Raw genomic sequence first — 71423 nt, forward strand, 5'->3', positions numbered from 1 at the left:
TACTTTGTACTTGACATGCACAGTACACTGCACTTGCTACTCCTACTCTCCCAAGAGGGTAAGCAAAAACAATGGCAGAGGCACACTTTATTTCCTAACTTATTTGGATCCCCATTAGCTTCCGCAATCTTAGAAAACAACTAAAATTGTTCTACCTATTAAACACAAAACGATAGTAACCTAGAATGAAAACAAACAAACAAAATTGTCACAAATACACAACAACAAGAATTAAATAAAAACAAAGATTCAGAAACAACAAAAACCACCATAGCATCTATATGAGATTCATTCAATTTTGTTTTAGTGTCATTTTCACTGATTTTTTTTCTCTATTTATTGTAGGAAGCACAAAACAAATGACCATTATAAAATCTTTTTAATGGCTATGCTGAGAGTTCTGTGAGTTACCAGATATAAACCTTAGATTCCAAAGGCCCCTTTATCTCTTACTCTCTGTGTATCACTATAGCTAACTATCTTGTCTTTGAAGAATCCATAGACTTTTCATGAATAAATCTTGCCACCAGGCTCTCCCCAGTTGCTATCCTGGGTGGCTCTCATGCCTCCTGCTCTTGCACCCACTCTCCCCCTTTCAACTTTATCTTTCATGCTTCACCTTTCTCACTGTTACCCCTCTGGTGATTGCGCACCTTCTCTGCACCTCCCACTAGCCACTCTATCTCCATTCCTTATCATCTGTCCTCCCTAGATATCCTCCTCTGTAATGGGGCAATGCTCCTTGGTTCTGGATAGCCAGATAAGCCTGCAGTCACCAAGCATGGCTGTGAACCAGTGCTCATTAGAGGATGGAAAAAAAGAGGGGAAAAGAGAGAGGAGGAGGGAAAGACATAAGGTGAAAAGGGATCTAAGGTTAGGGATTTTATTTGTCAAGAATTGTTTGGTTAAAAAATTGTGTTTGCAGGTGTGTGTGTGTGTGTGTGTGTGTGTGTGTGTGTGTGTGTGTGTGTGTGTGTGTGTACGTACGTATGTGCTAGTGCTCGTGTGTGAGTGAGGGTGGCATTAAGCATGTGTGCAAAGGCTGTTTGAGCTTCCAGCTGTTGCAACCATCGCACAAAGTCACAAATTTTTTAACCACACGTTTATTGTTACAATATACAATATTAACATGACAATAACAGTCTCTTTTGGCTCATAATCAGCTCTCACTCTTTCACTAGCACTAAAATGGAAAGCCCGAGGGATGATGTGAATTAGAGGCCATGTTTGATATCTGCAGGATGCCCGAGGGTCTGCTTTTATCTATGCTCATTTTTCTATTGGGCTTGGTCTGAACCAGGAATTGTCACTTTACAATATATAATGCAAATTCCCTTTATAAGGCTAATTATAAGAGATGTTAAAATTAGCTCTACTATAAACAAGCCCCAGCAATTTTCAACACACAATTTGTCTTTTTTTTTTTTTTTTTTTTTTTTTTTTAATATATATTTAACTTTCTCCTACATGTCCAAATTATTTTGTTTTTTAAATGTGGGGAGGGAAACCATACATTCATCTATCTGGGATAATTATATATGAGACTTTCTCTTCAATGTCAGATCATCTGTTCTCTTCCAGGGAAGGTGCAGCAGTGACTCTCGCAGCTCTGAGGAGGCTGGAGTTAGAGGAAGCCACGCAGGAGGCCACCAGACTCAGACCGTGGTGCAGAGCCAGGTGCAGGGGCTGGGCCAGCCCTGCAGGGCCCTCTGCACTGGTTTTGAGATGGAAACCACACTACAGGAGATGGAGATACAAACACACCAACCACATATGTGCTCACCTCTCTGCAGCCCTGGTGAGTAAATCCAGAAATGCTATATTCACTGTATTACCAGGCTCATTTTCAAAGAAACATACAGATAATGTATAGATTAAAATTTGTATTTGTACCAGCAGGCAAATTAAATTGTAATTTGAATTCTTGCTGTGGTTTGCTTGTCATACTATATGTCAAATACAGTGGTGGGTCAAATTAAGAGTGGGAACATATGTAATCATAAATGAGTCTCTTTGGACAGAATACAGTATGTATTTTTAAAAGAGAACAACTTTCAAATGAGTTGTTAAAACAAGATATTGTAGAAAAAATATTGTAAATTGTACAGGACAGGCGCCAATTCATCTGCGTGTGTAGGTCTAAAGAAGTGTACCTGTAAACAATAAGGTGGAAAGACTACAAAAAGCACTTGAAATTATGGAATAGATTGTTGAAACTGTGATTTGTTTCACATCTGTGTTGTTGTGCAGCTGGAACCAGGTATTACCATTTTTTTTTTTCCACTTCAGTTGATTAAACTCGATAAAACTCGATTCTGACATCAAGCGGCAAACATGGCATCAACATATATCTAAAATCTGTCGGCTTCACTAAAACAGTTGGCACCTCTGCCCCCCACTACCCTGCATGGCAACAACAGGCCACACCAGAAGGAGGCATTTCAAAGCATCTGTGTAGAATAGGATAAGGATTCACTCACGACATCCAACTGCAGGTCTTGTGCTTGGATTGTTGTCTTAGTGGCTACTAAAATGCTATTGCTTCAGATAAATATAGGAAATATAGATGGGTCTATCTACGTTGTCAGATGAAAAAACAGCTTTTCCTCAAGCAAGGAATATTCACTAGAAAAGTGGAAACAAATCATGAATTGACATCAGGATAGAATTGGAAAGCATGTATTCCCTCCTCAAGGTGATGTGTCCAGTAGCAGCCACAAGGAAAGAAGGAAAGAAGGAGAAGGAGGAGCCAGTGGCATTTCTCCTCTGTTCCATCTGCCTGCAGAGTTCTTCCACCCGGCAGGAGCAGTCATCCCAGCACCTCCCCGTAGTAGGAGCCTAAGGTTGACAAGGGGCCTTAGGCTGACCTCCCCAGCCTCCTGGGCTTCGCTCCGCTCCCCGGGAGCCCATAGCAAGATGCTCTGTACACAGGTAGGGGGAGGGGAGGAGAAGGGTAAAACACATTCAAATAGGTTAGATGAGAAAAGTGGTCACAGCAAAACGGTGTTTATGAGGTTTCATTGAGGTGTAGGCTTGAATAGGTAATTAGATTGATGTTAAAGCTTAAGCAAAAGAGAATATTTATTTTTGTGCTCATTTGGATGAGAAATGGCCTCAATTTTGGTCTCTGACAACAGATGATAATATATGAAATTATTATGAAAACTGTTTTGTAACCAGCATTGAAGATGTAATATAAATGTTATATGTTCTTTCCTAATGAAAAAAAGAGTTTGATTCATGTGCCTCTCTGTCTTTCTCCTCTCCCCTTTCTTCCTTCTCCCTTCAGTATCCCTCCCACAGTGACTCATCCCTTGCTACAGGCAGCTCTGAAGGCAGCCTCCAGACCACCCTGGAAGAAGGACTGAGCTTCAGCATCTCTCCGCCACAGAACTTGGAGCTGCCATTGCCGACAGATCCCTTACCACTTGTGTGCCCACTGCCATTGCCTGAACACAGGACTATCCTTTCCTCCCCAGTCCAGACCCTGAGACCAAGGCCAAGCCCTTCATCAGCTCTAACCCTCCAGGCCACCAGGGGCCACCAGCGGAGCCAGAGCAGCGGGCGAGGTAGCACCAGCCCGGGTTACAACCGTGACGACTCAATTGACCCTTCAGATGAGGACCTGGGTATAGGCATTGGATCGTCTATTGGTGGTTGTGGCTCCAGCCAAGCGGGCAACAGTGAACATTTGTCAGAGACACTGAGCAGCTTGTCGCTGACATCACTGCTGTCACCCAGCTCCCTAGTGTACCCGGGAGGAGCAGTGAAGAAGTGCAACAGCACAGGCAGCCTGGACCAAGGGGGGATGTTGTTGTCGTCCCGGGGTAAGGAGGGCCGCAGGGAGATTCTGGGCCTGGAGCTTATGGACCCCCAGGGCTTCTTGGCCAACCCCTGGACAGGGGTATTAGTTGGTACAAAAAGAGGAGACGGAAGAGGGAAAATAGGAGACGGAGAGGAAGAATTCAAAGGGAAGAGCTCAAGCCAAACAACAGTAGGGCCTTGTCGGAAAAACAGATGAAACCTATTGTTTTTTTCTTCCTTTGTCTCTCCATTCCTTGGATCTAAACCCTTTGCTGTCCCTCTCACTCTCTCTGCTGCCATCAGTGAGAGAGAGGCTCGATGACACACAATGTCCTGTATTCCAAAACCAAACCCTCATCTTGCCCCTTCAACCCCTTTCAATACATTTGTGATAAGCCCACGTCCTATTTTGTGCTACCAAGAGAGTGGTCTTGGTTATGGTTTGCTAGTGAGAAAGTGGCCTGCAGAGTTGAGGCCCAAGAGGATAAAGAAGATAGGTCCTTATACCCTCTTAGAGGCTGTACCTGTAAAGGAGGCCGTGGAAGGTTCTGCTCACATTGGAAGACCAGGAGACCCGTTCATATCAGGGAGTCAATAGGAGCAGAGACAAAACAGCTTAAACTCAAAGACACAAAAAAGATTCTCGTTGTTGCTCAACCGTAGTTTCCTTTTCTCCGTGTCAGCTCGGCTTCACTGAGGTCGAAAATGCAAAAATAGAAGTACCCAAACTGAAATAGCTATCCACGCCGACAGAGACTGTTTTGATTCATTTATGTCTCGGAGGCAGTGCAGCAAGTAAGTGGGCGGAGGCTCAGAGATGGCGGAATATATCAAGGTGGAAGTACGGCTGGGAAAGGAGAAGGCAGGTCATTTGTAAGGCTGGGAAAGCAGAAAGCGGATCTAATGTCCATCTGTTCTGGCAGACGGAAACAACAGGTCTTACTCACTCTGGCACGGGATCTTTTGCTGAGATCAGAGTAAAATGTGAGTTGGAGGAGAGTTCAAGAGTGTGCACTGATAGTGTGTGTTTGTGTGTGAGAGCACTGCCTCAGGTATCCACGGCATGAATTAAATCCTTCTCGTCACTTCACCATACCCCTGTATTTTTGAAACAGGAGATAGGTATTGACTGATCAAAGCTTTGTGCCTCTGTCAACTTGGTCTTGAATGGTAGCGGAAAATGAAAAGAAATTACGGAGGAATGGCTGTGCATGGAGTGATTTGTGAAATTGGTTATTTTACTTTCTATCTACAGCGTCTCTCTCTCACTCAGACATGAAGAAATTAGTTTAAAAAAGAGCGAGGTTGGATGGAGCTTTACAAACCTCTTCAGAAGAAACAATAAAGCGGGCTTGGGGCAGCCTTGTGTGCACCAGAACATGGTTCAAAGCCGCTTAATAAAGTGAGACTTCAAGCACACACCTTTTGACACCACTTCCTTTCACCAAGCTTAAGGATTTAAGAAGAATGGACAAAACCACAAGAGTTGCAAGTGACTTTGACTGCATGATGGAATTGCATTTAACCAAGATTTTTATCTATATACAGAAGTGTATCAAGATGTCAATGTTGGGTGATAACCATGTGATTTCTATTTCACTATTTTTGTAGAAAAGAGAATAGGCACGTGCAAGTGTTGCCGTTACTTTGTCCCTATTTGATTTCACCCATCCGGTCTCTTTGACTTGTTGTCTAGGACTTTTTGTCTGCCAGTGGCTTCCAGTTTTATAACATTTTTTAAGGTGTGGACAGTGTATAAAACAATGAAGCAAAAAATTTCAAACAAACTTTGTGCGCTGAAGTGATTGTTCCCTCCAGCACATTTTCTCTTTGGGAACACTGGTTCCACGTGAATTTTTTTTTCTTTTTTCCCCCCAGATCTTGGAGTCCCAGACAACCAGAGATGGGAACAGCCATATTCACTTAGCACATGAGGATCGCTCTAGCTCACAGACATTCCTGGCTGCAGACAGGGAAGCTTTGTTTGCTTTTCAGCCTCTTATGCTAAAAACCATGAATAGCATAAACCATCTCTATGAAAGCTTTAATTTAAGAGTCACACCACAACATATCGATTATGAACACATTAGTGTTCCTTGAGCATGGTACTGGGACTGCAATACATTATGTTTTTTCTTGAAATGACGCCCTGATGCACTCATCTTCTCTTCCCCATCTCTCCACACATACAGTATGTTGTAGCAACCCTCTCACACCCCATAGTTTGGTATCAAAAGCTGACACTGTAACAATGAACAAAACTTTGCATCTTTAAATGCAAACTTATTTTGGCATCTGCCACTTGATTAATTGCTCCATCCAAAAAGGAGATGCTCATCTTTAAGCCTGATTTCTAGAGGTAGACTGTTGTACCCCCAGTGTTTTGATCATTACCTTATTTTCTTTTTTCTAATTTCTCAAAAAGAATGAGGTGATGTGAGAATATCAGAGGGTTTGACCTTTTTTATCATGCAAAATCACTTTGATGACTATGTTTTATCACATGGTGTTGGGTATTAATGAGTGAGTAAAGACAGTTATGTGTGTGTGTGTGTGTGTGTGCGTGAGTGTGTACGTGTGTGTGTTTGTTAATGACTTCAGGTGAAGTGATTGCCTTTCCCTGAAGTGTCCTGTTTGTCAGTGAGGATACCTGAGATTAAAGGTTTAAGAGGGAAAACACGAAGCAACCAAGGGCTGTTTTAGCTTCAAAGATATATCCTCCTATCTTTCTGAGACAAATCCTTGTGTCAATGAATATGGCATCAAAGGTTAAAGCCTGACTACACAGCAATAAATGTTCTATGTGTATGCCCTGAGTAAATGATGTCAATGTGATTTTTATCTCCTCAGAACAGTATTCATTACTGTCTGTTTTTGCTTCTATTTGTCTGAACATACAACCAATCAGATAGCACCTCGGCCCTCTCAGAGACCAATCAGTAGAGAGATGGGCTGAAATTGGACATGAACAAATTACGTTATTGAACTCAGGTCGGGGGGTAAAAACCACTAGTAAAATTTTAAAGATAGTTGTAAAGGTGTGCTCAGACTGAATGCAAAGCGAATTTTCGCCTTGCTTTATTCGCACAAATTTGACTCCATGTTTATACGCTACAAACAGGCAATGCACCAGACGTTAGCTGAGACTAGCTAACAATGAACCAACTGTGTGTGTGAGCAGAGCGTGCCTTTGTACAGTATGTGTGTGCTACAGCTCTGACTCAGACTGACAAAACCTACCAGGAGCTTACGTTGTTTCGATCATTTGTCTTTCAGACATTTTTTTTTTTCCTCCCTGTCTCTGTATGTTTGTGGAATGGAGTTAAACAGCTCGGGATAAGCACACATTCTTTGTTCAAATCTGAGCATTTTCAACGTATGCGGACGCGTTTTTGCTTCAATTCACGCTGCCTTGAGCAAACCTGTGTCCACCCCCACACTGAATTTGTATGCAATCATGCCGCCTCAGAAATTTCCTTTTGCGTTCAGTCTGAACACACCTTGAGAGTGTACAATTCACATGTGTACATATGTTTGTATTTTGATCTGCATGTGTGCATTGCTACCAGTGACCATGATTATATCATTAGTATGCATTTCATAAAATTGTACAAAGTTAAAGGTGTTTTTTGACTACTGCTATGAAACCACTAAAATAATCAGTGCATCCACTATACATGAGTAAAATGATCAAATATAACATTTTTTGGTAAGTAAAAAACTTGCAGTTCAGTCTACATCTTTATACCAGTTATGTACCTTTAGATTAATAAGTTTCTGATATGAAAGCAGGGGGGAAATGGTTGAGTCAGGAGAGTTTAAAGCAGGGAAGAAATAGCCAGAGACAGGACAGGGACACAAAAGAAAGTGTACAGAGCTGACGTGGACAGTTGGACAGAGTAAGGCCAACAGTGTGAGAGACGGTAGTGAGATGCTGCAGGAGACTTCTCCAGACAGCTTGTCATCGGGCAGCCTTACCCAGCAGAGCCGCCAGTGCGAGAGAGCACATTAGGCATGCACGCTGAACTCGGAAGTGTTGTTTACCTCACACCCGCAACCAGCCGGCCCTCGACCTCATCTAACCTCTCAAAACCAGCTCTCCCTGCAGGCCCCTGTCCTTCCAATGTCACCGCGGGAGGGTGGAGGTGGCGTATGTGGTGAGTGGTAAGTTGTACGCGTGTCTCCGAGAATGTGAGTGCGCTTGTGTGAGTGTTGATCCGAGCACAAACAAGTACCGGTGAGGGGATATGTCATTGCTTTAGTTATCCGCGAGGTCTTAAAAAGAAATGTCACGTCATCTGAAATTTTTGGACGTTAACTCCATTTTGCCTTCCATCACATGAAATATAAGGGCCCTCTTGCTTGTCTAATGATTTAATGGATAACTTCCCATGGCAACACAAAAAGTGCCCTGAGACTTCAAGGCCCCGTTGGTACAAGACCTTTTTTTCACCTCACCTGGAAACCCACTGGTTGTGTAACAGCTGTAACCTTGATAATGTTTCTATGCAGTAAAGCATAACCAAGGTTTTTTGGAGACAGGGTGAATTGAATTTATGTGGGTTAAGGCAGGCTGCTTTACAAAGAAGGAATATTTCCTCATCGTGTCCGTTTTGTCTGCCAAAGATGCCAGATCATAAGGTAGTTAGAAAATCAAAAGAAATACCAAACTGTCAAAGTTTTGTCAAACATTAATCTGATAAACAAGGTCCAAATAGACGTCTCTCATTACTGTGTTTGTTTCTGGGCCCAAAAGGGAGGAACTGAAAACTTCTGACAGCATCCAACTTGTTTTCTTACTGTAGATGTGTTGATGTTTTTTTTTTCCTTATCCTGGGGGAAACTGAAGCTTTTTAGTCAGTGTTAGTAAATTAGGAGCTGCTTTTAGGGCTCGGTCACCTAATGAGTCACTTAATCCAGCAGAGAGTCTTTGATGTGTAGAGAGGTGGCCTGAGTGCCGCTTGAAGCAGGGAACATAGGCCGTGAAATAGGGATATCAAGCTGCTGCGGTTTGGATATAGCACACTCCGTGAAGACAAACTGAACGGTCAGAGAGCATTATAGGAAATTCTCCCGAAGATACGTTACTGAGAGATTTTTTGCTTCGCTTTAAAGGGCTGGAAAATGAAAGATACATGAGTTGTATTCTATCTTCCAATGCAGTTTTATGGGTTTTATATGGTACGAATGAGGGTGTTAACTCCTCCCTTACGCTACATCTTTCTCGTTTATTTAATCACATCAGTCTGCGAACGTTTACCGCACACCTGAGTCTCTCCTGACCCATACACATACAGTAGGGCCTGCTATGGAAACCAGCTCCTGTCAGCCGTCAAGGCTAACTGCCCACGGAGTTGTCCAGGCCCGTCGATTGTATCGCGGGCTCCAGAGAGAGAGCCAGATAAAGGCAGACTGTGAAGGTGGTACAACAAAAGGATGAATGAGGGGCCGCTGAAATGAGCCAACTATTTAAGATCAGAAAATGGCTGTCAATCTCCAGGTGATATTTAGACTGAAATCTAAACTAAGGATTTTTTTTTTCTCATTTCAGTTTCTCTCTGTTGTTTGCCCCCCCCCCTCAGTCTCTCCTCTCTTTCCCATTATCATCTATTTTTACCTTTACCCACTCACTCTCAGATACAGAAGCCTGATTTTTTTCCCTTTCAACTTTCTTTGACTCAAGGGGATGAATTAAGCAGGTACAGTAAATGCATTTCTCCCTATCTGCACTAATTGAAATGGACAGCTTATGAACTTTTAACATCATTTGCATATCACTTGTGTGCCCCACCCCCCTCCCTCTTCTTCTCCCTATTTCTTCTGCTTTACCTCTGCAACATAAAGCCATTAGCGGAGAAAGAGAAGCCGTGACAGCTGAAACCATGAGATTGGGAGCAGTGCTGACACTGCTAGTTTCAGCCTCGCTATGCTTTCATCACGATGGATGATTGACTGGTTTTCTCAACACCTGGCACGCTGTTTTGTAAGATTATGGTGAAAAATAATACAGTAACAATGTTGAGCGGCTGCTTTATGCTTTGAGATTTGTCATGTGCTGGGCTGTGTTTTTTCAACAGACAGATTCCCAGTTCAAGCTGTCACGTATCTGCCTTGCTTGAGTTGAGAACTCTGCAATTTTCCTTAACGTGAAAACAATTTTGAAGGCTGGCGAAATTCCCTTGGTGTTTCAAAGAAATCCTCTCATTACATTTACTGCTGAATGGTGAGAATGAATGAAAGCATCACGAAGGTGAATAAATGCTGCTGACCTCTATTTCAACTACCAAACAAGAAAAAAGGGAAAAAACAAAAAGCTTAAAGCATTTTTTAGTATAACAGTGCATCAAATGGCAATGTGTCAGTCTGAAAGGGGTCACTCGTAGTGATCAACCTAAAGAGAATTTTCATCTGTGCTTTATGACAAGTCTCAGTTTATTGTTTTAGTTGTTCAGGCTGCAACTTAACTCTTGTTTCACTCTCACTGCTCTTATAATTTCGTTTTCAGCCGCAGAAGGCAGCTTTTTTTTTTTTTTCAGCAGAAAAGATCCAAAAACCCATCGTACACCACAAGCACAGCACCAAACAGCAGACAGACACAGTTAGCAATTAGCTGGTGAAAACAGTGGAGAATTTAGCAGCTAAAGAGTCAGATATTTCCGGCAGGAGTCGGTGGAGACCAAAAACAGAGCTAAAATATCAGACTTCACAACTTCAAATTAATGATAATGTTTCTCTGTAACTGCCGGATGTGTGAATGAGCAACTGTTTGCCATATTAACATAAAAGGTGATAATAGATCCATGTTGTGTTCACAGTCTACGCTGCCCCCAAGTGGCCAAAAATATTTGTTAAAATGCTGGACGAAAGCTGCCTCTGGAATTATTAATTCCTTTCTCAAGTATGTTAACCGAAGGTTGTGTTTGATAATGTGCAGTGTTTTGCTGTGGTTGATTCAGTCTTTCCAACTGACTGACATCCTCTCCGTTAGAGTGTGCGTTTGAGTGAGAGAAAGTTAGAAAGTAGCCTACCAGCACATTCTTAATGAATGTACTTGAGAACTTAGGTCAGATTGAATTTCCCAGCCACTGCAAACAAACAGGAACAAAAAACCTCCCAAAAAAATCACAACTGCTCACAAAGCAAAAATGTAAGCATTTGGAGTAAAAAATAAATCATGCCCTCCAAAGGAAAGTTACATAAGGTTACCCGATGCCGCCTTATGCAACTTTGCCGAATTTGTAATACAGTTTCCTGATGTAGAAAACAAAGTTTAGCTTTTGTTTTTCAAATCAGGGGGCATCCAGAGCAAGAAAGGCAGCAGTGTTTTTGTCAAATTTATTTGATATTTAGTTGGGTCTTCAATTATGGCAACCTTTTAAAATCGCTATGCATTTCAAAGAAATGGTACATGAAATTTATTTCAAAGTAAGGCAGTGCACAAAAAGGGGGGCTCTAGGTTTTAGATTTGCTGACTTTGTACTTATTTGTTATGGTGCTGTTAATCTGTAAAACTGAAGAGTGTTTTATTCAAGATGCTTTAGTCAATATGCATTTACCCACTCTCTTTCACTGGTTGAAGAGAAGCAACTGAGTCAATATATTTGAAAGATGTCAGAGATGCTGAGAGGATTTATTGGTAAAGTGCGTGAGTTTGATGCCTGTTGCACTTAAAAATCTCTCATTTCTTTAGAGCTTGGTCTTAGTGTTAAGAGCTTTTGGCTGTAGCCTCTCATGCATGAGCCCAGTGAGAGTGAGAATAAGAGGCAGAGCATGAGCTTGAGCTCAGACACACGGTGAAATTCACATGGTGCAAAGACACAAGGTTGCAGTGAAAGGCAAACACTCATGAATTTCAAAGACCTTAAATTTGCCTGAATATATCGTAAAGAAGAAACAGGTAAAAAATAGTGTTCTTCATGTGTCTCAGGTTTAATCAGAATTCAGAAACATACCAATAGTCTTGCCCTCAGATCCTTGTAAGACTGCACTGCAGTGTCAATGAAAATATTTATGAAACAAAATATTGGCCTTCTGTAAAACTATCCCCATTATAAACCTCAACCTCCTGCATTCAGCTTGCCACTTTGGGAATTATGAATTAATATAACAATCTGAATTTTCTGCAATGCGTTTTATCTGCCTTGTTCTCAAAGTTTATCTGCAATATTATACACAGTTATTCTGCTTTTCCCTTCCATCTGTCTCTCAACTGGTTGGACATGGCAGCTTCTTTGCAGATTTGCCCTGTAAAATCCTTAGTGTCTGGATTTCAATTAGAATATGGTGATATCGACAGAGAAGAGGTCAGAGAGACAGACCGACAGAGAGAGAGAGAGAGAAATACAGAAAAACAAGAACAACTTCATCCTGCACGCCACGTTGACTAGCATAAATATTAGGCTATTCAAGTCTTTTACTGCCATGGCGAAACTCAAGATTAAGTCTCAGTTTTGAGACAGGGTCATGCGAGGTTTCTTGCTGCATTTATTGTCTTTGGATATTCAGAGATGCATACTGTTGATGTAAGAAATGAAGACTGCATACATACATACATATATACATACTGCAGTATTGTATTTTAGAGATGGTTTTCAGCCTGTTTTTCTTTTATGTGTCTTATAGCCTGTGTGCATTAGTGCCTCTGTGGATAACCAGTCATTTCTTTAGTGTGTGTGTGTGTGTGTGTGTGTGTGTGTGTGTGTGTGTGTGTGTGTGTGTGTGTGTGTGTGTGTGTGTGTGTGTGTGTGTGTGTGTGTTTGTACAGTGCATTTACTGTTTCTTTGTTAAGCCCATTAAACAGCGACCTCCCTCCTCAGGTTCACGTGAGGAGAGTTCCTACGAGCCTTTGTCTCCCATCGCCACCATCTCATATTTATCACTGCAGGCCCACACTGGGCGAGCATTTCCCCTCCATTGGAGAGCCTGTCCGCCCTGTTTACCTAGGAGCCTGCTGTGTGTGTGTGTGTGTGTGTGTGTGTGTGTGTGTGTGTGTGTGTGTGTGTGTGTGTGTGTGTGTGTGTGTGTGTGTGTGTGTGTGTGTGTGTGTGTGTGTGTAAGAGAAAGAGAGAGAACTCTGCCATCTCTGCTGTAAATGTAGTTCTGAGAGTGTGTTGATTGTCAAGTGCTCCTGCCGTTTGTTGCAGCCTGGATCAAGAAGCCACCAGGGCTTCCTCTGTACCAAATGTTATCTTTTGTCCTTGCTGTGTCTGTGACTGTGTACTCATATAGAGTGACGGTATCACTGACAGGCAGAGCTAGCTGAGAGAGCAAGAGATCGACAGGGAAAGGGAGAGAGGGAGACAGAAGCAGAGAGGCAATGCTATGGACAAAAGAATGCAAAGAACGGGTGGAAAGATGAATGAGGTTGAAACAAAATGGAGAGAGCATGGGAGAAAGTTGCCAAAAACATTTAAGAAAGCATCAGCGAGACAAAGTAAAGTAGAGCATGTCGCATTGCTTTACTACAAACTCCACTGGCAGAAGAAAAAAGGTCCACATTTAGCTTTCGAACATATGTTGTATATCCACAGGAGCCAAGGAAGTGAAACTGAAGCCAACTCTTCCCGCACAGGATGTGCCGATGCTGAAATTACACTTCCCTGACAGCAATAGGGTGAGAGTTAAGGGTGAAGAGGGTAAAGAAGGGGGAGCGGAGCAAAGAGGAGAGAGGTTAAGAGAGAAAAGGGTTCAGAAATGGGAAAAAGGCTGAGAAAGGAAGGAACAGAGAGGATGCAAGAGATGAGCCAAGAAATACAGAGAGACACAGAGGACTTTTTATGAAAACAGGAAAGGAGAAATGAAAGATAAGTAGAAGATGTGCAGGTGCAGGTTCACAGGTCATAAAATCATGGATCCCAAATCACATATGGATACAAAAAACACGGATGGCTGCGCACAGTAACTCCCACAATACATGTATCATCATTGTGTGCCATAAGAATAATCATTATTGTAAAACAGCCGACCAACAACGATCCAGTAACCAGGTCACTTTTCCAAACTGATAACTTTTTCTGCAATTAACAAAAAATTGTTATTGTCCTTTAATAATTAAGTGGTTGCTTGCAGACTTTTTTCCCCCAATGCAGGAGGATGTAATTATTCAGCTAAAGATACACGGCTCGAGGACTCCTCTAAATGCACTGATAACGCATTACATTCTTTAAACCACCTATCTTCTCTGATACTGTTTATTTTTACCGGTGTGGAAAGGTCGGCTGATAACATGGTAATGAAGTGTCTTTGACTCGGCCCCCCTTTTTGTCGAGGTCTCCACCACTTTCAGGAGTCCACTCTAGTCCAAAGGCCGATGACATACTCGGATCTAATGTTGTAATGCGCGCCTGTGTGTTATTTAACTTAGTCTTACTAGCGCGAAGGAAGCGGTGAGCGCATTCAAATGAGTGGCTGTGTAGCTCTTTTGATGTCTGTGGCTTTGATGCTCATGTGGAGGGAGGGGACACGAGGTGAGGGCAGAGACTAATAGGCAGAGAGGGGGGGAAAGGAGGAAAGAGCTGATGCAGTGATACTGCACACAGATTGACAGAGGTGGAGAAATTAAGAAAAAAAAAAAGAAAAAAAGGTCTTACCTCTGTCACACGTTTGCGTTCTCAGCTCTATACGGATCACCAAACAGACCCCAGTGCGACCACGGGGACGTCAAAGGGCAGGAGGCTGTACTTGGTATATTTGGCAAAGATTAGAATAGGTCAGTAAGGAGCTGGCATACAACCACCAGGACCAGGGATCACTGAGTATCGGATTTCTTCTGTTCATCTAAACTCAAATGACTTCGCTTTTTACTGCTCTTCGCAGATTCCCCTTATTTGTCCCTGCAGTGCCTTCCTTTTCAGTTCCACGTATGGATGCAAAGGGGGGATGCATGAAAGTTTCATTGCAGACCTCTGAAAGAGCAGTTTGACAGTAAAATGAGCCAAATCAGCAAACTGGACCTTGAGTGAAGATTTTCTGGTTAAATTTGCAACAGTAGTTTTCAGTTATGTTCGGGTGGTAATAATTGAAGATCTATAGTGGATTCTGTAAAACCCTTTTCCCAACAGATTTTTTTTTGTCTCTTTAAGGCAATTACTGCAGACTCTGAAGTCGGCCACAACCACACTATTTATCCCTGTATCACTAAAAACCACTGTCTGGCCACCAGAGCATTATGGTCAATGCTGAATGTAATTTTTCAGTCAGTCACAAAGTGTCAGGAAATTAAGTCTAGCCTGTCTACATAAGAAAAATGGTTGCTGGGTCTAAAAACACCAGCAACTGTGAGTTTCAGTTATGATCTCTCATTGTTAGGCATAATGACCTGAGGCAATCCAAAGAAAACTTTGATAGAGGAAATGAAGGGATGCAGAGCTCCGGTAAGCCAAAATGATCTGAAAAATATTGTGACCGCAAGTAATTGCTTCTTTCAAACTGTTTATTTATTGCCACAATTTGATGTTGGTGGATTTAAATATACTACTGCCATAAAAAGACATTTTATTTCAATTTAAATTCATTATTCTCTACATAAAATCCAATTTGGCCTTCTAAATGGGCCTATCCTTATTTAGGCATAGCATACTGGGGGAAAGATCATTTTTGGACAGACATTTTTTTCAGGGGACACCGTAGGCTAATTTCCTTGGTTTATTGGTTTTACCAGAGCTGGAAATGTCTAGTGTGGCCGCGTTCTGCTCTCAGTTGGATGTATTGTGTCGCAGATCTGTTGTTTCTGTGCGTGTGTATCCTCCCTGTTTTGTGGCAGATGTTCTCTCTACTGCACGTGTGGCACGCAGTCACCCTAAAAAAACAAAAAAAAAAAAACGAGTAAAGCCGATGCCCATTCGCTGTTTTCCGCTCTGTATGCTCAGGTGACAGTGCTGGAAATGACACGAGGTTTTTTGGCGTGCGTGCGTTTGTGTATCGAGCTTAAGGCTTAAGTACCGTTGCTCGGCAACACTTTGCATCCGTATGTTATTTTAAGTTTTAAATGTCAAGTAAAAACAAAGGTTTTACTAGCATATGGTAGCAGTATCAAGTGATAAATAGGGAGTGTGTGTTTGCACATGCACAGCTTTATTTATGCTTCTCTGGGTGTCATCAAATGCCTCTCCTGACAGTCATGCAGGGAAACATGTAACACTACACTGGAGACTTAAAAGATGCTTTACCAGTTTACTAGAACAACTTGCAAACCTGCAGATGTGTCTGCCTTTATAGTGGTTGTCTGACCCTGAATTGTGTGAGTGTGACCCTTTGATGTTCGACAGGAACCAACAGCCTAATAAGCGTCTCTCACTTCCCAGGCCCAGACTGGCCGTCCAGCAGTGGTCCGCTCACCTGGGGCGTGTGATCTCATTATCTCCACAAGGCGCTGTGTTGTAATAATAGGGGGGGTATACTGTCCTGCAGGTGCAGCATAAAACCTCATCTGTCCAGCCGCATTTACAGGCTGCACTCTGGCCCTCTCAGTCAGTTGAGATTTCTCCGGTGCGGCCAGATTGGGCGCGCGTCGACACCACCTTCAGTCCAGCTGTTTTGTTTTAACAGGAAAAAAGGGACCCTGACTGTGTACAGTCGGCATAGAAACGAATCTGTCATGCCACCGGACTTGAGCCTTGGAAAGTCGGACTGCATTTTGTGTGCTCAGTTTTTCCTGCTAGCTTCAGTTCTGAGATGTGTCCGTTGAGAATCCACTGAACCTGAAAGAAATGTTTCAGACCGATCGGCGGGGCGCTTTTAGATCATAACATGACTCATCGCCTCTCAAAACCCCCTGAAAGCCCTGTGATTAGTGCATTTGTCCCATCAGGTGTGGAACGGGTTTACGCTGATGGCTGAGTGATAGTAAAGATATTGACAGTGAAAAGATTTTGTTCCAGTGCCCAAAGTGCCGCCAAATGCCAAAATTTCCCCCCAGCTCAACTCTGAATCGGTACCAAACATCCAATGAGCAGGGGGGGAGCTATCGGGCTTTTAACTTCAGCCCAGTGCAAGCAAAATGCCATGCGGGTGTGCCAACACGTGCACGATATGTCTGTGTATGCCTATGCCCGTGTGTGGGGCTATAGAGTTGACCTGCTCCTCATTTTGAGGTGAGAGTCAGGTGTTTGTCAGTCCACACTGTATTTTCCATTTCAGTGCACATCAGTGCAAACGTCAGTACTCATTGACTTCATCCCCAAAAACCCACACAACCACACACTTGGACCCAACAAACTCGCATCGCGCACATACCCACACCCGTGGACACAAACACTCCAGCGCACACAGGGTGGACCTTGATAGCATCTCAATTTATAATTTTTGCTGTTCACATGTGTGAAACCGCTGTCTTGATTTTGCCTTGCTACTTACATCGTGATTTCCCTCTTGTCTGCCAAGTGTGTTCGTGGCACATGCCAATGCAGATGAGGGTATGCTACTGACGAGTAATTTACAAATTAATCTGAAAACACAGAGCATACTGCGCACTCAGTGAACACACAAATTGCAAAGCATTCTACGCATTTAATGCTATTTGTCTCCCCCTCCCTGATGCTAATTTTACCCTCTGCTTCTTTCAGAGATTTCCTTTTTTTTGTGTGTCTAATTTCTTCAGCCTCTCCTCCACGCTTCCCTGCCCGTTTCTTGTGTCTCTCTCCTTCCCTGTCACCCTTCACATTAGCGCTGCGGTGTCATTCACGGGGACGGTGGGAGAAGGGCAGAGTAAATCAGTCAGGAGGAGGTCACTCGGTGTCCGGCATCGCCTGTAATATCCTTGCTGGAAATGAGCGTGGTGCTGATTTGCATGATCACACAGCGTCCACCAGACAGCCAGCGCTTCATTACCCACTGCAAACGCACACAGGAGGATTAGGGGAAGATGAGTAAAGCCACAAACACTTAAACACAGGCGGAAACAGCTACACTAAGACACACACGTGCACACATATACTGTCCATCAGATTAATGCAACCCGACACCGTTTGCAGCTGAGCGGTGGCAAGGATGACGACACACCCCACACATACATTGTCTCACTGGCTTGAAAAGTTGAGATTAAGGAACGCGTCAATCTTCAGGCATTTCGAAAGCTATCACTCTGAGCCACATTGCATAGGAGCCTAGCTTGTTAAACCTTGCCTATCACTGGCTCGTCTGTATAATCTCACCGCCGGGCAAACATAAAAGAGAGCCGTGCTGGCCGCAGAGCGTCAGTGGACAGGTACATGACTGATCTCTGTACAAGGAAAGGGACAATCGATACAGAGCTATTGAAGCCCTGGATCAATGAAAGGCCAAAGGATTCACAATGCAGAGGCCACCTCCAAACACCCTCCCATTGCTTCATGGTGTGAGAGCAGCGCATTAAAGCTTGTAAAATGTGCGAGTGTGTGTGTGTGTGTGTGTGTGTGGGTATTTGACAGAGAGTGAAAAAGTGAGCTTTGCTTGTGGCATGTGCACAGATATATGCCCGGACATCCCCTCCCCGCTGTCATTGGAGGGAATCGGCGTCCGTGTGTGTGCGTCAGGTGCCAGGACAGCCAGCCTTTTGTGAGCACAGCTTCGATCAATAACTGCTCGGAAAAATTTACTGCACAGATGGCACCTTGAGCTGGGGCCCTTCCAGGAATTACAGGCTTGTGGGAGATTTACACCTTTAGGTTACTTAGAGCTAAAGATGCCTGCGACATTGTGTAATGTAAAGGAGGAGGATAATATAAGCAACACTGTGCAGCTACGCTAGGCTTGGATTAATGTGGCTTAACTTGATCGTTGCAGAGAGGGCAAGCTAAGGTCCCTTTTATAAAAGACGGCGTCACCGAGAGGCTGCGGTTTGATTATTCTGTGTGATTTGAAGGTGATTCAAGGTGAATCCTGAGGTGCGGGGTGGCATTTATACATCCACACCCTCACGTGTACACGTGTGTGATTATATGCAACATCCCATGTTTGCATATCCTGTTCGAGCCCCTGCCTTCCACGAACGCCGACTCGCTCTTTGAAATCACCAAGGCGCAGACTGTGTTTCAGTCTGCTTCTATTCAAGCAGCCGTTGCACTTTGAAGTCCGACACGAGGCTTTTATCTTGTTATCTTGTTATTTCATTGTATTCCCCTGCGCAGCGCCATGCAAAATCCTGAGGGCTACAAAAAATACCCAGGGCCCTCCCTCTCCTCCGTAACACACAGCCGACAATGATTGCAGGAGGGAGGTAATGAAGAAAAACAAAAGCGTCCATTTTATATTTGAACTAGAGCAGAGGGGAATTTCCAGTTGACCATATACTGTAATGACGAGCCTAATTAATCAGATACATAATTCATGGGATGGAAACATGTGCCGTGAAAGGGAAGGGGCGGGTGTGTGAGAAGACTAGACTGCATCATCAGCCGTTTCTTTGAGAGAAGATAGAGAAGAACACCGAAGTGTGTTTCTGTGTGTAGCAGGCATGCGGTGTATGTGCTCAGCCCGCACTCCAATGTCCTTTCCTTAAAAGGTTTTTAATACGGGGCCGCAAATTTTGTATTCTTGTAACCATTTTTTCAAAACACGGTGTACTCGAATCCATTCCATCTCTTACGAATAACCCAAACAAATTTCAAAGTCAATCCGTGCTGACATTGACGCATCCATCCATTAACTAAATATCCAATGGTTCTAAAAACAATCTGTTTGAGAGCAAATATAATCACGTAGACTCCACAAAAAGGGCATCAAGTCCCTATCAAACCCTCTTGAGCTGAGACACCACCCTGATGAAGGTAAGATGACCTAAACATCTGATGAAAAAAAGCCTGTGTATTGGAGGAGAGTTGCGTGACGCACTGCAAAAATCAAATATATAGACATGTCATTAAAATCTCCTATAACTACTACTTGGACAAGTAAGCACTAATAATAATGAAGAAATCCGTAAGCCACCTTTAGGTTCGTAACACGTAAGAATGAGATCGGTAATGCTTCCGTACCGATGGTAAATGAATGAATCAATCTGGTGGCGGTCAACAGAGAACGAGTGGGTCAATACCAAAGAACCCAGAGAGCACTGATCACTCATGACAAAGATTCAAATAAGAGCATCATGGATTCGGCCTGTAATGAGAAGCCTTTTGGTGCCACATTCAGAGATCAATAACTAAATATAGGGGGTGTTAATGGTCTTCTAATGATACCGGAGCTCATCACACGGGGCTAAAAAAGTCACCCATCTGCAGCTCAGATGAAGCACGCATTTGTTTGGTCAACTTTTTTTTTTTTTAATCTTTGGCTTCACATAAAAAGAGGAGAGACGTTCAAATGGTCAATGGAAACGACAGTCTTCTCTGATGATGCCCTTTTTCGTTGCTGACACATTAGTCAGCCAGACCTTGGTGGTAGTTGTTATTTGCTCTGCTCCAGCTCCTCTCCGGGCTCCTCTCCCCTGCTGGCTGGGTCTGGGAGACACGAAGGCGGGTCCGTTAGCTCATTTCCATTTCACCTGCTGCATATTTCCGTGCGCGGCACGACCGCCGGTTGTTGTGGTACAGATTCGGCAAGGTCAGCTTGAGCCGTTGCCGCGGAGACAGGGTTACACTGGGGGGTGATTTGGTATCAGTGAGCATGTTCTTTATGGAGCTGAGTTAAAATAGATTTCATCCACACATCGGATCCAACAAGTTACCCATAAGCAGTCTCTGTCTGCACCCTTGTCAGTCTCTCGATCTGCCTTCTCCTATGTTCGTCAGATTACTGATTATCTAAATATTCGTTAATATTCTCTCTATCAGCGCTTCCTGTAATTGACTTCCTGAAAAATAATGCAAGTCAGTCTGAAGAAACATTTCTGCTTCCTATTTTTTTTTTTTTTTTTTCTTCGCATCATTCTCTCTGTCCAACCGCTCCTCGAGCTTTCAGAGAGGCAGACAGCACAGGGGACAGGCTTGTCCTCACTCCAACGCGCACAAAAGGGCTTTGATGCTCAGGCGGGAGGACCGAAAACTCTCACTGGCGGCCGCCCGGGTTCCTGGCTCCGGGTGGCTCATCTAGGGCCAGAACTGCAAACGCTGCAGGAAATAAAGAGGGAAAAAGAAAAAGTGAACAAGAAGGAAGAGAGGGTCAGAGAGAGAGAGACAGAAAGAAAGCTGCTGGGCTGTTAGTCGTCAGTTCGGGGCCCATTCCTGTGGTGGAGCCATCTGCCGAGGGAAGGAGAGAGACAGAGTGGCATCCATTCTGGTTCCAGTGCTACTACTGAGAATCTTGACTGTACAATCCGCAGATGAAACCGCTGAATGCCTAACTGAACCCAGACAGTCTAAAAATACACAAGATAAGACAATACATCTCTGAAACTGATTCTGTTCAAGTTTAGTGGAGACTGTGTTAGAGGGGAGATGAGGGGGGGGGCATTGATCATTAGCAAACGCTGCAGTTATTCCTCATTGTGCTACTAACCTTCACCGTGCCAAGCAACCTTAAAGACAGACTGTCCAGTTTGTAAATTTGGCCTCTAGGGAACCAAACAGATGGACACAGGCGTATTGTATAGAGATTGCCATATGAACAACTTAATCAAATACTAATTGAAATGAAGCCAGGGGATCACAGTCCAAACTCCATATATGGTAGGCCGCGGAAGAACAGAAATTTCCGGATATGACTGGATTTGACACTTAGCGTGCTATTTTTGTGGCGGCACAAAGACCAGCTCAAGCAGCAACCAGTGAAATTCACTTTATCTGCATTTATCGTGTTTGAGGCAGGAATGTCGCTAACTTATTCTGCATTTATCTATAAATTAGTAGCAGTGATTCTTCCAGCATCTGCTGTCCACAGCTGCTTCGTACTGTCTGAAAAGCTTACCAAATCCCTGCAGCCATCTGAAGGCAGCAGGGTACACGTTAATAAATCTGCAGCCCTGGAATTCAGACGTGCCGGGCAGCGCCATTACGCACCGCTGTCCACCTTGTTTACCTTTATTAGATCCTATGCAACAGGACAACAGGGCTGCTACAACATAATCTCATACAATACTACGCCAGATTGGTCTGTTATGACTCAGTTTTCTGTTTTTTAAGTGGGAGATTACAGCGGCTCATTAAACCTCTGCATCATTGCCTCTTTTCCAAATGTTTTTTGTTAGCAATTGTAGGTGTTCATTTTTTATTCTTGAATTCCGTAACAGTGCAAATGCTGTTGTGTCCCAATTTACGGTGTGATGTGAGATACAGTAGAAATAAAAACCTGCACCATCTGCCTCTGGCTGCGGATTGGAGCTGCTGTGTGTTCAGATCATGCTGCTCTGCACCATCCACGCGACAATGTGATTTTTTTTTTTGGGAGAAGCCTTTCCATTTGTTGAGCTGTTGTCATGCGTCGCTATGACTGGCACAGCTGTCTCAGAGCGACCGGACCAGTGATGTGACTGGCTGAGAGCGAAGTTGTCCGATTCACCACACCCTCCGATTTATTTTCCACCTCAGCCAACCCTTGCGCACTTTGCACTGCTGCAAGGAGGCTACATGAACCAAGGTAGCAGGTGCGCCTGGAGACCTCAACAGTCAGCGCTCCCAAGACCTACGGCTTTGCGCTTGTCGCTGCGCTCGTGCCGTTTGAATTTGGGCCTTGTTGCAAGAAAGTCTGATGACGAGGATGTCCATCCATGTGGGCAAGAGAGTTGTGTGCATGATCATCTTAAAGAGAGAGAGTGCGGTGTGTGTGTTTATGTAGGTACATGGCGTTACTTCCAAGACAATTTGGCTCAATGCAGGAGTCCAGATTTTACCAAGCTCATAGGCTTTTTTTGTTTTAGACAGACACGAGTAAACATGACTGACGTGATTTCTTTCTGTGGAACATTTCTTTCCAGTACACCCACCAGCCTCACACAAACACTGGTGACACTAAAGTGGAATATATTTGCTGCCGTCCACTACCAGAATTAACTGGTGGCAATGAGACGTGTGTGTGTGTGTGTGTGTGTGTGTGTGTGTGTGAAACACTACTGCCACCACTGGATATAATGGGAAAGATGCAGTTTAGCCTACTTCATATGAATGATGGTGGAGGCAGAGCTAGATTTTAAAGTGTACATGGGGTTGTTCGAGCGGTTGGTACTTGCTGCACCTGATGGAATGGATTAAGATCAAAAACTTGTGGCATATAAATCAGCTTGGATTTGCAGCAGTATATATATATAACACAGTGCTGCAGCTCGAGTATTTCTGCAACGCCAACACGAGTCTGCAGCTGGAGTGCCTGGAAAGGATACCTAGTCTCGCCACATCACCTGAAATAACATAGAGAAAAACACTGTAGGTAGCATATCAGAGGTGCAGCTTTTCAAGGAGTGTGCAATAGGCACTAGCTCAGCACAAATGGCAGACGCCTTTAGGGGAAATTATATTCCCCCATCAGAGCATGACTGACAGCTGTTAGAAACTGCGAGTGTGTTTTGGAGTTTTGATCATTAATCAGACAACACGCCGACAGCACTGACGGATTGCCTTCGCCACTGCATAATCTACATGCTGCTTTCCCTCTCGAGCTACACTTGAGGTCGACTGTGTGCCTGCGAAAGAGAGTAAAAGTAGAGAAAGGAGAAGACAATCTATCTCCATTATCCTTTTTCACCCCGGTTATTTAGCTTCACATCAGGCTGACTCCCTCGTTTCCTCTGCTCTATCACATTTTCACCCCCCCCCCCGTCTTTTCAGCTCAATGTCTTCCTGTTGTTTCTTCCTTCTGTTGTTCCACTAGCTGCAACTCTCACCCTGGGGAAATACTGCTTTCCTAATGACATGTACAGACTGTGCGTTGCAGAGAGAAAGGGATGTTTAATGTTGCCTGAGTGTGACACTGTTTAAAGTGAGTTACAGCGAGTTACAATTTCTCGGGGTGCCGTCCATGCTCCCGTGTGTGAGTGAGCATGCAATGACAGGCACAATGTCTCATCAGCACTGTCGTGCACACACTTCGGGGGGGGGTTTGGTGTTTCCGTCACAAAATAGGTACATGCTGCCTCCTGCTGTTCAGTAATGCAAACTAACATTTATGTCTGCCTAAAGCAAGTTTCAATATCATAAAAGTATAATCCTCAAATATGATTATAGAGCAGTAAACCAAATTCAGTTGATCATTCCACCCCGCAACACATATCCAGTTCCTAAGCAAACATATCTGCCGCTGCCCGGTTGCCAGTCTCTCTCCCCAGTCGAGCACTGCGCATGGCTCTCAAAACCGGGGCCTCGCCTCCACGGGCCACTGTTCCATCTTTCAACTTCAGTTCCAGAAGTGAGCGGACCATCTGAAGTCCACCTGCTGCTCTGGCGTTCTGGGACAGGGCGGGAGGGGAGGACACCGTATTTTCTCAGCAGGGGAATCCAGGGCCAAGAGGCTCAGACAGAGACTCGGAGTGAGACTGAGCGGCCGCAAGACAGGAACTGACAGGAACAGAGGTCACAGCTGGGCCAGTCCACCCGCACAATCAAGCATGGTTGTGTGTAATTGATGGATAATTTGCTTGTGGGATACACAAACACACAGAGCTATCTATTTTTCAAACACTAATTGAACTCTATTGAGACTATGTAGAACTGTTATTTCCCCACTGACAATGGGAGTAATGGGGCAAAACAAAACTGTGCCAAAGGACCAGAAGCGGACATTTCAAGTCTTTTCAGCAGAGGAAAATGTGACCAAATCATGCATAGTGGCAATCATAAACACTATCCTTGATTACACTCTTAACCACCGTCAAGTGGGATAATGACGGCGGTTCATCAGGAAAAGTCTTTCTATGTTTTTGGCTTGATTTCAGACTGTCTGTAGTGAACCCTCTACAGGGTGTAGGTTGTAAACCCAGTTTGGCAACTGACCTGGGTGCCCAGGAGCTATTAATTACACTCAAATGACAAACTCTAATAAACTCCTGCAGCTTTGTCCAAAGGAATTTGGTTTGGAAAGGTCAGTACCAAGGGGGAAAAAAAAAAAAAAAATGTCAGGGCCTGGTATGTGGACAGTGTCAGGGGCACGTAGTGTAAGGATGGGGGGGGACAATTTATTTGCATGGGATCAAGAACTAAATAATGTAGGTGTGCCTAAGTGACGGTCTAGAAGTAAAAAGATGTCTGGGAATTAGTGTGGTACAAACACTGACATCATATAGGCCAACTACAACCTAAAGATCCTGAAAAACCAGTAAGGTAGTGTATGCTAGTCACACATTGTTTCTCCTGTGACATACATTGTTGGCATTGCAGATGTGCGAGTAGGTGAAAAAGCCTGAGCACGACAACGTTATTAATTAACGGGAAATAGAAATGTTTTGAAGCTTAAGTGTAATTCGGTGGTGTCCTGGGACTCGGCACACTCGAGTCACATTGTCAAGCATAAATGAGCAAGAAGCTCTTGCTGTTGTCAATTAATGAAACAGTTCAATTGCTGTATGTCTTCCAAGGCGGGTGGCTTTCAGCCAGGACACAGTTCACCATTAGCATCCCTGTCTCAGTGTCTGCTTGCTAGGTTGGCAGCGATAGGATACCGTTCCCTGGGGGGAGGAGGATAAAAGGCAAGCTTTTTGTTATAGTGTAATAACCAGGGACTTATAACCCTAGGCTTTTGTCAAGCTACAACAGAAGCTGTTGATAGTTGAGCAAGATGATAAAGAGATGGGTCTTTGCAGTCTACACAGTTAGAGCTTAGTTTGACCAACAGTCTGTCTGGAAAAGGCGTTAAATGGTTTTCTATTTTCCTTGATACCATAGAAATCTTTTCATGAAATGAACATTTAAAACCTGGGCAGGAGAGGTATCACCAACCAACCAATCAAAAAAAGTCCCGACAAGTTAAGACTGTGGTGGTGTATATAAATACACTATAATCGGATGGCATACTGCATGTTTGATTTATTCCAAAGTGCTGGTACGCCGATTATTATACTCGTGTGCCCAGGAAATGTATAAACATTAAGTAAAATACTTGTTTTTAAATTTAACACTAGTAATTAAAATCAGCTAAACCCACTGTTAATGCTCAAAGAATGGTAACGTCATCAACAGGCACTGACTAAAACACTGAACGGGTGTGGTAATGTTTTTTTGAAGACCTCAAGCTTTAACTCAGCAAAGGTTTCCCGGTAATCCAGCAAACCTGTCTCTATGGAAAGGCCCCAGATGGTTTGTCTTAATCGATCTTGGGAGAAAAACTATTGCTGCATGTTTCTCACGGGGAGCCCAAAATGTGATTGCCAGTCTACCATTCACTGCACTGACCTGATTTTGTTTACAAAGATGTGTTCTTGACAGTTCCACGGACTTGGAGAACAAAACAAAAAAACCAAAAAAAACATTGACAAGTTTTTACTTTTTATTCATCAAGACAACAATCACATTAAAAGCAGAGCAAAATTAAACAAATCTTGTCTTCAAAATCTTTTGATCAAAATTAAATCAGTATATTTTACAAGTAAGGGGACAAGAGCAATCAATGTGAGCTCTAAGTGGAGGAGAAAAGAGACACACCCTATCATGGGGCTAACATTGTACATACGCTTTCAACTGACTTTGTTAGAAAGGAGGTCAGGAAGTGAAGTGGAACCTGACAAACCAAAACAAACCACAAGCACTGTTTTTATTTCATTTTCACTAAATGCCAAGAAACAAGGAGGATGTGTAAAGATTTTCAAAATGAGAAAACAAAAACCCATACTGAACTTCTGCCCTAGGTTTGGTATTTAAAGTGATGTCTGGCTGACATCTAGACCAAGAAATACATCAGATGAACCACAACTACCCTCACGCAGCCAAAAGATAGACAAGTAATGGAACATGAAAATCAATGTATTTTCTTCCCCCCTCTCCTCTTTTACACATGTATGTTCATGTTTCTAAATAACCCACTGCACATTTGTGGTTCACCTTGTTTTTAAGCAGCGAAGTGTCAGGTTCAGGGTAAGGATGGGTGCGCTCTTCCACTTCTTCCTCCACCAGATATCCCAGCTTCCCCTGTTGAGCAAAACATGTTCACAAAATGCAATGTTAGCAAAGGTGTCACAAGATGTTTTTTGTAGCAACAGCTGCTGCTACTGGAGCAATAATGACTACTAGCCAAATACATCCCTCAATTTAGTAACAGAGGAGAGTGTAGAACATACACAAGAGACACTGCTAATGATGCACAAGTACTTTCCATTTACTAGCACAATGGACATTTGAAGTTTTGACTGGATTTAGCCAGAATCCATCCTGGTATTTTCTGAATATTTCTCAGTATATCTTTACTTTGATTAAAAGATTGCAACCTGAACAAAGTCCACGAGGTCTGGTCCCTACCTTACATATAAACCTTTTAAAATCAGTGACAGAACTGTTTAATATTCCCTTTGCCAATGTGAAAGTGAATGTTTCATTTGTGTATTGGATTTCCACTTAAAAAGATACACACATTATCCTAACAACCGAACAAATGTGACATTAAAATATCCTTAAAAGAAATGTAGTCCTGAACAATGGGGAAATATACACATCAGCGACAATTTCAGCTGTTGGCATAGGAATATCAAACAGGCTGCCTGTGCATCTTAGCATTTAAAAAATGTGTCTCTCCGACATTTCTATCAAATGACTTCTTTTTCCCAAAAGCTAAGAAATAAAGACACAAAGAAACCCAATAAAAAATATACACAATAAAGCTGTCAAGTTCATGTTTTGGAGAAGTACAGAATTGTTTTTCTGACAGGCAACAGCATTCAGAAATGGATGTGGGTAGAGAAAGGAGTACCTGGGGTGAGTACCTGCACAGTTTGACAGTCAGAGAGTATCCATGATTTTTAATTTGCCCTTTTCTCATGTGGTCTCGCTCACAACACCAACGCTGTGTGAGGTATGGAAGTCAGCTGCAATTCATTCGATAAACCCTACCTTCCAGTTAGTTAGTTACGTTAGGCCCCCCGGTCCTATAACAACCCCCCAAACACACACTGCATGGCATTATCAGGCACAGTAAGCTGGACAACAAATCCATGGCATTTGAGTTATGATAACGGCAAAAGAAATGGTTTGGTTTTCACATACACCTTTGAAGAAGGCTAAAAGTATGTCTGTGTGTTTACATATGAGAAAGCGAAAATCCCAAAAATATATATATATAGATATATATATATATATATAGATATAAACATGTAGACACACAGTGGCTGAACTTTCTCCCTGTATAGAGTGTAATATCTCAACAAATAAAAATTATTACATTGTCCTACTTCAAAGTAAGAGCAAAACAAAAGAAATCAAAATAAATAAAAACACTTAAATACAGGCAGGAGATTTTGATTGGATTGGTTAATGTTTTTTTCTGCCATTTTGTCCACAAAGACAAATATACATCCTCAAGGATCAAAAACCGATACAAAACGAGGGGTACCTCCGGGCATGTTTGTTCAGGGCTACACTGGCCTTTCCCTCTTGGCTTTGTGTGAATGTTTTCTACCTTCTTCTCATTCATCGGGCCTAGTCCTTCATCTTCAGTGCATACTTATGATGCACTATTTGAAAACAGGATAAAGATATATGCATATAGTACATAAGACAAAATCATAGGCATTGAACTGAACGTAAACAGGGTGGGAAAGGGAGGGTGAGAGGGTGGGTAGGGGAGATGGGAGAGGTGGGGGGGGGAGTGGGAGGGTGGTGGGTTGGGTTGAGAGCCAGAAGGGAGTGAGGAGGAGGACGCACTTACCTGAGCCTGATCTGAGGTCCTATCAGATCAGTTTTAATTGGACTGAGTGTCACCTTCAGAATGGAAGAGCTCTTGCTGGCCATTGAGCAGAGGGGAGGAGGCAGAGGCGGCTGCCTCTGTCTCCATCGGTTCCGCTTCTGATGAAGCCTTGATGGCAGCTGCATCACCGTCAGAGTGCTTGTCTTTCTTAGAGCTGCTCCTCTCCTCTGTCGCCTTACGGTCTGAGAAAACATCCACAGCCATCAAAAAACAAAAAAAAAAGCAAACAAAAAAAAAATTCTCCTTGGTGGACAGCTGTCCTGTTTAAAAGGCAGGGTTTTTGGTATAGTGGCTAGCACCTGCTATTAAAAATTAGCAGTTAGAAATCTGCACCCGTTTTAGGAAGACACAAAAAAAACACGCAAAAAAAGAAATCTTAAGTCCTCACCTTTGTCTTTCGATGACCGTTCTCTGTCCCTGTCTCTCTCCTTCTCTCTGTCCCTGTCCTTGCTGCGGCTGCGGTGGCGGTGAGACTTGCGCTCCGAGCTGCGTGACCTCCTCCTGTCACGACTGCGAGAGCGACGCTTTCTGTCAGAGCGCTCACGGCTGCGCCTCCTCTCCCTGTCTCTGTCCCGGCTCCTACGGAAAGAGGGAGGTAAGATGTTTTATTTAGAAAAATTAAATTAAATTAAATTAATCGTGTCTTTTCATGATGTTGCACACAAAGATGCATGGGCAAGTGATAAACATATGTTCTTCGCACAACTGAGGTCTACTGGTAGCTTTTCAGCACATGACTACATCCCCTGCTGCTGACTACTGGACACCTAGCTGTTAAAATGTCAAATAAAAGAAGAAATGTTTATATTAGGGCAGTGAAGTGAAATTCTGACATCATTTTAATCAATGCTGTCAGCAGCAAGCTACCCTGTTTGCGGTATGAGCAAGCAGGTTCCAAAATTAACAAAGTCTGATCATCAAATGTGGAAACAAATTTGTTTTGGTCAAGAAAATAAACATTAGGGGTCATTAGCCGACCAGCCTTTAATGTAGATTAGCTACAACAGCGTAATGACAAGTCTAATGTGCTTTGTTTTCTTGTTTAGACCAGGTAAGAGTGCAAGTGGTGAACAAAATAAAACATTAACCCTAAGAATTCAAGTGAATGTTTACTCTTATTTGTTGTTGTTTTGGATTAAAATGGTGCTCCTAAATCTGGAGCACCATAACAGAAGCACGCCAACAGCGCTTCGCCCTTTTATGGGGACACATTGTTATTAAACCAAGAATATGGAGATCAATGTGGTTCAAGTTAGCCAGTGATACCTGCTGCGTTTGCGTTCCCTCTCCCTGTCCTTGTCTCTGCTCCTGGACCTCCGGCGATCACGGGATCTGCTCCTTTTCCTGTCTGATGCTCGACTGGAATGGCGGCTGTTGGAGTGGCTTCGGCGTGCCCGCCTATCCCTCTCCCTGTCTCTATCTCTGTCTCGTTCTCTATCTCTCTCCCTCTCACGTTCTCGCTCTCTCTCTCGTTCCCTCTCCTTCTCACGCTCCTTCTCCCGCTCCTTCTCCTTCTCTTCCTCCTCTTTGCGCTTTTTCTCCCTTTCCTCCCTCTCACGCTCGCGGTCTTCTCTGTCCCTCCTTAGCGCCGGATTTTCACCTTGGGGGTCTTCTGAACGGCGACGTAATTTCTCCTAAGATCAAATAAATAAGAGTCCTCTTGTAAATTATTAAGTAATTACATTTTAAACCAAAGCCAAAATCAAACATTGTCCAGGTGGAAAAACCTAATGTAGTAGAAGGTCTACTGTAACAGTAAGGAAGAAAAATGATGTAGCAATATCTTCTCTTGCAACATGGTCAATACTCTGCACAAAGTATGACGGTTTTAGTCAACATGTGGCATGTTATATTTGAATTTTTAAGTCTTTGGTTTTCTGAATACATATTAACTGATAGCTCTTTTTGAGTCTAAGTATGTCTAAATCAGAACAGTGAAAATGTGCCACAATTCTGTCACTATCAATAAGACTTGTTTTTCTATTTCTTGTTCTGGTGTATTAAAGATCCAACAACTTATAATATACAACTCATACATGCTGCATCTCATCATCTATGTAAGTGGGTGATCCCTTTACCTTGAGCTCCTCTACAGTTGATTTGATCTTGGCGTAGCCCATATGCTGCTTGCCCATCAAGTGGTCGTCCACTCGGGACTGTGCGTCACCCACAATGAGGAAGGCCCCACACACCTCGCACACCTCCATCTGTTTCTCCTGGGCTGCAAAGCTCTCAATAGTCTGGATAAAAAGCACAGACATTATATAAGAAAACAAAGAAATCAGCAATGTATTTCTGTCTCAAATCAAATTTGCTTGTACAATTTGCAAAGATTTTTCTTTAAGGACAAGTAATGAAAATCAGAATGCTTATTGCTGGGCAATAACTTTTAGCTGATCACGAAGAATGTCAGTGGGACTGGTGGAACCGTTTTCAGTTCAAGTTTAGCTTGACTTTGATCATTTGTGAAAGAATAAAGTATATGATTGTTGACAGAGAGAAATTCATGACCAGCGCTCACCATCCTGAGCAGTGTCTGTAGGCCAAATTAGGCTGGAGTTAGGTGACTCACCGAGGGGGTGGAGCTGAGCAGCTCCCTCTCCTCCTTCAGCTGCTCCACTAGCTTCATCATTCCCTGGGCTTCCTCCACTCGGCCCTCCGACCCCAGCTCCTCAATCTGGGCGAAAGCAAAACAGAGACAAATCAAATCAGCCCTTTTATCACAATGCAGTATCATAACATTGCAAACTGGGGGCGGCTGTGGCTCAGGAGGTAGGGCAGGTCGTCCACTAATCGAAGTGGTTGATATGACTAGAAAAGCGCTATACAAGTGCAGTCAATTCGACTAGATTTCTTGGGTGTCAGTGAAAACTTAGTTTGACATTTTATAAGATCATTCATACAATGTTACTTAAAGATAAGAACTTATATCTTCCATGTTGGTAATTCCAGCTGTAATAAAGTTAACATATGACAGATGTGCAAATTCCAGTGTGTCGCTGTTCAAGTCACTTCCAAATTACTAAGCTAATATGAACTAATCAGTTATAAAAATATCTATGCAGCTCATTTTACTATGTTTGTTACAAACCTGTACTACTAAGTCTTCAATCTTCTCTGTTAGAACTTGAATCTTCTCTTCATTCTTTCCTGATGGACCGGGACCCTGCAGAATTAAACACACTGCATCTCAGGTACACCTACACAAGCCATGTACTTTTTTTTAGGGGACACTATTTCCATTGCACTCTTGTATTATAGAAAGACGTACTGCGGATAACGTGAATAACACAAAGCCTAATTTCTGACCACATAAGCACTCTTACAAGAAAACGCAGTTATAGGAACAAGTTACCAAAAAAAAAATAAATAAATAAAAATAAAAAGCACAAACCCCTGCATTCTGCTGAGCCTGGGAAAGTGCAAGCCGGGCATGCCCTCTACGAATCCGCCGTTCCACCTCTGCCAGGAGCGACTGCAGATAGCGCAGGAAGTCTCGCTCATAGCCCTCCTTCATGAACCGAGAGCTCTTCTCATACCTGGACAAAATGGGGTAGGAGCAGGTTATTATGTGGAAATATCAAGTCATACAGAAAAGATTTCTTGAACCACAGCCAGAACTTACATTTTTCTGAGATTTTCATCATGGATTTTCTCACAAGGGCCTGGAAAAGAATCGAAAAGTTTTAGTATGTTCAAATATTACAGATGTATCTGTCAGCTACAGCTGTATTAAAGATGTTGATACATCTACAAGTTCTTGACTTACCCAAGTCTGAGCGGGTGTTTGTGAATAGCTCAGCTGGGCAGAAGCCACACAGATAGTATCGACAAACCTAATTTGGAGAGGAGATATTTTTACTATTTCAAAAAAATATATATTATTTACGTATTTCTCATTAGATACATCAGATCAAGCGATAAAATGTAATTTATGCTAATTGGGAACAAATTAGCTTTGCAAATCGCACAAACAAAAGTGAATTTCACACTAATGTTATTTCCTATGTCTGACGTTAGCAGTTAATTACAGCAACAAATCAAAGTGGGACACAGATAAATTTCACAACAGCTCTTACTCAATCCTAACGCTTACAGCAGAGCAAGATCCATAACGTTATAAGCCTCATTGTGAGTCAATGAAATACCGTTAGCATTAGCAAACTCTGGTACCAACACGCGTGTCTAGACAACCCTGCCAGCTTTTGCTCGCAACTGCGTGTTACGGTGAAGATCTTCACTAGTGCAAAATTGACTTAAGTGGGCTATACACCCCATATCCCACATGCTGTAATTCTAGGTATCCTAACTGGCTGACGTTTTGTTATCTTATAAAACTAGCAAGGCTAGCGTTAGCTGGAATGCTAACTTACGCTCTCGTCGTCCCATCGCACGTTTGATCTCTTCTCGTCAGGGGCCAAGTTTCTATCTCGGCCCATTAGCTCATCGAGTAACTGGGCTGCGGAAAGCATTTTGGGCTAAAAGAGTGTAGCCTTGATTTGAAGTACAGCGGTATCTCCCGAAAAGCCAATTCACACCATCTATTGCGCGCAAAGTACTTCTAATCAAAATGGCAGACACTGTAACAACAACGCCCGTTCATGGTTCAACTACAACCAGTCCAGCAGGAGCTCACGCGGACTCTGAACCGGAAGTACAAGTTTGACAGTGCCATTTTGACCCTACGGACTTGGAGCAGTTTCGTTATAGTCAAGACCTAGCTCAGTTCTTTGCTTCCGATAAAATCTGCAATTCTTCACATTTCTTGAGGGGGTTACCCAGAATTCACACTGAAATAATAAAAACACAAACAAAAATATAATTTATTATTAACGGAAACGGCGGAGACTTTGCCAAACTCGCTATTTTTTTTCTTTGTTTTATTGTGAAAGATTTAGTCGGAAGCTACAGAATGGCTTTGACCGGGCTCTCGATTGACCGCTCGTGGCTCGCCCCATCCGGGGCTCTCCCGGTACCCCAGAGAAAAACTGCCGGGGACCGGTGTGGAGCGATCAACCAATTTGTTCCCCATCCCTAATGTCTTTTCTCTTGTAAAAATGTTGTTTCAAAACACTTCCAAATAACCACAATCCTCACTTTAGTGTGACTTGTTCGAGTGCTGATGTCTCTTAGAGTTTTAAACGTATGACACTTCGTTTTGGAAAATACTGTCAATCTTTTCATCAATTGAATGTGCTATTGATAGCGATATGTTTTATCAAGCATTTAACCTTAACGTCCTAAGAGAACGTTTTTGTACTGTTGATCGAATTGTTCGCCACTGTACATACCTATCATGGCTATTAGTCTACATAAAAACTTAAAATTTAAGCTTTATAATGTTAACATTTAAAATTTTAAATTCTAATCAACGAACAACTGATGAAACCCGTGCCCTCACTGAGGGTCACAAAGCCCACGAGAGGCTCTTCAATGGCAGGCACAACCCCCCCAAAAAAAAATGGACAGGAGTGCGTGAATGTCCGGATGTCTGGACCAGTCTGCAAAAAGATGGTCAAGGATGGATCAGGCATGCAAAAAGATTGGGTCCCAGGGGTATTACAGGAGAGGACATAAGGTGTGGTGTGGATGAGAACCAGGGTTGACTAGCACTCATGTATTTCTACAGTATGCCTCCAACTATTCTATACATGGATGTGTGGTGAATATGTATGGTTTTGTGCATTGCTCTACGTGAATTACCAAAACCACACTGCAGGGATTTCTCATTCCCCCCTCCTAGTCTCAGGCCATGGTTCTCTGCTGGAAGATGGTGGATCGCTCCCTTCAGGTTGGGAGTGCGTTGCTGCCTCAAGTGAAAAGAGTTGAAGTATCTCAGCAAACAGCTGTTTAAACAATTTAACAGTTTGGTGGCCTGGAATGTAGACCTTCACGCTTTTGGTCTATATCAACGACAAAAAAGATTATATACTTTTATATTTATATATATTGATATACAGTCTGTAGCCAATTCTATACACTTCATACCTGCGTCAAGACCTATCACTCTCGGTGAATACTTTCAAATTAACGTGACAAAATAAAAATAAAAAATAATATAAACTGTAGGTATCAGAAAAGAATTAACAGTAATGATAATTACTATTGATAATGTTCTATTTTATTGTCTAGTGGTCACAGAGCCTACAGCTCCGCATTCTGTCATGGGAATAATACCAACTTCATTATCTGTGACCCTTGCCTTTACGGGCCCTATCAGTATAATTATTGTGACTTAGAATTGGAAAAAAAAATAGATTTTTTTTCTTATCCAAGGTTGGCGACTGACCCATCAACGCTTAATCACGCGAGCTGCAGAGTGGGCCGTGTCATAGGAGTTTAGTTAAGAGGGGGGAAAAAACGCGTGGACCAACTGAGCGCCTTCAGAGGGGAACTAACATTTGCACTCGCTGTTGTTACATCTAAAGATGCCCCCCGATGAGGCGGTGGTGTTCTCGGCTACCCGCTGACGGAGCTCTGACACCAGCCGATGGACTGAATGAGTCTGCCGACTGTTGGCAGCGGTACCGTAACGTGAACCAACATCGCACATAACTGGCGACGACGGAGCCCTGCTGCGTGAACGCCAAAGACTCCGACTATAAACACGAAGTTACGTCAGCCGAAGCGATTTTCTGCCACACGCTAGCACCAAAGACTCTGCTAGCGCCTCATCAAGCTAGCCAGTAGGTAGGGGTTAGCCGGGTAGCTAATGTTAGCTGGCAGTGCTATTTTTAGTGGACCTCTGTGCCATCAGTGGGAAAATCGTCCGGCGATTAGTATTGACAGCTTAATCTGAGAGGCTTTTGTATATCCTATGATCTTAAAACGCTAGTTGTCTGCACCAAAATGTCCACGACTTCGTTGGATAAAGAATTGCAGGAGCGACTGAGAGAGGCGTCTGCCATCGGGGATATCGACGAAGTGCGGACGCTGGTGGAGAGCGGAGTAAATGTTAATTCACAGAACGAAATAAATGGATGGTGAGTGTTTTTTAATGAGTGAACGTGGCCTTCGCCGCGCAAGCCAACAAGTGTTGGTTTGCTTTACAGATTTGTAAATATTCAGCTTTTGGCGCTCATTGAAAAGTTCAGTGCAGTCATTGCAGCCCAATGCGTTGTTACAGGGATTAAAACCGGTCAGTGTGATCCTATTAGGCAGAAGGAGGCTTGTTAGGCTGCCTTTATGTCAGCTGTTATATTATTTATCCAAACAGCATATAAACGCCTTGTTAGCTAGTGTTTTGGGATGGTTTTGACGTTTTAAATGGCATTTTTCTGGTCCTCTCGATAAACAACGGAAAGCACCAGTGAGTGAAACTGATTTGACAGGCCTGCTCTTATTGCCAAAGTTAGTTAGTTTATTGACTTAATTGTCATATTGCGAACATGAAATAACTTTACAAAATAAAATAAGAATATTAGGTCAAAATGGTCCACACAGGCACTGCCATGTTCAGGTGGTGTTTGACTCCAGCTTCCCACTTCAGTAAACAACCTGTGTTACAACAGGTTGAACCATGTAACTGTCATTGAGCGAATGATCTCCAGTACAGGCCAATTATATGGATTTAAATTAATTTTATCGTATCATATATGTTGTAGTTTTTTGGCTCATTAACCTGTGTTCTCTCTCCAATAATCCCACCAGGACATGCCTACACTGGGCATGCAAGAGGAACCATAAGCACATAGTGTCCTACCTACTCAGTTGTGGCGCAGACAAAGAAATCCTCACGGCTAAAGATGAGCTGGCCTCACAACTCACATCCAAACCAGAGATCAAACGACTGTTAGGAGGTATACTACCCTATTTCTGACTCCCTTGTTCCCCGTTCCAGTCACATCGTTATAAATATGTCTTTATTTGTTAATGACGTGATGCATCAGTTGCAGTCCATACAGTCCATGTGTTACTTTGACATGTAATGTACAGGTTATTGCATTTAGTGTTGATGGTATATCTGTATTTACAGCTGTTAATAGCTCTGACAGAGACAAATGCTGTCTGGGCTATTGCCTTGAGCTTTTTCTAAGGAAATAATCCTCTTCTTTTTTATGCACATTATTGCCACAGTTGAGGTGGAGGAAGTGCCTGAAGTCAAGGAGCCTGAGCTGCCAATCATTCCCAACTACCTGTCTAACCCGCCCTTCATGTACTCCAAGATGGATAATAAGTCAGAGGTCATCCTGGCACAGCAAATTACACAGAATGGTTCTGGAGAACACGCTGAGGACACACACAGCGATTCAGCCTCTCTATCTCCAACCCATGAGCCTCAGAAATCACAGAGCCTAATCTCTGACAGCCCCACTCCTCCCTCAAACCCTACTACCCACAGCCAAGCCCCGGCTGGGGAATTCATTCCTGTGACTGAGCAAAATGGTGTGTTACCCAGCCTGGGCTCATCCCACAACCATGCTGTTGTTAACTGCACAGTGCCCATGGACCTGTCAGTTGAGCCGCACCTTGTCAACCATGCTGACTATCCGCATGCAGTGGCACACAATGGCACCATGTGCTCACCTCCGTTGGCCTCACCCAGCCCCAGCCTGGCCAGTAGCAGTGGGAGCCAGGTCCAGGCCCCGGTGGCCAGCACCAACCCAACCATGAGCAGGCAGCAGTCTATCCCACAACAGCTAAGCTACGGCCAGGCCGGAGGGCCCGTGCCAGCTTTCCAGCCTTTCTTCTTCACTAGCACCTTCCCAGTCAATGTGCAAGGTGAGAGAGAAACCGTATGTTCATTATGTCTAACCCCCTGTCCATACATACAGACTGGAGACCGACAGTATACCATTCATTGCGAATGTAACCCTTGAAAATCTTGCCAGTGCCACTTTATGTCCATATGTGTTTACAGTGGTAAAGCTTCTGGTAGACTCTGGAGTTCTGGCTTTCATTTGTCAGGTCTAAGTGGTTACTTTTTGTCAGTCAAGTGACCGATAGGAGCACAGGCATGGCGACACTCTCGTTTGCCTGTGCGTTTGCAGCCAACTTGTCAAACCAGAAAGGGTTGTTAGTAGTCACGTACTGTAATGACTGAACTGAGACAGCAACATCCTAAACAGTCCATCCCATCAAACGACATTTTTTAAACACAAGATGGTCAGAATGGGGAGGGGTCGATCAATTTTTTCCTACGTTTTAGAGAAATTACGACACAGAGCAAGTATTTGTTTGGAACGTGCATGAGGGTGGTGCAACAGACGCCATCATTCATGATTGTGTTACCTTATTTGTAACACATGTCATTCATAAGCATGAAATGTTTATAATTAAATCAGTGACCCTCACCTTCGGCTATGACCGTCCTCTTCTTAAAAAGCACAGTATCTTTGTTAATAGAGAGGTATCACTCTGGTCCTTCTGTCTAGAATTGGTGCTGAAAGTGCGTATCCAGAATCCCAATGCACGGGAGAACGACTTCATTGAGGTGGAGCTGGACCGCCAGGAGCTCACCTATCGCTCCCTCTTGAGGGTCTGTTGCCGTGAGCTAGACATCAGCGCTGAGCACGTGGAGAAGATCCGCAAGCTGCCAAACACTATGTTGAGAAAGGTATGGGAAAGAAAGCTGCATAATGTACACAAGTTTATGTCAATGATGGTATTTTAAAACCCTTAGCACCGGATTTCCGCAATTTGCAACAAAAACACACTCCTCCTCGGACTCATACCTCAGTAAAATCTGCACTTTCTGAGAATCATCATGTTGTTTAAGTTTTCTTCACTGTCAAAATAATCCAGTGATAGCTTTCTGTACATCCATGGGCACATTACAAACAAAAACTGCTAATAGCTAATTCAGCACACTTCTAATGAACTAACTTGCCAGAATTTTAAGACGGGCTGAAAAAAGTGGGGCTCAAATTGTAGCTCACAGCTAACTAACTGACTTCAATTAAAACATTATACTTTCTCTTTACATCCCCCAAATGTGTTATGGGAACTGTAGTTCCAAAACTTTGAGCAGGATTATCCCCCAAACAGAAGTGAGACAAAGAATAATAATGCCTTGTGTAAAAATGCTCCCTATCCCAAACAGCTTTAAAAATATTAAATTTGCCCTCTGTCTCTGCCTCCCTCTCTGTATGACTAATGCATGCACACTGGAAGTGACACAGCCCCAACTCTCTAATTAGGTTGTTTGGGACTGACTTTACCCGTGAAACCTCCCTTACCGTCTGCGTACATTGTATTTGTGTCATTACCCACTGCCTCTGACAAGTAATGACGGTGTAGTGCCTGGCCAGACTGAAAATTATTATCAAATGGAAGCTTTTCGGATTAGGGCTGCAATTACGATGCATTAATGCTTAGTTTCAGTATCGATTAATGTGTTGATTATTTTTTCAGTTCACTTTTTAGTCTGTGAAATGCCACATTGCAATTTCCCAAAGCAACATGATGATGTGTCAAGTGAATCAGTGAATGTTTGCCAATTTTGCTGGGCGGATAAATTAATATAGTAACCTGAGATAATGCTTTCATTTTCCTTCTCTTTTCTATGCACTATGGATGTTAGTTGAGGTAGAAAGAGTGAGACCTTTTAATCTTTTCAAATGGACTTTCTATACTGTTGGCCTGATCAAAAATGAATGACTAGTAGTTAAATGTGTCTTTTTTCCTTCCCTGTCCAGGACAAAGATGTAGCTCGGCTGCAGGACTTTCAGGAGCTGGAGGTTGTGTTGGAGAAAGCTGAGGGCCTGTCCCTCTTCTCTGGTACCGGGGGCCTAACAGACAGACCCTGCTACAACATGAAGGCCTCCCGCCTCACCTACTAGAGCAACCACAGAGCCCGAGGTCTCCCTGCTAATGATGGGCTTCTGTAGCTACCCTCAAGCAACCATAACTAGTTGCCTGCCCAGGTCCCTTGTAACAGCTTTGTTTAGCTTTGGTGTTTGGCCAATTTCCTAACTGGGATTTCTTTTTTCAAGTTCTGTAGCTATTGTGCTCCTCCTGTCCTCCTCTGGCCCTCCTGTCGCTTTAGTGTACCCAACCAGTTCTAAGCGATTACTGATGCATGGTGTACTCGATTATGTGCGAAAGTATTTGGGCCCCTCTCTCCTCTCTTTATCTCTGTTCTCTCCTCCCACTGGACTTTGTGCCAAGGCTCTAGTTGGACAACAGAGGGGGACACTGGCCTGTCTTCCTTATGGACTGGACTTGAATGGGACTCTGCAATAGCCTTATATGGACACATCCCGATACCGGCTGTGAACTATGGTCACAGAATAAAATGGTCTGATGAGACTGGGAGCAGAGGACGACAGGAAGGATTTACATAACTCTTATTGATAAGATCATCCTCAGACCATGGATCAGGACGAGTTGCAGCACAGTATTCCTGCACACGGCAACTTGGATTTCTAACAAATTGACCTATAGAGTGTTATCAGATATTCTAGCTGGCGTACACACTTTCATACATGCTGTAGGCATAAACCTTAGTGTCTTTTCCTGAAGAGGGCATCCATTACCGGCCTAATTGTTACGGCGGAGGTAATCTCACACCAGGTGAGATTTAGGTAACTTTGGACTAATAGTACTTTTATTTGCTGACCACATATACAGTATGCTTTAATCTGTATCCACACAAGGATGGATACATTTGAGTAGGAGTGCTGATTTCCGTACATATTTAAGTCATTCAGTTTTACACTGTGGAAAAGGAATAATTAGTTTTGTTTGAATTGTTCGCACCTGTGTCTTTTCATGTGAGACAAAAACTTCATTTATATTGTAGAGATAAACATGCAGCAACTTCAAGCAGGACAATTTTTTTTTTTTTATATTCTACAATGCATTGTCACTTCTCTTTTGCAGGGTGTGTTACTCAATTCAGTCAGCATAACACTTTAACTGTCAGCTGTGATGTATTTATTTTTAATTTCTGAGTCATGTTGATTCTTACTAATATAGAGAGACTGTGCATCTGCGTTCTAGAGCAACAAAGCTCAAGTCCCAGCAAAGGTTGTGTATGAGGCATACACTTAATTTATCATATAAATTAAGCCCTCTGTTGAGTATTTTCCGTTGCTGTCTTTCTGTGTAACTGTAATTAGAATCAAAACCAAAAACTAATCTAGCCAGCAAAGATACTAACTGCAGAAAAAACTATCACCGCTTCAGAAAAGAATGCTGTCTTGTTATATCTTTTTTTTTCTCCCCCAAGTGAAGATGAAAGAAATAAGATATCTTGGTTTTATGATTGAGTGCTTCCTGGTTCCTCCAACACGAATCCAAATTATTATTTCTGATACGTTTATTTTTATTGCACTGCGTTCACCACAGTTTAAACCTAGGCTACCTATACGGTGACCAGATTTCTTTAAAAATGTATCAACTGAAAGCACCACAGAATATCAGTGTATATGGCTTCAGTTTGGTTGTCTAGGACAGTCTAGTGATGACATTTAACTTGTTATTAAAAAATTATAATTTTGAGTTCCGTCTGTTTTCGGTTTGGTACCTTAATTAGAGGTTTTGCTATCTGTCTTAAATGAAGACTGACAACAGGATTATTTACACTAATGGCGAGAAAAAACATTTTTATACTATATATTAAGAATTTAAATGGGTCATGACAGGTCCGGAGGCACAGCCATGTTGTGTCGTACGGTCATGTTTATGCTGCTTTCATCAAAACGTTATATTCCTTTAATTCTCAGTGCTGGGCCTCATTTGTTTTAAGCAGTGCAGTAGACGCTCACTACACATGTTCTACAATCAAAAAGTTTCTTACCTGGTGGTAACTGTTTACTGTTCAAATGTATACCTGAAGCTCTTACTGTATTTGTATGTTTTATGATATATTTTTTATTCATTTGTATAATTTTTTTTTTTTAACCAGCTAGGCCTGTTTTGTTTTTGTGTCAAAAAGTCTACTATAGTGCAAGCAAGAGTTCAACAATGGGATGAAAAGTACTGAGATGCTATTGTTGAAGCCAAGTGCAATGTGGGGGGGGGTTGTTTCCAGAAAGTTTGCAGTGAGAAGAAAGGAAGAGTGGAAGAGTGTTTATTTTATGTTTAACTATGTTAAATGCTTTATTGGGTGAAGTTGTGCCACATACTTGAGGCGGGAGCTTGTTTGAGAAAGTGGGACGTTGTGGGAGAAAACACCCCTCTGGCTGTCTGGTGCCCTGTGTGAGCGAGAGCAGCGTGTTTGAAATGGAGTTTTTATGGGATCTTCTTTGATTCTGTGGAAAGGAGATGTCCAACATTGTATTTGTGGGGTTGCTTACTGTTCTAGAAAAAGCCGAATACAGTTTGACTTAACCTATGCATTCAGAGTCTGATATTTTTATATACAGTACGTCCTGTGTACTTGTAGAAATAATAATAAGGCACTGTTTAAAGTCGCGTGTTTTCGTTCTGGAGACCTGTATCTGTTCTTTGATAAAGCATGGTGAATTACTTGATCTCTTCCCTCTTTTTCTCTCAACGTGGCTTGTGTCCATCTGACTAATTGAGGCACATTTTAATGTGCACAGTTTGAATATCTGTCTTAATTCTCACTTTGAATGAAGGGACCGGTTACATGTATTTCGTGGCTTCTGCTGCAGACCACCATGGTGGGGGTAAACTCCCCAGCAGTGAATTGAAATGCGTGTTTCAGCTGAGAGCCACTAGAGGGAGCAGAACAGCAAATATTGGCATTAGGTGAGCCATATGCTGTAGTACCAGAATGTACATGCCACTTAAAGTGATGATAGGAGGATGGCTTTTTTTCTGCCTGGATTCAATTGAATTCATAAAAAGTATATTAAAATGTGCTATTTATATACCAGCCCAATTCACCATTATAAGGAAATGCACTAGTGTCTGAATGCCTTCTGAAAGTAGGGTCTCTGTGAGGTAAACATGATGCCTCAATTGCCAAGTAACCGTCTCAGGTTTGGCCATTTAGTGTAAATTACTGTAAGGTTTCGGGACTAACTGAAAACTCTTTATATGATTAAATTAAAACAATTCTCATGCAGGTCTAAAAGTAGTAAATAAAAACTTTTTCTCCAGTGCTGATGCATGTAATGTGTGGGAAGAATAATCTTCATTTGTGTGTTAAGGTCTGTTTGAAAGAGATTTTTCACCTGCTTTTGCATCAATCTTTTCATTATTGAACATTGGGGGGAAAAATGAAAATTGAAAGTGTAGCAACATTCAAAGGCAAATTACATACACTTTTATTAGGATAAGATCCCACCTGCACATTGATTCTAATAAACCACTGAATAATAATTTTTTACCAGACCAAATTTTCTGACCCATCGGCCTATGAGTCAACTATATGGATAAATCTTCTCTCATGGGATTTGTTCTTTTATATATCGGGATCTAGCACATTTTCTGGAAAAATCTGCTGGCAAACTCCAAAATAGCCAGGTGGAAATTTGGCTAGGCAAACAGATCAAATACCCAACAAATAATAGTTTGTCACCACATTGATGCGAAAGAGGCTTGAGTTTTACCTCGGATTATATTTTCAGCTCAAGTGAAATAAAGCTGATATATTGACTTACACAAATAACTGCTGGTCAATCAAACTATTCTACTTACTGGTACAAATGTTCACAGATTGGTTTAGACTTCCTTTGAACCTTTAATGAAACATGCCAGTTTATTACCACTTATTAGATGCATTATTAACACTAAAAAAAAAAGAAACATTTCTGGAAATGTTCCTTATTTCAAGGCTCAATATTGTTGTTCCGTCCAGCTGTGGTTTTGTCTTTGGCCCGTCCATTCACTTTTGACCTGCATTTGAGCAGCAAGCCAATCTTGTACATCCTGTTATGAACTTAACCGACGAGACATTTTGTTATGTTCCCTTTCTGATTTAAAGAACATAAACAACACCTAAGTTATGGTCATACTGCCACATTTGTGTATCTGTGAAATCCTTAACCTCTTCAGGGAAATGAATACAATAGTGCTCATGTGGTGAGCAGATGTTCAGGCACTGCAATCTGGTGAGCACAAATATTGCATAATCTGAGCAGAACAGTGTTGAGAAAGTTAATTGTGTGTGTATGTGCAGTCCAAAAGCAGGGACAGAGGAATGTACGGCAGGACATATACATTTCACTGAAAGCCCGTGAATCCGTGCATGTATGCCTGCATGTCTGTCCATTGGCATGTTGTGTTGTGTGTCTAGACTGGGGCTGAGGGATCAGCTTAGGGCCCTGCTGTGGCGGGACGTGTCTCTCTCCTTTGTTCTGGAGTGAGACACTCATAATAAGCTTAGTATGAACAGTCATAACACCTCCATTGTTTTGAACCAGCTCCGCCAGCTTCCCAGGCCTCAGCCATGGGCAAGAGAAGCCGTGGGCCTGCATGGTCAAGAACCCCTAAGAGCATTTTAGAAATGGAGGCAGAAGGCGATGTTACTCGCAGGTACGCTCCTTGGTGGATGTGCTTGGACTACGGCCCGTGGTGCAATTTGTGCCCCTCGCTAACAGGCATAATGCACAAAGCTACAGTACAGAGCTACTTATTTACAACAGAAATGCATGCATGACACTGTAAAGCCACAGAGATTAATGGTGTAACTGTTGGAGTATGATAAACAGTAGCTTAAACATGTAAATCCCAACATCCCGTGACTGAGTCATGAATATGAATACAGTAAGTCATCCTATAAATGTCGTGTGTCAGCCATCTTATCCTTCCTCTTTCTTAACTGTGCAGACTGCACACTGGACGATTTAAGGGGATGCATTTTGATAACAGGACTTTGAACTCAGTCTCCCGTGTTGGTAGACAGGTGACTACCTGCCTGTCACCCCGCGACCCCCATTTCCATGTTTGCGAAATCTCATGAGATACCGTATACTTGGAAGAACTTCCCGTGGACCACAACAGACACTAAACAGTGACGCCCATTTCTGCCGCCTTTGAAGTAAAAATCCCATCTTACAAGGATAGAAGTGACGGCAGAATTTCCGATCGTAGCGGCGATACTAAGTAAGTGTAGTGGTCCTACCAACCCGAACGACCCATGTGACATTGATTAGGATCCGTGAGACGTATTAGGTCACAGCCTCCTCCCTAAGCCCAAAAAACATTTCCTCCAGCATGTAAGGGCAACAGTGGGAGGAAGATTTTATGAAGATTCAGTTTACCTTCATTGGTAAACAGTGCTGTGCAATCTCTTTCCCGTCGGACTCATATTTGCTTCTCAGGTTCTCGAAAATCCCCGAAGCAATTCGTCTCATGGCCTCTTGCTTGTTTAAACACCAATACATTCCATATTTTTATTAAAAATGCCATGTTAAACTTTGTTGACTGATATCTATCTCATATTATGTCTGAACATTGTGATACTTAACTGGACTTGATTGCTACCTTTTTATGAAAATGTCTTATCCTTGAGAGAATATGCACGGTTGTGAGAGGGTGCAAAAACAAACATCAAACCGCAAAAACCACAAATCTCCATATTGCTAGTCAACTGAAAATAAACCTTAATGGAGACATCACATGAGTTGCCAAGTTGTTTTGAACCGGGCTCAGAAAGATGGCGAGGGTGCACAGAGAAGGTCAAAGTCACGGTCTGTTTTCAAACAATACATGTGCTGAAGGCAGATAGACTGTCGGAGCGCCCAGCGTGGGGTCCCCCGTGTGGCTTTATTCAATATGTGACATGCCCTGTAGCCCCAGTGTCGGCTATGCTGGGAATGCAGGGTCTTGAGGGGTGAAGGTTAGGGGTGGAGGTCCAGATGGGGCGAGTGGCTGAGCAGACACTGAAAACACAGCTTGACAGTGTTTGTGCATTTGCATGCATTTGAGAGCAGGCACTTGTGTGTGTGTGTGTGTGTGTGTGTGTGTGTGTGTGTGTGTGTGTGTGTGTGTGTGTGTGTGTGTGTGTGTGTGTGTGTGTGTGTGTGTGTGTGTTAAACGAGTAAGATGAATCTGTACTTCCATTCTCTATAAGCAAATCCTTGTAAATCGCTAGAATTGCCAGCTCAATAATCCTTGTTTGTTTAGCACATTCACGAAATACTTATACTTGGGTACTTGTCTATGTGCAGGCAGGTATATGAATGTTACCTGTGTGCATGTGTTAGTGTTTGTGTATGTGTGTGCCTGTGTGTGTTTTCAGAGAGGGCTCACAGACAGCAGACGGGACTGAGACTGCAGGGTTTGGCCCGGAGAGCACTGGGCCTCTTTGGACTCAGCAGGGACTCAGCTTGGGAAGCACAGACTCCATATCAACACACGCACGCGCGCAAACACGCACACACACACACACACACACACACACACACACACACACACACACACACACACGATGAAGCTATTAAAATATTGAATTTTTTGTTCATCTATAAAGATAAAGGTTGACCGGCTTTTTTTTTAACTTTCAGGTTTTTAGGCTGTGTCACTGTTTGCTCAGAACTGTAGCAAAAAACCTTTGCAATCTGCCCTGCTTCAGGTTTATCCTGTCTGTGTAATCACTAACCAAACTAGACGGTATTCCAACACTGACGACGCTTTAAACATTAAAATGTCATGATTTCTGAGCGTGACTTTCTGTTTAATTTAACCAAAAGTGTTTCACGTCATCCACGTGTACATCTTACAGCTGAGGTCTGTACTGTTTTTAATTAATGCAGTTTAATACTTCCATGTGTGGCACAGACTGAGAACTTTGGCATATACAACCTGATCAACATGAGGAATGTTGATCAGGTTGTCATGATGTGTCAGGTTGCACCTTTCCTGGATTACAAAAAAAAAAAAAAACTGTTAAAACTGAGCCACCACACTAGAAAATTAGCATTTCACACCATTGTATTATATTTTACTGTATGTTTGTGTTTTTGTGCATATGCTCATCACTAACACACCTCGCTGGTTGGGGCATTTCCAGAGAGATTTCCAGTGGCTTATTCACGGAAACCACAGTATGACCTACGGCTCCTAATTGGAGTTTCCAGGACATTTTACAACACATGCCATAACACATAAAACAAACGGACCCGTCTGAGGACGCGGGCTCTATCATCTGCATCTGTTTAATTGGAACTAGTGTGTTATGTGATCCCAGAATGGTACGGTGGTGGTTGATCCTACACTGGCTGCATTCACTGTTACACTGCCATATGCAAAATGGTGGATCCAGTGCGGAAGAAACTGAAGTCACAGTATCTAAAATATTATATATTACATACCATACATACTATATATTACAAACATATTACAAAAATGTTTGGGTCTCCACAACAGGTGGATTGCTATGGATGCTATGGCATCTCCATCTGGCAGACCAGTGTACCTGTTACCACCTGTCTACCTGCAGAGTTTGGCTGCTTTTGGACTTGGACTTTTGGAGGTACAGAAACTTTGAGGAAGGAAGAAGAGCAGGAGGAGGAAAAGGAACAAGTAGTAGTAGGAGGCAGATTGAAAGTTAAACCTAATTACCATCCAGACTGTGGAGCTATTGTACAAATAGATTTAAAAAAAAACAACCTTAGCAATCCATATTTAATGCGTGGTGTAAAATTAGAACATATAATAAAATAATAAAGTGATATAGATCAGCCCCACACTTTGTTATACAGTTTCGGAGGAAGTTAACCGAGACTGAAAGAACTGCTCTGAGCTTCAGTGCCATCTTCTGGAGACTGACATCCAGTTCGCCTGGACGGGAGAGCCTTGGCACTACTCGGCGCTCTGGCATCACGCAGCCCTGCCGGGTTTTAAGTTGATCCCATGCGACAAAAAGACAAAAGATGCGCGGCATAATGCGAAATTCTGCAGAACCGTCACTATTAGCTGAGGTGGAAGTTGAAGTTGAAGGAGCTGCGCCGCAGTGTGACCGTTTAATACAAATGAGCTCATTTATTTATAGGTTTTAGTCAGTAGCCTTTTATCGTTACCCCTATTTTTTTTAAATGTGTGAAGACGCCATTCTAAAACGTTTAGTTCTTGCACGAACTGTATACTAAATTTATCTCCTACATTTTTTTTTATTATAATAACTGAATATCTCCATCTCCTTTGCAGCGACTTTGCAAGCTAAGGGTTAAGGCAGCCGGCGCCTTACGCACAGGTGTCTCGCCAGTCCTATATGAAACAGCGCCGTTTCAAACCGTTGGAGAACCCCCTTTTTTTTTTTTTTTTTTTTTCCCCCCTTTCATTAAGTTGATCATAACTGTAACTCAGCTGGGATTTGCTGTCCGACCAGACAGGCCACTGTAATTCATGTAGTTAGATCTTAAGTGGGTTTGCACACCGCAGCCCTAATCTCTCGCTGCTATTAAACGTGGAGCGACCAACCTGGAGAGCTCTACACACCGAGACCGGTTCCGCGCGCTCAGATTGCCGCTGTTTCTATGCTGCATCTCATTCCAGAGCTAAGTTCAAAGACTTTTTGCCAAACTTTGAGGTCGTGTTAAACGCAGTTGTCTCTCGTTGGACTTGTTTTTCTCCCAGATTTTTAGTGTCCGTTCTGCTACGCGCCGGATATGTGGTGGATGCTGTTTCCCCGATGGATTTGGTTTCTACTGGCGCACGGTTACACTATACTCCTTTATATGGACAGTTGTGGTGTGAGAGCAATGCCTATGTCTGTGGCAAAGGTGGTGTACTCCCACGCGGGTCTTTGCCCGAATGACCTGAACCCCAACCTGTGGGTAGATGCTATGAGCACCTGTATGCGCGAGTGTGAATCCGACCAGGTGAGTTCTCCTGCCACCGACGGCGATGAAGCCGGCTGCATGTGAAATGTGAAGAACCACAGAGCATAGACGCAGTTCGTCTGCAGTCGAAGCTGCTGGAAGTATGTCAGGCTGTGTGGTAATATCTTGAAAAATGAGGCAGAATAATTTCATTAGATTAAAAAAAAACTGTTGAACAAATCGGTTTACGTTGGTATGATATATATATATATATATATATATATATATATATATATATATATATATATATACATATCAATATACACCCATCTATCTCTCTAAATGACATTAAAAGTCATTACTCAGTCTAGCAAATCACACATTCCATGAGGTGTTCAAATACATTCAAATACAGTTCGACCTTATTCTTTTGTTTTGGATCTTGCATATTTTCGTGTGCATTGCAGAGAATTAAAGAGCTACTTTTGGGGTACTATATACCAAAGTTGCAATAATTGTCAAGGTTGAACAAACAACCAAAAACAATTGGCTACATAGTGCCTTGTATTGTTTTCTGGTCCAGCCTCTAAGTGTAATTCTTCCGATGTTTATGAAGCTCAGACGTTTCCCACAGTCTACTAAAAATGCATGTGGACTTCGCAGAACTGGAAAACAACAGGTTCTGCCAGATCCTTTGGCAGACCGGGATCTCATTTTAGACAGAACCCCCCTAAATCTTAAACAGCCAAATGACCAAATTACCAGTTCCCAACAGTTCCCCTGTTTTTCTTTGCTCTGTGCATGAGTTGCTGCATGGGGGATTAAAAGAAATAGAGCAATCAGAAACCAAACACAATAAAAATAATCTTAGTGGTTATGTAATGTTACATTTTTTGACTATTCATGTTGTGCTATCATGAACTCAACCACAGAAAACATGCATTTAAAGAACCCTCTGGTCTAAATTCAGCGCAATGAAATACGCCGGCAATATTTTGTTATGAGGATTTCATCAAGAATCAAACCTTTTTTATGCAGTATCTTTTTTCTTTTTCACACTGAATCACAACTGCAGAAAAACGAATATGCTGGTATGTGGTACAGAAGTTTTGTGTCTTTTCCATCTTTAGGACTGTGAGACGTTTGAGAAGTGCTGCCCTAATGTATGTGGCAACAAGAGCTGTGTGGCAGCACGCTATATAGACATCAAGGGCAACAAGGGCCCCATTGGAATGCCAAAGGGCGCCACCTGCGACAAGTTCATGTGCTCTCAGCAAGGGTCGGAGTGTGACATCTGGGATGGCCAGCCTGTTTGTAAGTGCCGGGACCGCTGTGAGAGGGAACCCCACTTCACGTGTGCTTCTGACGGCATGACATATTATAACAAGTGCTACATGGATGCAGAGGCCTGTTCCAAGGGTATCTCTATCTCTGAGGTCACCTGCAGGTAACATGTTAAGTACTTTAGATCTCTACTTTTTGTTTTTGGTGTGATGAGGTAAAGTTGTCTTTTTTCAGTCGTCACAATTAAGACATTTGAAAAACACAACTTTTTTTCTGGTGTAGAAAAATGTATGTGTACTTATACGTAGTAAAGTATAGTTTATGGTGTCAGTAGAGTTAAAGAAGAGCCTTTGACATACCCTGGCTCTGACTAATTCCTTTCTTATTCAACCTACCCACAGGTACCATCTGACCTGGCCCAACACCAGCCCAATCCCTGCAGAGACCACCCTACATCCCACCACCGCCCTCCAGACCACCCTCCCAGCTGACGTCCAGCTCCCCACCATACACAGCGGCCCCACCCAGCTGGCTGTTTTTGTCGGAGAGACAGCTAGCTTCCTGTGTGAGGTGTCTGGGAAGCCACATCCGGAAATCACCTGGGAGAAACAGCTGAAGGGCAAAGAGAACAACATAATGAGGCCTAATCATGTCCGAGGGAACGTCGTGGTTACTAACATTGGCCAGCTGGTCATATACAATGCACAGCTTCAGGATGCCGGCATCTATACGTGCACAGCCAAAAATGTCGGGGGAAGTGTATCATCACACTTTCCCTTGGTAGTGATCAGGAGAGAAGTGAAAGGTAAGAATGCAGAGGGGAATAGTACCAACCTGCCTTTTCCAGCTGAGGAGTGCCTTAAGAGCCCAGACACAGATGACTGTGGAGAAGAGAGCATGAGCTGGCACTACGAACCAAAGAGGAACAATTGCTTCACCTTCACCTACAGCCAGTGCAATAAAAACCGTAACCATTTTGACACCTACGAAGCCTGCATGCTGTCATGTGGAGGAGAGCTAGCGGCTCCCTGTAGCCTACCGAGCCTCCAAGGGCCTTGCAAGGCTTACGAGCCTCGCTGGGCCTATAGCAGCAGCCTCAAAAATTGCCAGTCCTTTGTCTATGGAGGCTGCGGTGGCAACGAGAACAACTTTGAGTCCAAAGAGGCCTGTGAAGAGATGTGCCCCTTTCCGAAGAACCATAACTGCAAGATGTGTAAACCCCGAGGCAAAATGGTCACCAGCTTCTGCAAGAGTGACTTTGTGATCCTGGGGCGTGTGACCGAGCTGACAGAGGAGCAAGAGTCGGGCCACGCTTTGGTGACAGTGGAGGAGATCTTGAAGGATGAAAAGATGGGTCTGAGGTTCTTCGGCAAAGAACCGCTGGAGGTGGCCCTTCTGAACATGGACTGGAACTGCCCCTGCCCCAATATCACTGTGGCCGACGGCCAGCTCATCATCATGGGAGATGTTCACAACGGCATGGCCATACTGCAGCCCGACAGCTTTGTAGGCTCCTCCAGCACTCGTCGAATCAGGAAGCTCCGTGAGGTTATCCACAAGAAAACCTGCGACTTCCTTAAAGATTTCTCTGCCGTCCAGTAGAGTCCTTTAAAATCTCACACTCACTGAAAGTCAGTTGTGTTGTTTTCAGATTATTCCAAGCTCCAGTGACCTCACCAGTCTGACCGACTGCAAGTAAACACAAAACTAGTAACTTATCTGTAACATTGGATTTTTTTGTTGCCTGTTTAAGGTGTTTTTCTTTCCTTCGTTTGCTCCTTATTGCTCAGTAGACCTTGAAAAAAATCTAATAATCATGTGTCATAGTTGTAATTGATCATTTTTGTCAGTTATTTTCATTCATGATTTCATCACAGATGCAGTGTCAAAACTGTCCCTTTTTTTTTATTAGAATCAGGCTTAGACAGTTTTGCTGTAAACACCTGGGGCACACTGTCTGAGAAAGGCAAGTAGAATAGATATAGTCACAAGCATTTACCCTGTACAAAGTATTTAATCTTTGTAACTGTTTATAACAATAACATTATAGTTTTCCTCTCCAAATGTTACACTAATATCGTGCATTTAGCAGTGTGTTTTAATATAATTGGTTTGTTTGCTTTATGTTTTTGTGGGACCTCCCAAAATAGACCTTGTATAACAACTGTCCTGAGCCCTTGAGCTCAAATTAATGCAATGTGAAGCCTCAGTTTATCAACCAGAATCAAATAAGCTCCGTGGTTCCATTTTTTTGTGGAATCTATTTTGATAAGTTTTAATTTACAATACTGAATATGTATGTGGACTTCTGTACTTCATATTTATTTTTCTTGATCTATTTCTTATAGGGCTATCGCCAGTGGACATATATATAAATATATATATGTGTGTGTGTGTGTGTGTGTGTGTGTTTGTGTGTGTGTTTGTGAGTGTGTGTGTGTCTGTGTATCTCTGTGAATCTAATTACTTAGAGAACAGACATATTTTTATGTTATCTATGATATATTAGTGTTCATTAAAACCTTTACGGAATATGATGGCAAATTGAATAAAGATGATTTAGAAAATATGACAGTGTCCTTGCTTTGTGATGTTGTTGTTGTGCTTTTCCCTCTGCTCGAAACAAAATACCAGACATACTCAGTTTATCAAAGGACTCATGTGGGCAGTGCATGTGCCGTTCTGTAGTCGACATCCCTCCATCCATGTCCTTCTCCTTCCACTTGTATTTCACACACACACAGGGCCTAGTCTGGCATTAAAATCTGAAGCAGGTCACATTCCAGCCCAGCTGTGGTGGCCTGCAGAGCTGTGTGTTGTGTTGTGTCTGGGTCTGGGGCCCTCGCATAGCACACACCCCACCGGCCATCCATTGGCCTTGTGCGGCCCCTTTCATGTGCAAGAGGCCGGGGTGAAGGGGAAGAGGAGGAGGAGAGGGATGTTGGCTGATTCTCTGTCTTTCTTTCTCTTAGTTGGCCACATCTGTGCTAAAGGGGCATAATAGAGAACAGAGAGAGGAATGCAAGGAGAGTAAAAAGTCAAGTAGAAATAGGGGAATGTAACCACTGAATTCAACTAACAGCTTTTTACTATAATTGTCTCCATTAACAGATAATCATTCTGTAGAATTTCTAGTTTTACATGCTGAGATAGTGGCTAAATCATGGTGTGAAACGGATGAGGACATTGGAAAAATGAAAACAAATGTATCAGTATAAAGGTACAAACAGTTACAGGTGAGGTGTCAGGTGAGAAACAACTCAGGGTAGACCTGTTGGATACCAGCATGAGGTAGAGGAAACAAAACATAATGAGCCAACAGGCCACTGAATGTTTCCCCCCTTCCCCCCTCTGCCCTTATATCCCCTTCTCTAACCCCCTTCCTCAGCCCTCTTCCTCAACTGTCTGCCCACGCACACCAACAGACAGCCAGCCTTGGGCGGTGACCTCTGACCCTGCTAATGAAAAAGGGGCCACTGAGGAAAAGGCCACTTTCATTAGAACTGTTGACAAGTGTTAAGTGACTGGCTCAGCTCCAGACTCGCTCCACACGGCTCCCTCGGTGCCCTACACATCACAGCCGGCCGCTGATTTCAGTATCAAGTTCACTGGGAGACCACCAGCCAGGCAGCCTGCCAGACAGACCATAATAATAAGCCAGACAGCCACAGGTACAAAGGAGGTGGGGAGGGGCACAATGCCCTCAGTGACACAGGTGAAGAACTTGTCGGTGTTCAGGGGGATGGTCTACTTTCTTTCAAGAAAACTAAAACACAAAAATTGCCATTGATTCTACATAGATTGTAATTTTTGCGTCCAATATCCTGCTTAGAAAATGTATACGGTTTCTCAGTAAAACTTCAAGTTTATAGTTCTGGGATGTAATACACCATCAATTATATATACATATTTAAAAAGATTTTGTAAAAGTCTGCTGTGGGGAATCACTCTACATATCTATGTATTATATATTATGTTATAGAAACATGTGCATTATGTTGAACAGTACACTGTAAAGACGCCAACTGATTTGCTTTTGGCATAAATAAGGATTCACAAGTCATTAGGGCACAGACATATAACTTATCAGCGTTTAGAGAGAAAAATTAAAGTTGTGCCAACAAGCAAAGCCAGTCTCTGAGTGAAAACAGCCATCATTGATTGCAAAGAGAGAAAATTCCGTTAACTTTATATAGTTTAGTTATAGAATGCAGGGAAACCAACTTTCAGTGTTGTTTAAGTCATACCAGACTTCCCCACAATGTAATATCTCATAATTTGTTCTATTAAATCAACTCTTTTTTTAATCACTAACTAGATGACGATGTAATGAGATCAGTTTGTAGGTTTCGAGTCTCACATGCTTTATCATTTCAGATCTCATGATCATGAGTTAAAGTGAAAAGTTGGGCTCATCAAATTGTTGTTTAGAAACAGTGATTGCTTATGGACATGTAAATTATACATCTACATAATGGATCCTTGTTGTGTGTCTCTTTATACATGTCTCAGAGGAGTCACGTAGTCTTCTATCTGATCAAAATGATAACAATGCAAACCATGACAAAGGTATAGTCCACTTTGAGATATGAGATCTTTTTTTTTTATATATATATAAAGCCCTGGTTGTAAAGGCATTGGTCCACATGCATTATTAGAAAGAAAGAGAAGTACGCTGAGATAGAGGAAAAGACGGAGACATAGATGAAGAGAAAAAAAGAGGGACTTCGAATGAAGCGGAGGGAGCATGACCCACTTTGCATGCAGGTGGTTCATCTTGGTGAGCTTATGTGCGCACACAGGGGGGTAAACTATAAACACACATTCACTCACACGCGTGCAGGCATGTGCGTGTGTGAGCGATATATGCACTTTACATCCCCTTCATCCCCTTGGGCAGTTTTTCCCCATAATTCTACTGAGCTCATTTCCAGTTTACCATAATAAATGGACTAATGTGCTAAAATGTTGGAAGCAAAAACATCCAGACAACAAAATGCAGTTTGATTATGATAACTGGGAGTGGGCTATATTTTAAAGCATGTGTAGGAATTTATAGGAATCGTGCTGTAATTGTTTTTGCGTTAAGTTCCACATCTGTTTTCACATCTGAGATTCAGAAAAACAGGCAGACATTGGGAAAACTACGTTGCTGCTTTTTGTGCAATAAATGAAGCTGTCCGCTGGGTGGCAGCACAATATTTAACAAAGCTGGTGACTAGAATGAGCTTATTAGTGTATAGAAATACACTGAATAAAATATTCCCCCTAACAAGTCAGTTTAACCATCAAGAATTTATTTTCAAAGACACAATTCTGCACATGAAGTGAAACAAAACGAACTTGTGATCAGTACAGTTTTCAGGAAGCCTCTGGAAATAAGAATCACTATCTTATATAAATCGGATTGGGTAAAGCAGATTGGTGCGCTAAAATCAAGAAGATAATGCTTTGTATTAATTTTAGGGCCTAAAAATAGACAAAATAAATAGTCAAAGGGAATGTTGTGCTCATTTGACAGATGTCCTTTTACAGTGTAAAGTATATCCCAGCCTCAAAGCAGAATTTAATGTAATTTCCTCTGTATTGTATATGCACACACACACACACACACACACAGTGTCACTTGCCCTATGAAAGCCTCCATAAGCTTGTGCTACAGCCAGATGGTTTGGTAGATCGTGCCCGATGTACTGGAAGTGTGCGCCCACACACACAGATGCAAACACACAGTGTCAATAGCAGCTCTCCAGAGCACAGCTGGTCTGCGTGTTGAGTTAGAATAAAAATTTCCTAGCTGGGAAGAGATAGACAGAGGGACAGTAAGACAGAAAGTCATAAATTACCAAGACAGAATGGTGGATACCAGCAAAACACATTCACATGGTCAGGAAATCCATGCACGAATGTGCACACACAAACATGCAGTTTGAGTGCATTGGATTAACATTGTTAGAACTTGGTGAGGGGTATGAGTAGGAGCAGAATTTTTACAGTCACACAGAGGACATTTCATGTTGACTTTTTTGGTATTACGTGGTACCTGGTTATACAAACAAGAACATCCAAAAGCACAGTGATGTGCAAGCTTGATTTTCTCCTTTAAATCTTATATGCAACTTGACTATTGCAATATTGCAGTCCTCCACTTGCTTATTATTCAAGACAGGTGAATGAGGGCGGATGGTGAACATAAGCTCTGGATGGTTTTTCAAACGTCTGACTGGTTAACAATATGGCAGTGTTTGCTGACAGAAAAGGAGAAGTAGGAGACAAATTTGGAGGAGATGAGACATAAAGCAAGAGGAAAACTGCAAGTGGGAAAGAAAAAGAACAGATATAAGTGCAGAAGGGGGAAGGGAAGAGAGGGGAATCAAGAGAGGTAAGGAGACAGGAGAAAGGAGAGGAGGACAGAGGGAGGACATGGAGGAGCAGAGGGTATTGGGAGGTGGGTGTGGAGAGGTGGGGTGTGGGGTCCAGGATGAGTGAATGATGAAGGGAGAAAGGTCATCGTAGCATACGGACGGTGTAAATTGTCCAGAACATAAAACTGCTGCTCGACTCGAGGGGATTCTTTTTCCCCCCGTATCTTTTCTGCTTTCTAAAAATAGTACCTGCTCAGTGTAGGGGGAAACTAGGACGTCGGTACCTCACATCTCTCTGTCGTATCTATACCTACTTTATTACATCTAGATAGATAGATAGGTAAAGAAATCAGGTGGCAGCTGCCTTACATCCATGCAGGAGACTCTATCATAACATTGTCTGCGCCCTCTTTAGCGTGAATAATAACCATGCTATGGAAGAGGAATGGCATTTTTTCTTCATTAGATTATAGCCTTGCATGATGCACTGAACACACCTGTGCCCTCTAATTATCAAATATAGAGGAGCTACAGCGCTAAATACCACTTGAAATTCAAACATGTAATTGAACGTGCCATGACCTGCATCCAAACATAAATACAGTATGCTTACATGTAGAAATTAATGTATTCACAGTGACACCGATAATCAGTACACGAACAAAGGCAGAACTAAACTAAAAAAACTACCAAACCACTACCATTACAGTAAGCCATCAGTATAAAAAAGCTGACTCCCTAGCCCTCACCACCAGTCCATAGAAATCACTGACACAATTTCTGAGCAAATTTTGCATCTACTACATTAACATTTGCATGTGTGTGTGTGTGTGTGTGTGTGTGTGTGTGTGTGTGTGTGTGTGTGTGTGTGTGTGTGTGTGTGTGTGCGCACTGTAGATTGTAAAATATGGTTCAAAACTAGTCAGACGCTGCTCGCCATCAGCCGCCACGGCACACAGGCATACACATATTCATGCACCTCTCACACATTAAATAAAACCTGTGCGCATTAAACAAACAAAACAAAAAAAATGCCTGAGGCTTTCAGTTTGTGAAATATAGATGTGCTGCCAGTGTATGCTGTCTTTTTAAAGTCACATCAACCAGCCTGGTTTTCATTCAGGTCATACACACATATGTATTATTCACACATAGACCTACCTTGTTCGTTAGTTTGAATTTGGAAAGAAATTCAGATGGAGAGACAATGCTGATACGAAATGAACAGTTTTTGTGTGCAAACTAAAGGGAAATTAAGCCTTAGTTTCAATTACTGTTTCAATTACACCCCAGACTTCTTTAAATGGGAATAATAGAGAGAGAGCAATAGAAAATGAAATTAAAAAAAAAAAAAAAAAAAGAAATCCTAACAGACACCAGAGAGAGGGAGAAAGCGAGGGTGGGGAGTGGCCAAAAAAGAGACAAAGAGGGAGGGGGTGGGGATAAGGGGATGCTTGGGACAAAATGTTCTAATCCCAAACCAGCATCACAGACAGTTACTCAGGGATTTCAAATTGTTTTGGTTTCAGGAGAAGGACCATTGTCCTTACTGACCCAGCAGAATGGCAGCATGGATCAGCTGCTCCCCAGGATAGAGGTAACCAACATCAGTTACTGTGGATGGGGCTGATGTTAAATACCTCTAACTACACGTGAAAAAGAAAGAATGAGAATCCTCTGGAAGAGGAAGGGAAGTACACAGGAGCTATCAGTGATACAGGCTCTTGGACGAGTGTTTTGAGATGACAGGGATGATGCTGTCAGAAAAAGGACGGAGAGGGAGAGAGATGACCTTCTCACTTCAAATGGTTCACTGCTTATAATGATTATTAACAGGCTTGTGACACACACACACACACACACACGCGCACACTCACGCTGTGCCATTAACACTGTACAGTACAGTAATGTGTGACTTTTTTTTCCCACAATGAGCATCATAAGAGATTACAATTTGGTATTTAATAAATACTTTACAGTTACTAATCATACTAACACTCTGTTCCTTCGAATGTTTGGGGGTCGACTTGTTTGCTATTTCACTGGTAGTTTGACAGAGGGTTGACATCAGTTTGGTCTTTGCGCGTCCAATCGACAGACTGTTCAGGTACGTGCTAGCTTGGCGCAGGGGCTGTCGGCGTGAGGACACAGTTAGCCGCCAAAAGAGGAGAGTTGTACCTCTCGCTGACTCCAGACTTGTCTTATTTATGTTTTGTGTGTTCATACTGTGGCTGGCTTCCTAACATTTCCCAGTGGTTAATGCTATTTACAGGAATCACCTGGTTTAGTTCAGAGTTGGAGGGTGTGCGGCTTCACCTGTGAGGACAGGGCTTCGTGCACAGTCACTGGGGCTAACGTTAAGTTAGCTGTCGATGGTCAGACAATATCTCCAAAGAGGTTGCTTGTTAAATCACAGCATCTTGCTCAATTTTTTTTCTACGCGTGTTAAATACAGAAGACTTAACATGTTGGTTTGGAGGCTTTCAAGTTTTTTACAAGGCCCTCGACGGAACTGGGCTGAGTAACGAATGTAAACTAACAAGTTACTGAATTAATTGCAGTAATTGCTGTTGAGTAATTAGTAAGATATTGTAACTACTTTTAATGAATAATATGTAATGCGTGAATGATTACATTCTTCATGTAACTTTTATGTGTACTGCACAAAGTCATTTTGGGTCCCAAGGAATCATGTGACCCAAAGTTCTGCAACACAGCCGCTGTGACAAAGTAAAAACAAACGCCAGCGTCGCTGCTTTGTGTACACCAAACATGATGCCGCACCTTGTCCTCTCTTCGTCGACAGTGTAATAGAAAGTCTCATCACATATACGTGTGCCTAAAGACATACATACAGTATTGACACACAGCAGGGAAGCACAAAATGTTGCTGTAATTAGGCTTTTAGTGGGAAAGCATCAGGTTTATTGTTTGACACAGCAATTATTATACACTTCTATAATAGCATTATAATAGGTTTTGTAACTGTTGCAATGGACGCCTCACATTCTGTGCTGTACACACAAACCTGAATGCCTCGTATTATCAATTTATGTCGCCCAAATATACATGGAGGTAAAAATATCATCCATTCATTTTTGTAAGCTCATGTGCACAAGAGAGATTCAAACCAGACACCAGCCTGTTTTCGTTCATGTAGAAAATATACCAGGCCTTTCCTCACTGACACAGACCTCATGTCTATACAGGCACTGTAAATAGCACTGCCTCTGCTCACGGCCACAGTGACTTCACAGCCCCCTGTTGCTGTGGCACCAGAGGGGCCAATGGATGCGAGTCTCTGCTGAAATGCTATAAAGCTCGGCAGACACTGGAGGGAGTGCTGGACTACTAACAGGGAAAGTTAGTTTGGACAGTTGTTGGATGTTTGAGTTGTTGCTCTTAGGTCAGTTTGATGTTGTTCTTTATGGAGACAAACACAAACATCAAACACAGAATCGTTGAGATTCACATGCAATGATACTGAATCTGCCACATTTAGGGGACACTTATTCTCTTAATGAGATGAGAGGAATTCAGATAAAATACCCCTGATTGATTTCCTTTATTACATTCACCAGTTAGTCGCCAACTGTTACTGTTACTACGCAATGAGTTGCAAAATGACCTAATGCAGTCAGGTCTTATACTACCCTTTTTTAACATGTTGCTATCCATCTATGAAAAAATGTAAAGCTAAATGTTAAATGTTAGATTAAATGTTTGGGACTCCATCTTTAGATGTAACTCTTCATAATAATCTACCAAGAGGGAGGGCTTTTGTATGTACGATGTATACGCAGAAATTATTTTTACATTATTTTCAAGCCACAATCTTTCTATTAAGGTTTACTATATAAAAAGAAATGAGCGGGTCGAGGATTGCCCACATTAGGTGGCAAATTCAGTCAACTCTTATCAATTCGCTCAATTAGGAACCTTCAATAACCAAATAATAATAATGATAATAATAATAATAACTCCAATATCCAAACAAAACAAAATGAAAATCCTCAACACAAACAAATCTTTTGTCTCTCTTTTTTGGTGCTTTCAAAATACACTTTCACCACAAAACTCTGTGGAGTGGGGAGAAGGGGGGACGTTATCCTGCACCTAGCCCCGTTTGTTACCATCTTAGCATTTTTAACATCCCACTGATCCTGGCCCTTGTGCATTAAGTCACTCACCGAGACCCTAGTTTAGAAGAGGGAGGCCCCGGGTAGTTGAGAAATATGCAGATAGTTTCCTTGCTAAGTCATCGTCTCCTAAAGACTATTCCAAGAACAGATACAGTCTAGTGAATTGTATACAGCTCGCAATGCGTAGATAATCACTTACTGATTTTCAGCTTACACAATCTTTAAATTGTTACTTGGACAAGCATTGTTCATGTTGAGTCTTCCTGGGTTTTTTACATTGCCCACAGTTTACAGAGAATATTGAGCTACATTGAAGACAGGGTTGCTCCTTTTCACACACATTAATGTACATGTATATTATAAGGCTTAGGTGTCTGACCTTATTTCAAGAGAAGCATTGCATAACTGTTCACTACTTGAAATGGAAGGAAAAGCCTGGGCCTGTCAAAGACAGAGAAGGAGAGAAGTTGCATCCTAACTATTTTTGGATTGCAGTCAGGTTCCTTTCTCCACTGTTTGTGCCTCTCCGCTGTGAGAGAGTATGAATATTAATCAACGCTTTTATCATTTGTTATAGAAAGGCTCCCTCTGTGCGTTTGAATGGCAGGAAAGCCATAAACCTATTTTTCTCCCTGCCGTATTACCATATGAGTCGAAAACATTCCTCACGGAAAGAGAGCAGAGGACTTGTTTGAACATAAAATACGCTGTGTAGAAGGGAAACCGGGCTGCTTGGGTGAATAATTTGTCCTTTCAGATTTGTTTAGAGAGGGGATGATTTGTAATCAACAGGTAAAAAGCAAGATAAATGACACTTTCCACAGACGGGCCTTTGTCAGGCAGGAGTGCCTGTGGGTGTGTGGACAAGTGTATGTGTTTACTTTACATATATGTGTTTCCTTGGCTGCTGGGAAAACGCCTCTAAGCTTGCTACAGCTGAAATCCTCATGTGCAGCTCACATCTAATTGAGGCTTGTGTGTGTGTGTGTGTGTGTGTGTGTGTGTGTGTGTGTGTGTGTGTGTGTGTGTGTGTGTGTGTGTGTGTGTGTGTGTGTGTGTGTGTGTGTGTGTGTGTGTTAGTGCATTTATGTGTGGCAGATCTCATGACCTCACGCTTTCATCCTGAGCGGCTTAGGCAGCATGTCAGTGTGTATTAAACATCCAAATCACATGACACTTGACCTCTGACTTCTGCTGTGCCCTGCACCAGTGAGACAAAAACACAAGCTCAAATAGTGCATGAGTGTGTATTCTGGGTCAGAAAAACTGAGACACTGTGCAAATCTTGGCCAAAACAACAGACAGAAATAGAGGGGAAGAGAGAAGAAAAGAGGATGGATTGGAGTGAAATAATAAGGTAAGGCAAATAGAAAGTAGTTCTGTACCACTGAGGGATGGATGGAGCCTGACAGTTGTTAATGATGTCCCATGGGGGACGTCACCTGCCAAACCACCATTAATAGGCTGCTTGAATAAACCGCAGCAGGCCAGAGGGGGGACCACATCGAAAGTTCGGTCGGGGATGTCACTACGCCTGAACTGCTGCTATGACAACTGGAGCTCCAGCTGAAGTGGGGTGAAAAAGTCTGTGGATGAATTCATGAAGAGACGGGAAATCTTGCAACACAACAACTTTGGAACAATGACAGATGACATAATCGGGCAGCCTCTCTTTTCTTTTCTTTTAACCTGTCAAGCTGTCCATTCTGTGTACTGCAACATGACTGCATGGATACCATGTACCTGCAGTGTTGTAGTGTTTAGCTCCTACCAGTAAATGCAAAAACAAGACCCCCATCATTTGCTTCATTTTGATTAAATAGGCTTGTTTCTCGTTCTAATAGAAACAACTTTCCTCAAGCTTACTGGCTTAGATGAGGGTGATACAAATAACCACGAAACATCTCTTATAGTCGCATCAACAGGTTTCGCTCAACAGTCCCAACCTAACAAGTATTCCTTTTAAGGTCAGATTCTTTGGCTCATAAAAAAAAAAAATCACATTATACATTTGACTAGCATGCTTTGGAAATGGGCTGTGCGTATGTGTGTACATTCTGACGTGTACAGTCGTCAGGTAATATGATTTTGTCCTTGAGCATATGTTGTGTGTTGGCTCTAATATCTTTTCTAATGTCTGTTCAGGAACTAAACTGTCTTCCAAGCAGCCATTAGTTTCCACCTCCAGCTACAGTCGTCTCTACGGGCTTGTACCGGGGAGAACGTAGGAAGAATGCATTGTTACAGGTGTTTATTTAGACATGACCATATATTTCTTCTTAGGTATGTGTGTGTGTGTGTGTGTGTGTGTGTGTGTGTGTGTGTGTGAGAGATTTGTGTGTGCATGTAATACCTGTGAGGTGCACAGCAGCAGATGGCATGTGGTGTTGCCTGCCAGAGCTTCCCTTTCTCAGTGTCAAACACAGTGACACACACACACACACACACACAGATGCATATGCGCACACATGCAGCGTCTACGATTATCCCCCTTGAAGACTTATCTGCTCAGGATATTGCCCTGGGACAGAACAGGAGCGGAAAATGTTGCAGCAGCTTTGCTGTTTGTAGTTGGGTAATTATTGCAAACACTGAAAAGAGAAGAGAAAAGAAGAGAAGAGAAGAGAAGAGAAGAGAAGAGAAGAGTTTTTAAGATTTATTAGCAGATATTTTGTTATTTGCTCAAAAGTTTTTGCGTTGCCTTAATGTAACTTTGAGTATTTACTTTGTGTTTGACTTTTTTTAATGAATAAACAGAGAAGTTGGCTGTTGTCTCATTGCACTGTGGTTGGTTTTATCCATCTCATTCACATCTTTTCTTGACCATGAGATAACAACACACAAGCAACACTGCAAGCTCCCATGCACACACCTCTGTTTGTGTCTTAATACGCATGTTTTATACAAAATGTAAAACCACGTAACTTATTCTATTTTTTTCTGTGTGATTCAGTAATTCTGCATTCACTAAATTATGGCAGGAATATTTTAGTCCTTTTTCCAGCCATTTGTGTGTGAAGCCCATAGTGACAGGTGCAGAGTGTATTAATGGCTTGGTGAGTCAGTCTGTCTGTCAGACAGTTTTTAAAACTGAAAAGGAGAGGGGCGGCTAACCTTTATCACGACACTGCATTCATGTGATGCTTGTTATGTAACAAAGGAAACACATATAGACTACATACACATAGATGCTTGAGGATATACATATATACACACAAAACAACACTCACAAAGAGACAAGAGCACACATGCACAGCCTCCAAAATTAGTCCACATCTCCCACCCTCATCTGCCCCTCACATGTTACACATTCACCTCTGAAACACACATAAACACACACACACTTTTAAAAACACTCCCACAACGCACGTCCTTCAACCCAGGGGCAATATTCTTGCGTTCGTGCCACCTTTATCCCAGCGCACGTTTGTGATACACACAACACCCCTGCTCCACTATTTGAGATATAGATATATATATATATATATATATATATATATCCCTTGTATATGTATCTGTAGACCAAGAAACCGATAGTCACTCTGGCTGAGCTCCAGAGATCCTGTGTGTAGACGGGAGAAACTTCCAGAATGACAATCATCACTGCAGCACTCCACTGATCTGGGCTTCATGGCAGAGTGGCCAGAGGGGAAGCCTCTCCTCAGTGAAAGACAGAAGACACATTAAAGCCGCTTGCTCTCAGACTGTGAGAAGCAAGATTTTCTGGTCTGATGAAACCAAGATTGAACTGTTTGGCCTCAATTCGAAGCGTCATGTCTGGAGGTAACCAGGCACCGCTCGTCACCTGCCCAATACCATCCCAACGGTGAGGCATGGTGGTGACTGCGTCATGCTGTGTTTTTCAGCGAATGTCAAGGTCCTGGCCGTGCTCCTTGTTTTCCCTGCAGTATTTCAACCCTGGCTTCTCTTCCACCCATCGCCAGATCGTTGTGTCAGCCTGTATGGTAAACACGTCCTTCGGCCCCCTCAGAATAGTCTGTTCTGAGCTTTTGTTCCTTATGCTGTTTTTGAATGTGAGGCTTAATATGTTTTCTTGTGCTGAACTGTGCATAAAAATGGCCGTAATTCCTAAACGGTACATGAGATATTTTTGTGAAAGCCCTTGAATTAAAACTTAAAAGTCTACACTTCAATCACATCTTGATGTCTTCATTTCAAATCCATTGTGGTTGATGTACAGAGGCAAAATGACGAAAAGTCTATCACTGTTCTAATGCTTATGAACGTAACTGTATGCTCACACACACACATACACACACAAAACGAAGAACCAGAATATCAAAAACACATGTTCTCAAACAAGACCTCAAACTTAAAGAAACGGCAAAAAATAAGGAGGAAAAATATGCGACCCTGGGGCAACTGTGAAAGCCACGTCACATTAAGTGAGTTAAGAGAAAAACACTTTTTAAAAAGATAGAGAACGAAGTTGTCCTTTAGGTGCTGTTGTTTTCCTGTTCACAGCAGTAACAGCAATGGGGTATTAGGTGGAACTCTTTCCTGCTAATCAATACAAGTTGTTAGAGCCTCCCTCTCTCTCTCTCTCTCTCTCTCTCTCTCTGCCTTGCTCTCTATGTCTCTCTCTCACAGATCCATTGTAATGCAGCACAGAGCACTCCACACATGGCCTTGACAAAGGCTGCTTGTACTCTAGTAGACCTTGGGTTGGGAGCCTTTGTAGCGAAAGTCTGTGACCTCACTCATTCCTTTTATCACATGGAAACATACACACAAAAACACACGTAGTCCAGTGGAAAAGAGGCACATGGAGGTGGATGCTTTAAAAAAAAAAAAACATCCGCTGAGATGTAATATTGTCCTATTTACAAACATTAGCTCATATCCCTCGGCACATGTATGCACACACACTGATGCACCAACACAGCAAGACACACACACACACACACACACACACACACACGCTCACTGTGCCCGAATCCAGCATTTCACAATGCTAATAGCCTTGGTGCTATGAAAGCTCAGAGCAATAAACACAATGACGGCCCACACGGAATGTGAGTGAGTAGGCTGTGAGTTGTGTGCTGAATGGATCTGTGTGTGTGTGTGTGTGTGTGTGTGTGCGTGCGTGTGTGTGTGTGTTTGCGAAGGAGCCAGGCTTTTGTCACGGCCCTCCACACACTGAGCTTCCAGAAAAGGCCGTGTTTCAATATGTTTTTGTAAGGACCTCGCCACCGGGGTTCAAAGTGGACAAACGGTTCACCACAGCTCAATTCACATCGTGTTTACTTTTATCACTCGGTGAGGTTTTTCCATATATAAAACAAACTGAACTAGTAGGGGTGTGCTAATTTGTTGTATGTTTCATTTTGTTAGCCTCACTAGCAGAGTGGCTGTATGGATGGCAGTGTCAGTTTGTCGGTCTGTTGGCCCTTTGGTCCAGGTTGAAATTCAACAGCTATTAGATGGATTGCCATGAATTTTTGTACAGGCATTCATGTTCCCCAGAGGATGAATCATAATGACTTTGTTGATCCCCTCGGTTTTCCTCTGGCACCCACTATGAGGTTGATACTTTTGGTTTTTAGTAAACGATTGCAACAACATTTGGATGAATTGCCATTAAATTTGTTACAGATATCCCAGTGACTTTAATAAGCCCCTGTACTTTCCTCTAGCACCAGCAAGTCACATTTTTCACTTATCTAGCTAAATAACTCAACATCTATTACAGATTTGGTGCAGACATTCATGTCCCCGTCAGGATGAGTTTATTAAATTAGATCAGGTCAAAAATTAAATGTATCCAATACTTTGGTTACCAAATACTTTTGAGCTATTATTTTAGTGTGCAACTCTGACTGTGGGTTCTTTGGTTGCCTTGTTGTTGGCTTGATTTATAGTTTTTATTTGTTATTACTATTCTTATTTTTATTTTACTTTGTATTTATTAATTTTTCTCACTTTATCTGTACTTTGTGCTGTTGCAATGTTCGAATTCCCCCTGGGAATCAGTAAATAAAGGCTTATCTTAATTGCAAATCTAGTGACATTCCCATCAGTCTCAGCTGTACTTTGTGTTTAGTGCTAATTAGTGAATGTTATGTATTTATCAACAATCTTTAGAGCAGCCAACTTATGCATCGGCTGTGATACATTTTAGGTTGTGATGAAATCATTTTTTTAATTTGCAGCTTATACATCCAACAGGGCTCTAGTCATACTAACATTTCCAGTTTAATGTTTGTCGTCCATGATTAAATGCCAAAACCATACAATGATCTGTTCTTCCTTCTTCCTCTTTTGTTTTTATTGTGATGGCAAATAACAAAAATGGTGCCTCACTGCCATCATTAGGTAGGGAGTGCAGTTGACTGTTTTGACAAGCTTATGTCAGTCATGTAGTTAGGGGGTTCCTCTGGGTATATCTTTTGGTTTCTCAACAAATATCAAATTAGATACACAATGGCCACCTGCATTTTCACTGCGGAGCATTTTTGAAAAGCTTTGTTCTTGGCTGGTGGAAAATGCTGGCTTGGTGTGGATTGAGGGCAAAAAACTAAAACAAAAGATGTGTTTTTCAATTTATCCACACTGGATTGGACATGACCTTAGCTCTAAGTGCCAGACTCTCACACCATAAAAAAGACAACCACACCAGGTTTGTGTCTATCTCCCTCGGCCATTACACTGACATGTAAAGCAGCTGTGCTGGCAATTGTCAGTGTAGTAACCAGAGAGAGGAACAGAACAGAACAGGACTTCAGCAATAATGCCACAGTTGGTCTGTCTGTGTGTGTGTGTGTGTGTGTGTGTGTGTGTGTGTGTGTGTGTGTGTGTGTGTGTGTGTGTGTGTGTGTGTGTGAGAGAGAGAGAGATAGATAGAGAAAGAGAGGCAGAGCCTGCTGAGCCAGGCCTCTCATTATGTGGGATGTAATCTGAGCTTTCGGGGCCCGGACCGGCCCTCCGACTGCACTGAATGGGGGTCGAGCACCGGCCCCCACTGTCTTTCCTGTGCTTTCACTCTGCTTAGCTCGGCAACTCTGATTATAAACCGAGAGGGTGGGGTGGGCGCTTGGGGCAGGGGAGCGGTGGAGGTTTGGGTGGATCAGGGGAGGTGAAGTTTAGGGCTGGTATGGGTGTGATGGTAAGCTCCAGTTTGTGGGCTGTCTGAGTCTGTCTTGCCGATCTGTATAGTTAAGTTCATGGAGCCTGCAATTTGTGGTCCTATCTGCATATACACTACAAAAACATCTAAAAAGTATGAGAATAAATCTACACTCCACTTTCCCTCTAACTACACAGTTCTGTCTTTTCCTGCCATTGGCTGAAAAGTAGGAAAAAATATACAAAACCTCCAAATATGCTGAGATTCATAGAGATGTTTGTGAAATAAACGAAAAGACATCCAGAGTTTTAATATTTGAAATAATGGTGCAGCCACTGATTATTTAATTTAACATTTATATTTTAGACCGGACTTTAGAACAGGAACTGAACAAACACTGAATGGATATACGGCATAACTGTGAAAATGCTTTTTCTAGTATTTGAAGGACACATTGGGATTCATGGGGTGAAACTGTGTTTTATAAAAGGAACAGTATGACTTAATATGGTTCTTACTGATATCATCTATACATGTGTGTGTGTGTGTGTGTGAGCAGGGGATGTGAGGTTTGGGTGATCAGGAGGCTGGTATGGTGACAGGCGCCCAGTTGGCTGCCTGAGTCTAATCTGTCAGATCTGTATGTTAAGTTCATGGGAGCTGTAATGCAGGTCCTATTTCAGACATACACCACTTAAAACATTTGCATGAGAATAACCCACATTCCCAATTTTCCTCTAACTGCCACAGCCTGTCTTTTTCCTGCCACTAGTTGTAGCGGCAGCTAAATATACTAAAACTCTGGGAATATGGTAGGAGATAATAGAGATGTTTGTAAAATAAGCGACAAGACATCCAGAGTTTTAATATTTGAAATAATGGTGCAGCCACTGATTATTTAATTTAACATTTATATTTTAGACCGGACTTTAGAACAGGAACTGAACAAAAACTGAATGGATATACGGCATAACTGTGAAAATGCTTTTTCTAGTATTTGAAGGACACATTGGGATTCATGGGGTGAAACTGTGTTTTATAAAAGGAACAGTATGACTTAATATGGTTCTTACTGATATCATCTATACATGTGTGTGTGTGTGTGTGTGTGTGTGTGTGTGTGTGAGAGAGAGAGAGATAGATAGAGAAAGAGAGGCAGAGCCTGCTGAGCCAGGCCTCTCATTATGTGGGATGTAATCTGAGCTTTCGGGGCCCGGACCGGCCCTCCGACTGCACTGAATGGGGGTCGAGCACCGGCCCCCACTGTCTTTCCTGTGCTTTCACTCTGCTTAGCTCGGCAACTCTGATTATAAACCGAGAGGGTGGGGTGGGCGCTTGGGGCAGGGGAGCGGTGGAGGTTTGGGTGGATCAGGGGAGGTGAAGTTTAGGGCTGGTATGGGTGTGATGGTAAGCTCCAGTTTGTGGGCTGTCTGAGTCTGTCTTGCCGATCTGTATAGTTAAGTTCATGGAGCCTGCAATTTGTGGTCCTATCTGCATATACACTACGAAAACATCTAAAAAGTATGAGAATAAATCTACACTCCACTTTCCCTCTAACTACACAGTTCTGTCTTTTCCTGCCATTGGCTGAAAAGTAGGAAGAAATATACAAAACCTCCAAATATGCTGAGATTCATAGAGATGTTTGTAAAATAAACGACAAGACATCCAGAGTTTTAATATTTGAAATAATGGTGCAGCCACTGATTATTTAATTTAACATTTATATTTTAGACCGGACTTTAGAACAGGAACTGAACAAAAACTGAATGGATATACGGCATAACTGTGAAAATGCTTTTTCTAGTATTTGAAGGACACATTGGGATTCATGGGGTGAAACTGTGTTTTATAAAAGGAACAGTATGACTTAATATGGTTCTTACTGATATCATCTATACATGTGTGTGTGTGTGTGTGAGTGCTTGTGTGTATCAAGGTGTCATGCAGAAGTCGGAGTACCGCAGCGCAGGTGCATAGATTGCCTTGGGTCACCTCGGCCTAAATGACCACTCCTGCACAATAGAGATGATGAATGTCCACCTTCAGTATCTCGCACACACACATACACAAACACAAGCACATGTGTCATGTCACGTGTACTGTACGTGTGTGTGTGTGTGTGTGTGTGTGTGTGTGTGTGTGTGTGTGTGTGTGTGTGTGTGTGTGTGTGTGTGTGTGTGTGTGTGTGTTAGGGCAACAACCTTGTCCCTTAGATCTAATGAGGCCTAGCGACCAGAGTCCCATGGCGTGATCTGTACTTGATACTAGGGCATTAGCTAAACACAGTATGCACACCATTCATTTCCCCTTGGTACGTAATCATCATAGGACTACATATTACAGATCGCACTACAACCGTTATAACTACCATTTACACACTGAAAAATACCCTGTGAAAGAACCATCCGAGCCAATGAAAAGCACATCACCTTTCATGCAAATATTGAAAAAAAAGAAAAAACATTTTGCCTAAAGAAACAGCCGTGATGGCTGGAATAGAGAAGGTAAAAATCTCATTCTGTGACCTTGTTTCTGAGCGGCAAAAGGGGGTCTCTCTCATGTGGAATGAGTGCAGCTGTGGGTTGTGTGTTCTTGTGTGATATGTCATATATAGTATATGTGTCTTTGTGTAAAAGGAGGCGGTGGATTACCCAAGGGGAGCTCTCTACCTACCTTTATGTGCTCCGATGTTTACTTTCTACCAGTTGTAATTGGAGGAGTGACTCAGTCTGATGATCTCTGGGGAGCAAATTATTAATTTGTAGCCGCCTCTGCCAGACTGCAGTTATAATAGAAAAAACAGATGCATAAAGAGAGGAAAGGAAAAGACTTTGGGCAAATTCTCGACTGTATTTTATATTTATATAAATACTTTGACTTGTCTCATACTGAGTGATTGCTGGTCTAAAATGGGAATTTATATGTAGTCTAATAGGAGTATTTTTCTTCCATCCTTTCAGCTCTCATTTTCATCAGTCTTTTTCTCTGCCTCGTTCGTTATTCTACCACAGTATTAGAGCGTGTGTGTGTGTGTGTGTGTGTGTTGGAGTGAGGAGGGTGGTAGTTGGCAACCCACACTGCTTGTGAGTCAGCTGAATCACTTACACTTGGCACAGTATGTCATATGAGAGAGAGAGAGAGAGAGAGAGAGAGGGAGAGAGAGAGAGGCAGACGGCAAGAAATCGGCGAGGCTCATGACAGAGGGCACAGAGTGAATAGTGACCGAGCGGGGGAGGTGGTGAAATACGTGTTCCCAAAATCTCATGGGTGTAGCTGGTGAAAAGATTGATGTGGTAGCAGGTGCTATGCTACTGAGTCAGTCACTCACTAACTACACTTACCCTACCCTTATAAGAGAAACTAGGTTACTGCGAGAAATTAAGGTTAAGGCAAAAAGCAAAAGATCGCAGTGGGTTGCAGCTGGTCAGCAATTTGAATTCCTCCAGCATTTTTATGGTTTATTAATTTGTTATAACATCCTTTTAATGGGGCATTTGGAGTGAAAACGCACGGAGAGATTACAGAGTTGCGTTACAGTGAGCATATCTCAAAATTTTGCAAAATGGTTAGCAAGCAGAGGAAACTTTGCTCGACTGATTTCAATTGCAGTTTTAGTCAGATTTTGTATTTATTACTACAAGCAAGGATTATTTCTCCTACTATGCACGTTCACCTTCACAGCGTTACTTTCCCTTTCATGCACATGCGCACGCGACCTTGTTAAAAGCAACAAGTATTCCAAATTAAATACGTCCCTCCAGAATGACAAAAAAGTGTTTTCTGAACTGACACCCCTATCAGCAGGATGACATTGCTCTTTTAAAAATACGGTTAAGGAACCATCCCGGTCACGGCTAAAAGAAACCAACGTTGACTGGTATGAAAGAGGAGACAAACAGCGGACATTTTGTCGATCCATCCACCCAGACCTCCTCCCTCTGCAGACTTTGTGAACCCTATCCATACAGACATGATAATACTATAACTGTGTTCTTTACTCTGGCACTCATTTTTACATTGCACAACAACAGAGACACACGTACAAAAAAAACCAAAAAACAACCCTGCAAACACAAACAGACTTTCACGTGCATGTACAGGGACCCCATGCATGTTTTAATCTTCCCAGTGCATGTGTGTTAGTGTGTTTGCATGAGGCTGATTGTGTCCAACAGCCCACATCCGACCTCTGAGGAGAAACTGTCTGCTTTCATTTATTCTTCTTGGAGTTCTCTCAGGCCTCAAACCAAAACTTATCCTAACCACGGAGGAGCGACGGAAAAAAAGAAAAGTGAGAGTGGACACACACAGCAAGAGAGAATGTGTGTGGGAGAGAGAGACAGAAAGAGGGAGACTGGCCAAAAGGAAGAGAGAGAGACAGTGCACTAGA

At 42.6% G+C, this 71423-nt stretch overlaps 4 protein-coding genes across 12 annotated transcripts in view; 3 read left to right on the forward strand and 1 right to left on the reverse strand.

Annotated features, from left to right (window-relative positions):
* LOC120806859 (voltage-dependent T-type calcium channel subunit alpha-1I-like) overlaps window positions 1-7364 on the forward strand; it is a 76328-nt gene extending 68964 nt beyond the window's left edge. For 7 of the 9 annotated variants that reach the window (XM_040158363.1, XM_040158401.1, XM_040158419.1 and 4 more), the window contains 3 exons: window positions 1582-1798; window positions 2696-2931; window positions 3290-7364. In XM_040158363.1, coding sequence (XP_040014297.1) covers window positions 1582-1798; window positions 2696-2931; window positions 3290-4021 — 1185 coding nt within the window. In that variant the 3' untranslated portion in view covers window positions 4022-7364. The remainder of the gene's footprint in view (window positions 1-1581; window positions 1799-2695; window positions 2932-3289) is intronic. The other 2 variants (XR_005709749.1, XM_040158408.1) reach the window with 2 other exon arrangements.
* Window positions 7365-26119: 18755 nt separating this feature from the next.
* Window positions 26120-33005, reverse strand: luc7l3 (LUC7-like 3 pre-mRNA splicing factor). Its single transcript, XM_040123887.1, has 11 exons — window positions 32907-33005; window positions 32303-32369; window positions 32159-32198; window positions 31928-32072; window positions 31625-31699; window positions 31106-31210; window positions 30612-30773; window positions 29800-30167; window positions 28922-29112; window positions 28495-28715; window positions 26120-26765 (listed from the first exon to the last, which is right to left on the reverse strand). Exons 1-10 carry the CDS (start codon window positions 33003-33005, stop codon window positions 28528-28530), a joined length of 1440 nt encoding a protein of 479 aa, XP_039979821.1. The 3' UTR covers window positions 26120-26765; window positions 28495-28527.
* Window positions 33006-34902: 1897 nt separating this feature from the next.
* ankrd40 (ankyrin repeat domain 40) lies at window positions 34903-41946 on the forward strand. Its single transcript, XM_040123799.1, has 6 exons — window positions 34903-35219; window positions 35369-35516; window positions 36184-36332; window positions 36610-37254; window positions 37908-38089; window positions 39171-41946. Exons 2-6 carry the CDS (start codon window positions 35383-35385, stop codon window positions 39312-39314), a joined length of 1254 nt encoding a protein of 417 aa, XP_039979733.1. The 5' UTR covers window positions 34903-35219; window positions 35369-35382; the 3' UTR covers window positions 39315-41946.
* Window positions 41947-47999: 6053 nt separating this feature from the next.
* On the forward strand, window positions 48000-51038 carry wfikkn2a (info WAP, follistatin/kazal, immunoglobulin, kunitz and netrin domain containing 2a). Its single transcript, XM_040123706.1, has 3 exons — window positions 48000-48212; window positions 49283-49599; window positions 49838-51038. Exons 1-3 carry the CDS (start codon window positions 48000-48002, stop codon window positions 51036-51038), a joined length of 1731 nt encoding a protein of 576 aa, XP_039979640.1.
* The last annotated feature ends 20385 nt before the right edge of the window (window positions 51039-71423 follow it).

Source organism: Xiphias gladius, chromosome 3 (assembly GCF_016859285.1).
Source record: "Xiphias gladius isolate SHS-SW01 ecotype Sanya breed wild chromosome 3, ASM1685928v1, whole genome shotgun sequence".
Classification (NCBI taxonomy): domain Eukaryota; kingdom Metazoa; phylum Chordata; class Actinopteri; order Istiophoriformes; family Xiphiidae; genus Xiphias; species Xiphias gladius.

What these genes read in the sequence shown, in the direction of transcription:
- luc7l3 (XM_040123887.1), bottom strand. Translation starts at nt 33,005, where the DNA reads ATGCTTTCCGCAGCCCAGTTACTCGATGAGCTAATGGGCCGAGATAGA. An exon ending in AAACACCCGCTCAGACTTGG is followed by an intron (nt 32,199 to 32,302) that starts GTAAGTCAAGAA and finishes ATTCTTTTCCAG; the next exon opens with GCCCTTGTGAGAAAATCCAT. An exon ending in AGGGAACGCAAACGCAGCAG is followed by an intron (nt 29,113 to 29,799) that starts GTATCACTGGCT and finishes CTCTTTCCGTAG; the next exon opens with GAGCCGGGACAGAGACAGGG.
- ankrd40 (XM_040123799.1), top strand. Translation starts at nt 35,383, where the DNA reads ATGTCCACGACTTCGTTGGATAAAGAATTGCAGGAGCGACTGAGAGAG. An exon ending in CAGAACGAAATAAATGGATG is followed by an intron (nt 35,517 to 36,183) that starts GTGAGTGTTTTT and finishes TAATCCCACCAG; the next exon opens with GACATGCCTACACTGGGCAT. An exon ending in CTTCCCAGTCAATGTGCAAG is followed by an intron (nt 37,255 to 37,907) that starts GTGAGAGAGAAA and finishes CCTTCTGTCTAG; the next exon opens with AATTGGTGCTGAAAGTGCGT.
- wfikkn2a (XM_040123706.1), top strand. Translation starts at nt 48,000, where the DNA reads ATGTGGTGGATGCTGTTTCCCCGATGGATTTGGTTTCTACTGGCGCAC. An exon ending in GCGAGTGTGAATCCGACCAG is followed by an intron (nt 48,213 to 49,282) that starts GTGAGTTCTCCT and finishes TTCCATCTTTAG; the next exon opens with GACTGTGAGACGTTTGAGAA. An exon ending in ATCTCTGAGGTCACCTGCAG is followed by an intron (nt 49,600 to 49,837) that starts GTAACATGTTAA and finishes ACCTACCCACAG; the next exon opens with GTACCATCTGACCTGGCCCA.